The sequence below is a fragment of the Sminthopsis crassicaudata genome, chromosome 1, assembly GCF_048593235.1.
Source record: "Sminthopsis crassicaudata isolate SCR6 chromosome 1, ASM4859323v1, whole genome shotgun sequence".
In the NCBI taxonomy this organism is placed as follows: domain Eukaryota; kingdom Metazoa; phylum Chordata; class Mammalia; order Dasyuromorphia; family Dasyuridae; genus Sminthopsis; species Sminthopsis crassicaudata.
The window spans coordinates 486,581,000-486,653,088 of record NC_133617.1 but is presented as its reverse complement, the minus strand read 5'-3'; the positions used below and the strand labels follow the sequence as shown (position 1 = coordinate 486,653,088).

At 35.9% G+C, this 72,089-nt stretch overlaps 2 protein-coding genes across 4 annotated transcripts in view; both read right to left on the bottom strand.

The window, feature by feature from the left end:
• Positions 1 to 13,076: 13,076 nt before the first annotated feature.
• On the bottom strand, positions 13,077 to 42,106 carry ARPC1A (actin related protein 2/3 complex subunit 1A). 3 transcript variants are annotated; one of them, XM_074281250.1, is made up of 10 exons: positions 41,915 to 42,106; positions 35,521 to 35,612; positions 34,824 to 34,928; positions 28,873 to 29,095; positions 25,342 to 25,449; positions 20,400 to 20,612; positions 18,245 to 18,320; positions 17,835 to 18,028; positions 15,092 to 15,182; positions 13,077 to 13,432 (listed from the first exon to the last, which is right to left on the bottom strand). In XM_074281250.1, exons 2-10 carry the CDS (start codon positions 35,582 to 35,584, stop codon positions 13,394 to 13,396), a joined length of 1,113 nt encoding a protein of 370 aa, XP_074137351.1. In that variant the 5' UTR covers positions 35,585 to 35,612; positions 41,915 to 42,106; the 3' UTR covers positions 13,077 to 13,393. The 3 variants fall into 3 exon arrangements, with proteins under 3 accessions (XP_074137351.1, XP_074137349.1, XP_074137350.1); XM_074281248.1 differs by having other exon boundaries at positions 35,517 to 35,612; positions 41,915 to 42,084; XM_074281249.1 differs by lacking the exon at positions 41,915 to 42,106 and adding an exon at positions 41,012 to 41,029 and having other exon boundaries at positions 35,517 to 35,612.
• Positions 42,107 to 62,235: 20,129 nt separating this feature from the next.
• Positions 62,236 to 72,089, bottom strand: part of MYH16 (myosin heavy chain 16) — a 156,762-nt gene continuing 146,908 nt past the window's right edge. The window contains exons 39-44 of the mRNA XM_074281247.1: positions 71,531 to 71,734; positions 69,807 to 69,932; positions 68,597 to 68,767; positions 67,161 to 67,361; positions 66,289 to 66,518; positions 62,236 to 62,622 (exon numbers count right to left, since the gene is read on the bottom strand). Of these exons, the coding sequence (XP_074137348.1) occupies positions 66,318 to 66,518; positions 67,161 to 67,361; positions 68,597 to 68,767; positions 69,807 to 69,932; positions 71,531 to 71,734 (903 nt within the window). The 3' untranslated portion in view covers positions 62,236 to 62,622; positions 66,289 to 66,317. The remainder of the gene's footprint in view (positions 62,623 to 66,288; positions 66,519 to 67,160; positions 67,362 to 68,596; positions 68,768 to 69,806; positions 69,933 to 71,530; positions 71,735 to 72,089) is intronic.

Genomic DNA, 72,089 nt, shown 5'->3' with positions numbered 1-72,089 from the left:
AGTATCTTTGCCAGGAAAATCCCAAATGGGTCACAGAGTTGGACACGAATGAACAACACAACAAAAGAAATGTTTGTGGAAGAAGTGAAGAAGCATTTATTTATTAAGTATCTACTCTATGTCAAATACTAAACTAAGAATTTTACAAGTTTTATCTCAATTGATTCTCACAACCACCTTAGGAGATAGGTGATTAAACATTTTGGAAATGGAAGAAAGCTTCCCAAAACACTATAACAAATCCCCTCTTTATGACAAATTCAGTATGATTAAATGAGAATAGAATATCCCTATGACAAAAGGTCCTATAGAAGGGGAGAACCCCTAAATGAGGAGGGACAATGGAGTCCGCGAGAGAGAAATCTCATCATTTGATACTGTTGCTAGGGAGAAAAGGAAAGAGGCCAGGAAGGGAAGGAAATCCCATGAGGTGTGGCCAGTGTGGGAAGGAAGTTTACTATTTGGTACCTTCCTGTTTTAATAAATATTCTTGTTAGTTAGGTGTTGAATCCAGTAGTTTATAGCTTCTGAAGGATTATAAGGACTTGGTAGCAAACTGTGAATTTTGATGTCCTGAGTCAAACTCTAGGCTGCTCTACCTTAGTTATGCTTCTGACCCTTTCAGCAAGTCATTAATCTTTGCTTCTCAGTTTCCTCACCTGTAAAATGGTGATGATAATTCAGCTTTACCCATCTTTCAGAGTTCGGATGATAATCCGATAAAAATGAGGAAAGAAAGTAAAAACATTATTCCAATGCAAATGCCCATTGACTTTATGTTCCAAATAATTTAATTTAATATGCATATTTAAATTATAGTGAGCACCTATCATAAAGCACAGGCACTAGGCTCGAAGGATGGAAGCTTCTAGGGGCTTATGTTCTACTTTGGGAGAATAGTCAGACACACATTTATGTACACTTTTTATTTTTTAAATTTTGAGTAGAATGCCTATTGATTTAAATTACATTTATTTTTGTGCTTATGGTAATTTCTACCAGCTTTGCTTCTAGGCAAGCAGCAAAATAAACTTTTCATCCTTAAAAAAAAAAAAAAACAAACAACAACATGATAGTCTGGGCAATAGGAAATGAAGGCCTGATTTAGAGTGGCTAGCAATTATATTGCTGGAGATAAGGGGAATGTATGGAAGAAATATTTAGAGGTAGAATTAGCAAGTGCACACGGTGGCACAGTGTATAGAATGCCAGGCTTGGAGTCAAGAAGACCTCAGTTCAAATCTAGCTTCAGACACTTATTAGCTGTGTGATTCTGGGCAAATAACTTTATCCTGTTTGCCTCAGTTTCTTTATCTATAAAATGAGCTGGAGAAGGAAATGGCATATTAATCCAGCACTTTTGCTAAGAGACACAATTGAGAGACACAACAACAAATTTTACAAGGGAGTGTGGTGTAGAGGAAAGGATGCTAGGCTGCAAATCAGAGGATATGAGTTCAAATTCTAGGATTTCCTCTTACTGCCCTGGGCAAAATTTAAACTTAAAAGTTTCCTGTATGATTTCAGAGAGGCTTGGAGAGACTTATATGAACTGATGCTAAGAGAAGCGAGCAGAACCAGAAGATCATCGTACATGGCCACAAGAAGATTATACGATAATAAATTCTGATGAATGTGCCTCTTTTCAACAATGAGATGATTCAGGCCAGTTCCAATGGTCTTGTGATAAAGAGCCATCTGCACCGAGAGAGAGAACTAATATTTTCACTCTTTTTGTTGTTTGCTTGCATTTTGTTTTCTTTCTCATTTTCCTCTTTTTGATCTGATTTTTCTTGTGCAGCAAGAGAATTGCAAAAATATGTATAGAAGAATTACACATGCTTAACATAAATTGGATTACTTGCCATCTAGGGGAGGGGATGAGGGAAAGGGAGGGAAACATTTTAGAACACAAGATTTTATAAGGGTGAATGTTGATAATTATCCATGTATATATTTTGAAAATAAAAAACTTTAATTAAAAAAAAGTTTCCTATAGCCATGGTCTCTCAGCCAGTGTTGTACCTTGATAGGTCCTCTCAGTATATTTATTTCAGACCTAGTTCTCCCTCAGACTCTCTTAACAATCTATGTCTCTTCTCAACATTTTATCTGAGAGGCTGTTTATTCTAAATCAATTTTCTTTATATAAAGATTCTTTTCTTCCTCTTTCAACAGCTAAAATTTCATGTAACAAAAGGAGCATTTCCATACATCTTAAATGAGGGGGTAGAACCAGATGGTTTATTCCTTGGTCCCTTCCCAAGTCTATCTCTATGAGTCTAACACATTGCACTCCCCAATCTAAGGCTCAGGGCCTCCATCCTTAACTCCTTACCTCAGTCCTTAGGCCCAAATTTCTCTCTTGATAGCTCATATTCTAGCTCCCTGAAGATAGCTGTTCTCTCCACCATAGCAGCACAAACGGTTCCCTCAGGGTCACTGCTAGAGCTGGTTTCTACCTGTTAGCATAATGAAATCTCTAATTGTGACAAACTAAGCTTTCCTCAAGAGACTCCACCAGCTTAATTACATGGCAGGTAAATGAGACCTGCCTGGAAAGGGTTTATTTTGTTTGACTGGGGACCAACAGATATACACAAACATATGTGGAGTGAGGAGGGAGAGATTTGGCTCCAGCAATCTGATCACAGATGATGAGGTGTTGATTTGCTAACAAAATATTAATACTTGGATCATGAACTGCTTTCTCTGACTGAATCCGAAGGGGGTTGAAAATTGGCTTGTTCCTGGAAGGTTTTAAATGGCTAAATCTAAATCAGGCCAAATTGACTACAGTATCTAGTAAGCAGAACTAACTGAAGGAGATATCTCACACAACAGTTGGAGTTTGTTCAGGAAAGTAAAAGGCATGAAAAGAACGAAGACACACACACTGTTCAGATAAACATGGATATAGGAAGGCAGTTACTCAAAGTTGGAAACAAATTCAAGGCCCATGAAGTGATCTTTGGCAGCAAAGAGAAAAGTCAGCTCTGGACTCAGGAGAGAGTTAGTTGACCTTCACTGCCCTGTTGAGCAATTCATCCAATGAAATGCTACAAGAAAAAGGAGTTTCATGAAGAATGAATGAAAAAAAATATTAAGTATATAGCACATGATTTGAAAATGCAGTGTGTACAATTCAAAGACTGTCCCTAGCTTATATTCTTTTTTTTATGATAACAGGAATATACACTTTTATTCCAAGAAGATGAAGAAAGGAGGAAGAATATTAATTAAATCTTTCAAACAATTCTATCTTCTTTTTTTTTGGTGAGGTAATTTGGGTTAAGTGACTTGTTCAGGATCACACAACTAGCAAGTGTTAAGTGTCTGAGGTCAAATTTAGTGAACTCAGGTTCTCCTAATTCCAAGGCTTTATCCACTGTACCACATAGCTATCCCTAGACAATAAAATATAAATTACTTTGAGAGATGGGAGACATGGAAGGAAACATTTAATTTCTTTTTTTTTTGACAAAAGCTGTGATGTATTCAGTGAAAGGAATTCCTGGTATTGAAACTCTCTCAACTAAGACATATGGCGATTGCTTTGCAATTTATAGTCTTAGAATGTTTCTTGGGGATACTTGGAAATTAAGGGACTTGCCTAGAGACCCACAGCCTGGTTTATATTCTAATGCAGGGGAGCAGCAGAAAGGGATGGATTTTTGGATTGGAAAATTATGGTGATACTGAATTAAGCCAGAGGGAAATAAACTCTTTCCAGAAGTAATGATAGAATTGATTGGAGTACAGTTTCAGAATCAGTAAGCAAAGGAGGTTGGAGATAGTGTACATGAGGTAGCATGGCATAATTGTTTGTCCTTCATTCTCAAAGAGGACCATGACATCAGGGAGGGGATGCCATGACATGCAAGGAAATTGGATTTAAGTGAGGAGGGCTGGGCAAGGTCATCTGCCTCACTTTCCCCTCCAGATTTAGAACCAGTGGCAAGATAAAAATCAAGATGACTGGAGATGGCCCTCAGTAGTATGGTAGCTGCTGAGGAGGCAGTGGAGGGATCTGCAGGTGGAGCCAAGCCTGGGTACAGTGAGTGGGTAGAACCAAGTCTAGCTGGATGCTGAGGTAACCACTAAGACAGCAGAGTCCCAATATGGTAGTTCTGGTTTGAAAGAGCTAATTCCCCTGGGGGATGGTCTGGGTGACAGATTAGGGGGTGAGGAGGAAGCTGTGAAAAGACTTCAAGTATATGTAATGAATGAATGAATTAAAAGAGATTTATTTGCATGCTAACTGTGTGCAAAGCACTGTGTTAAACCCATGGGATATAAAAGCAAGACAGCTTCAGGGAACTCATACTTTAATGGGGGAGACATCACATATATAAGGTTTCAGCTGCAAGTCAGAGGGAAAAAGGCAATGGGTGCAGCAGCAAAGCTACTTTTCACTTATTTATTTTATTTAATTTATTCACTTAATTAATGCCTCTTTTTTGATGTTATTCACTGATGAAATCATATCAGTTTCTGACGCTGAACCATTTAGTGGTGACTTGGACTTTGGTGGTAAGAACTGGATCTTCAGAGGCTACGACTGCAGCAGGGGTACAGGAGTAATTGCCAGGCTCCCTTCCCACAGGGGCTGCTTCCCAGGGTGACCTTTGGAGAAGCATTGTTATTTCTAAGGCTCTTGAGTTCAAGGTTCTGGGCTCTCTCCATTAGAACCTGAGGGGAGATAGTGATTATGGGAGTGAGGGTACTTTCACTTATATAGCAGCATATGCTGCTCCCTCCTGACCCTCTTTCTGAGGAGGCCTTGCTGTTTCAGCTAGCTGTGGTTGACAGGAATTGCCTTCCTGGATGATGGCTGTATGGGATGGACTGACTTATATTTATAGGAATCCAGCCCTACAGGCTATCCTGAAACCCATGGAATCATGATAGTCCTTCAAGAGGGCAGTGACAAACAAATGTTGTTGTCCCTTCCACATCATACTTTTCCTCATTTATCTCCCTTCCCCCCCCTCTCCTTTCCTTTTTTTTTTCTCTCCTCCCCCCCCCCCTCTCTCTTTTTTCTGAGACAGTTGGGGTTAAGTGACTTGCCCAGGATCTAGGAAGTGTTAAGTGTCCTGAGACCAGATTTGAACTTAGGTCCTCCTGACTTCAGGGTTTATGCTCTATCCACTGTACCACCTAGCTGCCCCCTTCATTTCTCTTCTTTAGGGCCAAACTTAATCCTTATAATTTCATAGTTCATAGGCTAGTTTTGGTCTTGTTTCATTGTTGTATTTATTGGATGTTTTTCTGGTTCTGCTTATTTCACTTGCTTCACAATTCATATGAGTCCTCTCATGCTGCTCTGTATCCATCATAATTCATTGCTTCTACCACAGTAATATTCCAATACATTCTTATAGCATTATTTGCTTAACCATTGTACAATTAAGCAGCATCTACTTAGTTTCCAATTCTTGTCTACTATGAAATGTGGTTCTGTAAACATTTTGATGTATATAAGACCTCTTTTTAATGTCAGCTTCCTTGCACTATAATATGCCTAACAGTGACTCTCTGGGTCAAAGGAAATGGTAATTTTAGTATCTATGATGTTAGTATAAATCCAACTTGCTTTTCAGAATGGTTGGATCATTTCCTAGCTCCACAACAGTTTGTTAGTAGACTTGTCTTACCTAATAATAATATTCTTATAATAATAGTATTAATTATTCTTGTTTATAGTATTCTTACCTTTTATTCTCAATCAGCTTCTTGTTTATGAAATGACACCTCAGAGTTATTTTGATTTTCATTTTTCTTATTATTAGTGACCTAGAGCAATCTTTCACATGGCTATTAATATTTTTGCAATTCTTTTGAGGGCTATTTGTTCACATTCTTTGATTACTTATCCATTGAAGGATGATTTTTTAAAAATATATTTGCTTTACATGAGGGGTTCTTAACCCTTTTTTGTGTCATGGACTCGTTTCCCAGTTTGATGAAGCTAAGGGATCCCTTCTCAAAATAAAATGACTAAACATAAAATAAAATGCATGAGATTACAAAAGAAACCAATTACATAGCAATATTGAATAAAAATATTTATTAAAAACAAGTTCACAAGTGAGCAGAACTAAGAGAATATTGTACATAGTAACAGTAATCCTATAACAGTAATCAATTATGAAAGACTTAGCTATTTTGATTGATACAATGATCTATCACAGTTCCAAAAAACTCATGATGAAAAATGCTCTCCACTTTCAGAGAAGTGATATGCTCGGAGTACAGATTGACATATGTATTTTTTTCTTCATTTTTTTTTTTTTTTTGCTTTCACCTCCCCACACACCACGGCTAATATAGAAATATTTTGCATGACTTCATATGTATAATGAGTATCATATTTCTTGCCTTCTCAATCAGTGGATGGAGATATGATAGGAGAGAATTTGAAACTAAACAATTTTTTTTTTTAATTCACAGACTCTAGATTAAGAACCTGTGCTATATTTCTCTTGGATGTCAGACCTTATTTTATAGATAAGGAAATTATTAATAACTCAATAAGTGATCCTGGAAAATAATTGCTTTTCTCTAGACTTCAGTTTTGAGAGAAATGATTATTAATAAGCTAGCATTTAGGGAGATCTAGAGTTCTTTCTTTTTTTTCTAAAGTCCTCATTTCAAGGCTCAGCCTCTAAAGGACAGGATTGATTCTAGCCTATAGAACTTCCCTTCTAGGTATTATTACCCCATCCAAATTTACAAGGAATTACTTATTCTGACTTTCAAGGCCCTTCCTAAGCCAGCCTCCTAGGATTTTCTCTGATTTATTTAGGCTTTTCTTCTCAATTTCTCCCATACATAACAAAGTCATTTCCATCTCCACACCTTTACTCAGACCTGCAATGCTGCCTAAACCCACTGCCTATTTTGGGCCCTAATTATTAGTGGGGAGCTAGCCCAAGGCCCACTGCTTCCCTGACTTTAGCCCTCTTTAATCTTGTCTCTGAGTTCCAACCAAACAATCAGCTCTATGTACCTTAGTGATGAACCATTCTCTGCTTATTTCACACTAGCCTTGTTTCCCAAGCAAGCCTGCAGGCTCTCTGAAAGTGAGAGTCCCGGTTCTTTTCTTCTTCTTTGATTTCTCTTCAGTCGATGACCCTGCAGGCACCCTCTTCTTGATGCTCTCTTCTCTTTAGGTTTTGGTGATTTTGCTCTCTCCTGGTTTTCCTCCTACCTGTATGATCAAGATTTGTTCATTTTCTTTGCTGTCTGCTGGCAGAGGGAAGCCCCTAAGAATCTGTCCTGGGTCCTTTTTCTTATCAGTTCCCATGATTTCAATGATCATCTTTATACAAGTGATTCAGATATGTTTATCCAATTTTAACCTTTCTACTGACCTATAGTTTTGCCTATCAGATATCTTGAACTAACTGTCCTACTAAGATATTAGACTCAATAAATTCAAAATGGAATTCATTATCGTTTCTACCAAATGCCCTCCTCCCTTCTTAAATTCTCTGTGAATAATTTTTAATTATGTTAATAGTTTTTTATTTCTTTAAATGCATGCAAAGATAATTTTACATTCACCTTGGTAAAACTTTGTGTTCCAAATTTTTTCTCTCTTCCTCTCCACTTCTCCCCCCATCTCCTAGACAGCAAGCAATTGAATATAGGTCAAGTATGTTCAAGTCTTCTAAACATATTTCCATATTCATCATGATGCACAGGAAAAAAGTCAGATCAAAAGGGGAAAAAAAAAAACATGACTTTTCTATAACTATAAAAAGCACCATCATCCTCTCAGTCACTAGGTTCACAACATGGATATCATTCTTTCTCTCCACCCCACCCCCATATACAAGCTATTGCCAAACCATGTTGACTTTTTTTCCTGAGACAATTGGGGATTGGGGACCAGCCTCCCTCCTCATTTCTGATTTCTAGCTTCCTTCATGTCTTAGCTAATAGCTTTCTCTGAGAAGTCATTCCTGTTCCCCCTTAAGATCATTGCCTCCCCATTATTGATTTGCTTCAGTTTATCCTATATATAGCTTGTCTGTGTGAGGCTCAGTGGATAGAGCATAAGACCTAGAGTTAGGAAGATCTGAGTTCAAATTCAGCCTCAGACACTTACTGTGTGACCCTGAGTAAGTCTCTTATCCCTGTTTGCCTGTTTCCTCATCTGTAAATGAGTTGGAGAAGGAAATGGCAAAGCACTCCACTATTTTTGCCAAGAAAACCCCAAATGGGGCCATAAAAAAGAGTCAGATCTGACTGAAATGGCACAGCAAAACATGTTTGTATATAGTGATTTTCATGCTATATTCCTCATTAGGATGTGAGATCTTTGAGACAAGGGATTGTATTTTGCTGTTCTTTGTATTCCTAGTGTTTAATCCAGTGTCTGGCACCTGCAAGGCATTTCACAAATGTTGACAAGGATGCTGAGAGATGAGAGAGTGCAATGAAGATGAAACTTTTCTCCAGGGACAGATAGTGGTCCATTTTGGCTAGAGCACCAGTAGCTTAAAATGCATAATGTGAAATAATGATAGAAAAAGAGGTGTGGAAGAATTTAAACATCAGACTGAGGAGTTTGGATTTCATCTTAATGTTAATATGGAATCATTGAGGACTTTTGAGCAGAGAAAGAACATGGTCAGGCTTGTGCCTTAGGCAAAATTTGAAAACTTAATTCTCCTGGTTTGACTGTTTTAGCAGAGGAGCCCCCATATCACAAAATACCTTCATGCTATTAAAATTATGGACATTTATTTTAGTAGCTATGTAGAGAAAAGCTGGGGGAGAGGGAAAGGGAGGCAAAATAGTTATATTCCAGTAACTGGTGATGAGGGATCTGAATTAGGCCAGGGATTGTGAATGGAAAGAAGGCAACAGATGTGAGATGTTATGAAGTAGAGTTTCTCAACCTGGAAAAGTACAGATTTATTTGTTAAACTGTGTCAAACTGGATTCAATGACTAAGCTGACTCATTCATTTGTACAAAACTGGTGTCCTGAAATGCCTTTCACTTTGGTAAGGTAGATTTTTGCATGGTAAATGGCTGGCTGAGTATATAATGTCTTATTGATCAATACAAAATCATTAGCCTTGATACATAAAAATATATTCCAGGTGCCCACCAACATGGCTACAGATGAATGTAGAGAATGTTTAAAATAGCTCACAAGCCGAATCAGAACGATATACATATTATGACTACCCAAAAATCTACTATATATTAACAATATTTGCGCAAGATTGAAAAGTGGGGAAAGGAAAACAGAGCAAATAAAATGCCATTGTTAATCATTTCGTTAAAACAACCACTTTTCTTTTTAATCAAAATTTAAAGATTTAAAGTTTAAAGATTATGGTTTTATGGAGGAATTAACTCATTTTGCTTTTCGTTCATTTTCCTTAAGGCTCAAGTTTATAATTCTCATAAAAAATAAAAAGGCTGACCTCGCTGAAAAAGCCAAGTTTTAAAGAAATCAGGATGAATGCAACACAGAAAAACCACGAGATAGTATCTGCATACAGAACAAGTCATCTGATGTTCCAAGAACAATTTGGAATGGTTTCTTTGTATTCTCATAAGACAAACTTAACCCAGTTCCCTGAAACGAGGTTTCAATATACTCTTGAAATCTCATTCCTGGCTAGACAACTGCTGTTGCTCCCATTTTGGGGGTCAGTTGCCTTGAAAGAACTATTTCTAAAGATTTGTGTGGAAGTGAAAAAAAAAAAATAAAGCCTTGAATGTAGATTTAAGAGACCTGGATTTGAATTCTGTTTCTGATATTCCCTTAAACATATTATTTCACCTTTGGCTTTCTAATTAGTCAGAATGAAGCATCTGTAGGATATGTACCTCAGAGGCCTGCTGTGAAAAAGAACTTAGTAACATTTAAAACACTTTACAAGTGTGAATTCAAATTACAGAACTTTATAGAGACAGGGATGGGGTTTTAGAAGAGAGAATATTAGAACAAAAATGATTCTAGAGACCATTTAGTTCAATCCCCTGATTTTATGGATAAGGACACTAAGATTCATTTGAAATGACAAGGTCTTATTCAGCTGCCAAAGTAAGATCACAGTAATGAGATCTATTTCTTTTGGATGCTGTCCACAGGGCCCACCAATGTCCCAGAAAGCTAGATTCCAACATAGTTTCACATTAATTAAAATGCTCTACATAATTTGAGTCTGAGACATTTCAGGAGTTTGAGCTGCTATGGAATTAACTACTAGGTAGCATAAATCAAAGTACAAAATACTCTCTAACATGAGTCCTCACTCCCATGTTCACTTCTAGTCAATTCTATTGACATGATTGAGCCCATGTGACCTTGGGAAATCACTTTACCACTTTGGGGTATGTGTCCTTATCATATGTAAAACAAGAGAACTAGGATAATTGGCCACCAGTTTTACAGGGGCAAGGGTTTTTTCTCCAGGTATGAACTTTCAACTATACATTCATCTCTCAGTCAAAGCTACATTCCATAAAGGATCATTGATTTTTTACACACACACACACACACACACACCCCAGTCATTTAGCAAGCCACAATATATCAATCAAAGTGAAAGGCATTTCAGGACACGTTCTATATAAATGGATGAATTAGCTTAGTCAACAAATTCAGTTTAATAAGTCTGGCTTTTTTATGATTCTAAGCTGTTTCATTCTCAGGTTAGATGGTTAATCATCAGCCTTGATGGTTACGGACACATGCTCTTAGTGTCATCCTTTCCAGGACTGAAAGGGCCATCTTGGAAATTAGCAGCAACCTTAGATTACATGGCCAGAAAACCTTCACTGTTTAGGTTATGAGAATACTGGTAAAGTCTGTTCTCCTCTGAGTCTGTTTCCTTATGTATAAAATAATGGAATTGGATTATTTAATTTCTATGGTACCTTCCATTTCTAAGGGTTCATATCTTCTTGTTTTCTTACCTTATTTTATCAGCCTTCTTTAAAAAAAAAAAAATCCTGCTGGTCACTTTCCTTTTGATTAAGCTAATATCCTTCCTCCATCCTTTTTGAAGTAGTTTTTATTTTTTAAACTTCTTCCACTAGGCTCATTAGCTTCCCCCCCCCCCCCATCAAATGGATTTAAAGATGTATTTGTTTAATCTACTGGGGGGAAAATATAATTATAATACATGTAATTAGGTAGCTTGTGATAAGGGGTAAAAAAGAAAGTCAGGGAGATCAGAAAGTAGAGATAAGGATGAGAGCATTTTGTCCATGGGAGACAGCCAGAAAAAACACCCAGCTAAGAGATGGAATGCCTTGTTTTCTGAACAGGGCTGGTTCAAAGAATGTGTGGGGGGGAGTAAGGTGTAAGACGACTAGAAAGTTAGGCAGGACTAAGTAGTGAAGGGCTTTGAATACCAGAGTATTTTTAATTTAATCCTGGAGGCAATAGAGAGCCATAGGAATTATATTGAATAGTGACATGCTTCTTTCCAATGTTTCCTCTAGTCACTTTCTAGTAGAAAGTGATTTCCCTATCTTCAGTACATTTGGGAAATTTCACTGTCTACCTATAGATCTCTCATGTTGAAAGCTGTTGTTTGTCCTTTGCCTCGAAGAGGACCATGACATGAGGAGGTGATACCATGACATGCAAGTGAGTTGGATTTCAGTGATCAAGGGCTGGACCCACTTTCCCCTCTGAAGCTATTCAGGTCCAGTGGCCATAGATAGATCAGGTTGATCTATCGATCAATGATAAATGGCCCTGGAGACAGTGGGAGATCCTGGCCTTTCTAAGGTAAGGCCTTCAACAGGTCTGAGGCAGCTCCCATTCAGTGATTAAGGCTGGGGGCCATTGAAGCAAAGAACCTCCTCTTTCACACTGAAAGCTAATTTGTACCTGAAGCGGGTCCCAGTGCTTATCCTAACCTAGAAACCCTTAGAATTCTGGTGTTGACACTAAGAGGCTGAGAAAACAATCTGGCATTACAATCCTATTGCTTTAACATGATGATAAAGAGCATATACCAAATCAAATAAAGATGTCCCCTCCATCAATAAACATCAATTAAATAAACTAATTCTCCACAGAAAAATCATGAAAACTAGGTCTATTTCCTATTTGACCAAGTTTTTCACTCAAATATAGAAGACAGTGTGGCACAGTAGCAAGAACACTGGACTTAGAAAACCTGGAATTAAATGCTGGCTTTGTCACTTAGCAATTTAGTGAACGTGCAGGTGGACAGGGTGTTCAGGGAGGACTAAGGCCTTTGACCAAGGGCTTGCCAAACTCTTTCAGGGCTGCTCACCCCCTCTGGGGTCCACAGCAGCCATACCCCAGGAAAACCATTTCAGTAGGCAAGCTAAACCAGAATGAGGGTAACCAATAGGACTCAAACTCTGAGTGACTTAAGGGATGTCTACCCCAAGCACGTGAGAACTTAAATGGGCAGTTGAGAATAATTTGTTTCCACAGGTACGAAAGCAGCTGGAGTGGGCGCTGTGGATTAGCTTAGTCAGACATGTCAAGGTCACCTAATGATACATACACGTAACACACACACATATAGAAGTAGATAGCAATCCTTTTTTTCAAAGAACTGGAAACCAAGGGGATAACTACACATCAACCAGGGAACAGCTAAACAAATAATTGTATATGAATATAACAGAATATTATTTTGCTGTAAGACATAAGGGGAACGGTTTCAAAGAAGTTTGGGAGATTTGGTATGAATTGATGCAGAGTGAGGTGAATAGGAGAACATTTTATAAAATAAAATTGTGAAGACAACAACTTTGAAAGAATTATAAACTCTGATGACCATAATGACCAACGATTCCAGAAACCTTGTGAAATAGGTTAGCAACCTCCTGACATAGAGGTGAAAATACTCAAGATGCATAAATATTTTAGATATGTCAATATGGCAATTATTTTTTACTATATATTTACTATATAAGTTATCTCTTCTTCTTTTTTCCCCAGTAGGAAGACAGGAAGTGGGATGGACAAAAACAAAACAAATAAAAAAAAAAATTTAGTTCATTGCAAATAATTAAAATTAAATTTTTAAAAAGTCACAAGACAAATACTTCTTATATATATTTTTTTATTTTTCTAGCAGACAACTTACATAAAATCCCCCTTTAATTTAGAGTGACAACTTTCCACAATAAACTACTTAAAGAGCAGCTTTGGTCAAGAATGGAATGAAATAGCCAATCAAAAAGACATCACTGCTGATTTTTTAAACCAATACATTCACCAATTATGTTCAACAAAACAAAAACAAAACATCTGCAAGGGATATTTTCTCAGTTTTGACTTGTGGTAGGGTCTTTCCCATCTTCATGCAAATGCTGGAGCTGCATTCTGTCGAGTGTCTGTCATGCTAGAGAATGGAAGTACAGCTTCACATGATTCGTAATCCCTGGATAGAAGACTCTAAAGTCTGAATAGAAAAGAGATAATCAATTAACTAATCAGTTTTATAGTGTTGATCTGAAAATTTCCAAAGAATCTCTTTAATAACTTCCTAAATAGGATTATGTTTATACTCTTTAGCTTTACATCAAACAGTAGGTATATTCAATATAGTAAATGCAATGTTAGGTACTAGGAGAGACAAAACAAATAAGGCACATTCCTTGTCCTTAACAGTTAAATGAGACATATATAAAGGGAAATATATAAATTAGAAGATGTCAAATCTATAAAAGGAACATGAAATAACCAAATAAAAGATCAGATCAGAGAAAAGATACTTTAGCTATGAGGGTAATGTAGAGATGAGGATAGTGCAGCATTAGAGAATCAGGAAAGGCTCCAAGGAGGTAGAAAGCATTTAAGTTGGGCTTTAAAACTTGAGTTATCAACAGGTGGAAATGGTAGGCCATTCTCTTATTGCTCCCCTAGGAACTCTTTGATCCAGTAAGACTACTGTCTCCCCCAAAAGATCTTGAATTTTGTTACCTCTTTTTTCTGTGCTTAAATTGTTACCTTTGTCTGGAATGACTTTTACTTTGTTTCACTAAAGAAAATCAAGTGGGACCTCAAGTCTCATTCTTTTATAAAACCTCTCTTGACTAGCCTCAATTTTTTCCTTATGCTGAACTCTTACAGCACTTACTGGTCAGTAGTGTTTGGTACTTGTCACATACCACTGGTTTGGATTATCATTTTTCTTTTAAATATTTAAGTCTTGGAAAACATTCTATCAATGAATTTTTATAGACTTTACACATACATGCATACATAGAGCTATACAGAAAACATGCATCTACATAAATGTACACATGTTCAGATAATACACTTCAAAGTCCTAGGAAGTGATGATTTCTCCCTCCATGCTGATTCTAGTGCCTTACACTCAACAGAGATAGGTTTTTTGAATTTCATTCTTTCTACTCTCCCACTACCCTAATGCCAAATGCTGCTTCCCTCTTCCACCTTTAGGAACTTCCTACTTTGTGGTAAAGATGTAGAAGGAATTTGTCCTGAAGAAGTACACAAGCATGAATTGCAAGACATTTGAGGTGAGACTAAAATATCAAAAATCCTGTGGCGATAGTTAAATATAAGGTTATCTGAAACCCTCTGAGAGGACGACAAGTGATCTCTAAAGGGAGGAGATGATGGTAGAGATATTTTATGTTTCTGCCTAGATCTTCTTAGGCATTTATTTATATTTTTGTCTCTGTTTTCTAAATTCTAAAGATGAATTCTCTCTGGAAACAAAGATATATCATGCAAGTATACAGGTAATGACCAGGTTATACAAATGTTTTAATTCTTTTAACATCTAGAGAAACTAAATAAAGCCAAACAAAAATTGTGTGTGTGTGTGTGTGTGTGTGTGTGTGTGTGTGTGTGTGTGTGGTGGAGACATGATCATATATTTAAATTATGATTAGATTCCTCATAAAGTTAAAGCTTTTAATTGAATCATATCTAATACTTACTATATACATTAGAAAATTTTTACTTGATTTTAAATATGGTTAACATTGGCCCAAATAGTTAGATAGTAGTACTGTATTAATGATAGCTTATGATTTCTATTATCACTACTACAACACAGACAAAATATATTACAAAAGTCAAAGAATACCTTGAAATCCCAAATAGTCATTGCTCCATCAATACCAGTGGTGCAAAATTTGCGGCAGTCTTGCTTGTCCACTTCATAAATAGACACTTGGCTGAAAAAGGAAGAAAAAAATGAGGGACTTCAGGGAATGTTAACACTGTAGCAGTGATCAACTGCTATTCAATCTATCCTGCAGCAAGTCAAGCTTTATGGCTACTCAAGTGAATGAGCTATTCACCAATTCTAGAATATCAGGTTTTCCATCCAAATTGATTTGCAGCAATTTGACTCAGAGAACAACTCGATTTTTTTTTTTTTTTAACTCTCAGATCTTTGACAAAAATATTGAAAAGAAGAAAAGTTAATTTTAAGCTGTGTTTCATGGATTTGTAGATAGGAGGCTCCAATGAAGCACCTCAGACTTGTTTCCTTAGAACAGAGGCAAAAGTGTTGGAACAAGTAGATTTCTAGCAAATCCACCAAAGAATTTACTAAAAACCTAAAGAACCATGATAATTTATTTCACATGCTGTCTAAAATGCCAGAGTTTGAGCCAAGGGCAAGATCAAAGAAATAACTATAACAGCAATATTTTAAATTGATTTTTAGTAGTTCAGATTCCATTAGACCAGAGGAAATAGAATGGAACAAGGCTAAAAGGTCCAAGACCTAGTTTTGCTCCTCACAAGCTGTTACTTTGGGCAAGCTACTATCTCTCTGAAGCTCACTTTCTTCATCTATGAAATGGGAATAATAATACTTAAACAATTTACACAATTATTAAGAAACTCAAATGATATAAAGAATGTGAAAATACTCTCTAACAGTAGAAAAACTGTGTAAATGTGATTTTTCTTTTTTTTAAATTTTATTTTATTAAAGCTTTTTATTTACAAAACATATGCACGAGTAATTTTTCAACATTAACCCTTGCAAAGCCATCTGTTCCAAATTATCCTCTCCTTCTCCCCATGCCCTCCTTCCCTAGATGGCAGGTAGTCCAATACATGTTAAATATGTTAAAGTATATGGTAAATCCAATATGTGTATACATTAAATGTGATTTTTCTAGTCTGATTTAGTACTAAAAGTTGGCTATAAATAAAAAAGTAAGGCTCAAAACATTAGTCATCCCAAATAAATTTGAATTCATCCTTGCATTCCTTAATATCAATACCAGAGCCCCAAAATAATCTTTCTTCCTTACAAACTCTTCCAAGAAGAATTCAGATTTAAAAAAGAAAAGAGCTATTTCCATCTGACAGGATTTCACTATTTAAAAAGAAAATACTACACTCTTAAAAATTTCAGGAGAGGCAATAAGGTCTATTTCCTTTTTGGTATGCAATCTGCAAAAAACTACATGGAAAAATATGCTAAAGCCCTTTATTTTAAAGGGCTTTGAGAAGGGTAGTTTTAAGATGAAATAGAAAGTAAAATATGTTCTTTCAGTTTTCACCAATACTCAGCAATGATAATTTTCAAGCTACTATAAGGTCTGTCTGCTCTATCGAAGGAGTTTGTGGAACCACTTAAACTGCAATCATTGGTGGCATCAAAGAATGTGAGGGTTTAGAAGGGACTTAGGAGACAAATCATCTAGCTCACTCCTTTTTAAAAAATGAGGAAACTGAGGACAAGTCACACAACAAGATAAGGTAGAACTGTAACTAGAGTCTCTTGACTCCAAATCCAGATATTATACTATTTCAAATTTTGTCAAAAAAAAAAAAAAAAAAAAAAAAAAAAAATCTAGTGTTTGCAATCAAAATATTTGGGCTTGGGAGAACAAAAGAATAATATAGAGAACATTTTATGGCACCCAGGCTGAACACTGATTTGAATTCGAAAGGAAATTTCTTTCTTCCCTTTAGCTTCTTATTTTGCTTGACAAAATTCAAGTCTTCCCCACAAGTCCTTAAAGTGACATATGTCAAAAGAATCCTTTGCTTTAGCACAATGTCCCTAATGAATTAGTTTTTGTTTTGTTTTTTTTAAACCATCTTTTGCTCTTAAGTATAAGGAGAAGGATTCAAGACTAGACCCTTGATTTCACTAGAATTGGGAATACCTGAGTGAGAAAATATGCTCTACCCACGCAGGCCAGCAACTTTTTACAGTCTTAGAGAATTGTTTAGAGTATTTAGAAATTAAATGTCACATGTTAAGTATGTGTAAGAGGGGGCCTTGAACCCAGGTCTTCCTGACTCTGAGCCTCGCTCCCTATCCACACTATACCACTCTATACCTCATTCACAAGAATAAGAAGTTAAAACCCATAACCAAAGCAGTAGAATTATTTCATAATGAACAAAAGTTATGACATTCTACCCATGTTTGCAGTAAGAAAACTACCAAACAGTAGACTGAAGCTTTTTGAGCATTGGCTTTGGTTCTGAAAAATATCTGACAAAGCTAAATCATGCTGATGGGTTACATGGCCTTAAAATTTTGCTGCATTTCTTTCACAATCTTCATAACAAATGGGTTTTGCCTTTCATAGCTTAAAAATCAAAATCATTCTGTAGCTCAGTTACTGCAACCTGAAATACTCAGGCAAGTAAAAACCAAGAAGCAAAGAAATGTCTCTTAGATGAAATAATGCTAGTTTACATGGTATGAGGTGGGAAGATGGAAGAGTAGTGCATCAGACAAATGACATCCTCTCTAATAAGGCTGTATGCAATTGTTTAAAAGTTTCTATCCTCAGGATTTGAAAGAGATGGGGAGTGACTCCCAGTGACCCTTGGTGATTAGCACCTACGTGATACTGTTTTGGTGTAGTGTTTCTAGAGCAGTGTTGCGATCCTCAGTTGTGGCTCTCTTATCCATGTTGCGGAAGCGCTCCATAGCAGAAATGTTGCGCTGGATGCTCTGTTTTGGAATGTCTAATTTGGAGACGAAGGTCAAGGAGCCACGGTCATCATAGTTAAACAGCATTGGGCAGCAGTCATGGCCCTGAAACAAGACATTATTAAGGCCATGAAAGGTACCATCACACATCTAGCTGACTGCTAAGTAGAATATTCATTTTTAGCATTTTTCACTATTAAAAGCAAACACGATTTTCTCTAAAGGGCTTTTATGCATTGTGAACAGCTTCATAATGTACGTATTATTCTCTTGCTAAAAAACTACAGAGTGCCACAAGAAAAAATGAAAAGAGATACTTACAGCAGCCACCACGCTATTCTCAGAGACAAACGACACACTCAGGAGTGGGAGGAACTCTGTTTTCAGCTGTGAAACCCTGAACATAAGAGCACTTATTAAACAAGAGCTCAAACTGACTATATGGCTTCTTTACAAGCACACATGATAACAAAGAACCTAACTATCAGGGACTTCCAAGACACAAGCTTAGGTTGAGTTAGAATATCAACACTTTAAAAGAATTATAAATAGGGGCAGCTAGGTGGCGCAGTAGATAGAGCACCAGCCTTGAATTCAGGAGGACCAGAGTTCAAATCTGATCTCAGACACTTAACACTTCCTAGCTGTGTGACCCTGGGCAAGTCACTTAACCCCAGCCTCAAAAAAAAAAAAAAAAGAATTATAAATATAAAATAGATGATTTGCATAGTAACTTTCTTAGAATCATAGGAATTTAGAGTTTAATTTTACAGATGAGCAAACTGAAGACCACAGAGTTTAGGGGACTTGTTCAGAGCCATATAGATAGTCTATTTGAAGCAAGATTTGAACACAGGTCTTCCTGACTTCCTATCATCTAAGAGGTAAAATTCAAACTTCCAGACAAGGTCATTTCAGCATATCATTTCTCTTTTGCCCCCACAGAGGAACCATCCATTCCAGACAAACAAGTTTATTCATTGACTTCTAAAAATGCCATGTGCTTTTCTCTCTTTATCTTTGCTCATCCTACTCACTCTTCTTAAAAGACTCTTCTCTCCATTTAAATCCTATCTGTCTCATAAAGTCCAATCTAATTTCTATCTCTCCAAGACATGTTTCTTGATTACTCTAGATAAAATGGCCTTTTCTACCACTAAACATGGAAGACACTTATTTGTACCATTTATTTGTAATTCAATCCTATATAGCCTGCTGTTAGCTAATTTTCATACATTTCTGATTGTATAAATTCCGTGTTACCTACCAAGGCAGCTTACATATATCAGATACTCAATGTAAGTTTGAAGATTAATAAGGATTAATCAACTGATTTTACTCAAAAGAAAGTACATTCTTAAGATCACTTTTAAAAAGTTAGTGTCAGGTGCTGGATTAATATTCTACTTTTTATATTCACTGACATCAGATTTTTTACTAAATTAAGTTCTCTTTCAAAGAGTATGACAAAAGTATAATAAATTTATATTTTTAATAAAATATTTAAGGGCTCATTATGCATATTAAAACTACCTGCATTAAGACTACTACATTACAAACATTACAGCATCATTACTTTTTGAGAAGCATTAAAAAGTCTTAAATTCTGGGTAAGAAAAAAAAAAAAAAAAACTCCCAAATTTGAGATTATACTACTACTGTGTCAATAGAGGGAGCCAACGTTACCCAAGAATAACTAATCTCTAGGATAATATTACATTTTATTTTAGTTAATTAGAATAAAGAACTAGATAACTTCAGACTCCCTTGGGAATTTGTGCTTGTCAAGACAAGGCAAGAACTGACAGGAGAAAAGATAACTGAATTGTTTTTCTTTAATTCCCCAACAAATAAATATGTAAACATTAATCCTAGTCATAGAGAACTTAATAACAAAAGGGCTCATCATAATTTAAGTTGTTCCAACATACCAGAGAAAAAAAGGCATCAAAAATTTCAGACAGTTAATTGTGTTTAAATAAATGTTGAATATTCATTTACTAAATAGGGTAACACATTATCATTCAGCAGATGATATTTAAAATCATCTTAAGAACCAATGTGGCAGAAGGGAAGATGTATGAATTAAGATTAATAGAATAAATTTACTATTTTGAAAGGATGTTTATTGGTACCAAACCAGGAAAGTTCTCAAAAGAATTTTCAATGGTTCTTTGATTAGATCTTGTTTCGGACTGTAGGAACATAATCTTTTTTTGAAGTCCAAATTTAAAAACATTTTAAGTTAGCTGTTACCTAGCACAAGTAAGTCTCAAAGACTTAATCTGTTGAAAATTTCCAAATTCAAAGTCTCAGTTTTTCTGCAATTTTAAACTGAGTTATGGTAGCAACTGATTAACCTAATAAGGGACCTGTTTTTGACTTTCTTTCTCATTTCTCATTTCCACAAGAAAGTAAAGATTTCAGAAATGGAAGATACAGTATGTTGGATTTTTAAAAAATAAAGAATACTTACATCATATTTTTGGAGGCATCAGCAACTGAAACAGTACTATCATGGCTGACCCAAGCGAGGCGGTTCCCACTGGCAGAGAAACTAACCCCATGGACCCAACCACCACTTCCAGTACCACCAAACTCTGACATCAGCTGACCAAAAGGCATCTTGGTACCCCATGGAGTACTGGCTGGCTTTTCATCAACTTCTTTAATGTAGGCAGAAAAAACTCTATAGAAAGTAGGGAAATAAAAACACAAAACTACAAATGAAAAAGAACGTATCTAATATATCAAATTTATGCAACTTTTTAAGATTTACAAAGTATTTTACTGACAACAATCCTACAAGATATAAGGTATTTCCATTTTACAGATGGGACAATTTAGGCACAAGGAGGCTAAGTAACTACAATAAGTGCTGGGGGGTGGGGGGGTAAGAAACCTGAATCCCCCTTTCTTATTCTAAGGTCTTTACCATGCCCCCAAACCTGTATTTATATATACACAATCTTACATTTTGCAAATCCATACACCCCTTCATCCTGCTAAAGTACCAATGTTTCTTTGTGACATGGAGGTGAACTTAGATTCTTGGTCAACATGCCAACAGTGCAAGATCCAGTAGGTCATAGCTGAAAAGATTTTTGGCTATAACTTAAAGATGGCTGTGTGTGTCGATCAAGATTAAATTTGGGGATGGTCATCACAAGGATGGTTCAAGGACTTGAAATGATGATGACAGCTAACAGCAAAAAGAAAGAACTAGTCAACTCTTATTTAGCTTTTTTTTTTTTTTTTTTTTTTTTTTTTTTTTTTTTTTTTTTTAATTTGCCTCTGTACTGGGAAGAAGGGATAAAAATGATTATTAGATAACAAGAAAGTAAGAAAGCATCTAGTTTCCCTCAATGAGTTCAAGTCAGTAAGGCCAGGATGTACTATATCCCAGAGCACTGAAAAACCTGACAGATGTAATTGCTGTCAATGATCTTTGAAAATATTGGAGAACAGAAGGTGTACCATGAGAATGAAAAGAGAAAATGTTCCGATTTTCAAAAAGGAGGAGGTGGAATCTTCAAAGTATTGGCTGACAGATTCCTAGCAAAAATTCTAACAGAGTATTAGAGATCCTTTTTGAGCACTTGGAAAGATAGCAATGAACATTCACTACCCAGTATGCCTTCATTAAAAAAAAAAAAAAAAAAAAAAAAAAGTTAATTCCAGATTAAACCTGTTTCCTTTTTGTCAGGATTATCAGATTAACAAATCAGATGATATCACAGATGTTTGACAAAATCTCATATGTTATTCTTGTGGACCAGATGAAGATATGATCTCATAGTGTGGACCAGATCACTGGTTCACAGCAAACATATATCAAAAGATCAGAATAATTGTCTAAGCTTTACTATCTTGTGATGAAATTTAATAGAAATACATTTAAAGTCCAATACAAGTTTAAAGATTCAATTATATAACTATAGATAACAAACAGTTCATATGAAAATCATTTGGGATCTTAGTGAACAGCAAATTTTATGCAATGTAAAAAAAATTGTTTGTTGAGGACCTATGATTTCATTAGGACAGAAAATTTCCAGCATGGAAACTCCTTCCACAACTGCAGATCAGCAAGTTGAATGCAACTTAAAATCTTAAAGAGTTGCTTAGGCACTCAAAAGTTAAATGACTTAAAAATGGTCACAAAACCAGTTAGAGGCAGGACTTAAAGCCTGGTCATTCCAATGAAAGCTGGCTCTCTAGCCACTATACCATACTGCCACCCACCACTGTTACACAGCAGCCAAAAATACTAACTTGATTTTAGGCTCTCCTGAGAAAACTAAAGTGACCAGAATAAAGGAAGTAACTATACTGCTTTACTCTCTCCTTTTCAGACCATATCTGCAGTACTGCCTTAAACTGTCATTGCTACATTTGAAGGATACTCTCAACTTATAAAATGTCAAAAAGAGATACCCAGGAAGTTGAAGAGGGAATGTAAACTAATAAAGAATTTAGCATATTTAGCCTATATTAGTTAAGACCTGGAGGGGCAAAAGAACAAGGCAGTCAATATCAAGTAATTTAAAAATAGTAACATGGAGTTATGACTTAATTTGCTTGTGTCCAGAGAACAAAGCAGGAAGCAATAAGTAAAGGTTGCAGAAAGGCATATTTAGGATAAAATTTAGAAAAAATTTCTTAATAATCAGGAGTCATCCAAAAATAGTGGGACAGTAGTGAAATTTAGGTAACTTAATGTTCACTTTAGGCAAACTTTATTTAAGTTGCAGAGAACGAATCACTTGGATTGGTAGATGAGAGTTTCCTTATACAAGGAGTCTCTCCACTCATAAAGTCAGAGCTCCAGTTCCAATCTCTAACTGTAAGCAGAATGGACTGTCTTGGGATGCAGATTTCCTCTACCTGGAAGAACTTCAAACAGAGGTTATTTAACTACCAAAGAATACTATAGGAGAGAGTCCTTTAATTCTTGGGTCACATCAACTCTCAAAGACCATTTAATTGTTCGGAGGAGGGGGATTGGGAGGGTTCTAGCTTAGGAGGTAGGGGGACTAGTCAAGGATCCTTGGAAGTAGTGCTGAAGTACACATACCCATAAAATTCAGGAATATCTAATATTGGAAAAAAAGAGCTAACATTTGAAAAGAATGAGAGTTCCATTTAAGATCAAATTTAATAGTAGAAAGTTGTAAGTTAATATGAATTCACCTGAAGAAATATATATACACTCTCAATTTCAAAAGCAAACTAGCCTAAATAATTCCACAATATACTCTCTCATTTATGTTGATTTTAAGAATCGAGGGCAAATATCCAAAAGAAGGTTACAAGAATGTCTTGGTTCAAGGAAATAGAGGTGTTTAAATTAGAAATGAGAAGGTTCTTAGGAAAACAATAGCTGTCTTCAAGTATTTGTAACTTTGTCTTGTTGAAGAGGGATCAGACATATATGAAACATCCAATCCACACATAAAACTGGAACCCTTCATCAGTTTTCAATTTTGAAAACACAACAAAGAAATTGACAAATCCAAAACTTAAGGGCAGATCACATGAACAAGAGTATCTAAATAACAGAACAACAACAACAAAAAAAATGATGTAAAGGGAATAATTCCACTCCCTCCCTTTTATTTACATTTCACACTTAAATATCTGCATTCCTCATGATTCAATCTGCTTTTTTCCTACATTTTAGAACATTCATCCACTCTCAAAATTTAGATTATTACAGATTACAGATTGAAGGGACCTTAGAAAGTGAATCTAATTCTTTCATTTTAAAGATAAGAAAACTGAAGGCCATGTTTTTGAACCTAAAACTTGACCCCTCAAACTTTCTCCTGAGCACTAATCTCAAAGGTCTAACTGCTTAAATCTGTCACACCAAAATTGGTTTTTCCCTAAACCTGTGCCTTGTCCTAATTCTCCTATTTCTGTCATTTTTCCATTAACTCAGCTTCTGAACACTGAAGTCATCTTTGATGCCTCCTTCCTACTTGGACCTTGTCAATCATCAAATCCTACTGACTGTTCCTCAGTAATATATATTAAATCCATCCTTTCCCGTTCTCAATCTTAGCCATCTATTCTTCACCCTTTTAAATTTATGCTTGTACTTCTGCAAAAAATTCCACCCCTTTCCACCTCAACAGTGAAAGCAATGGGGAGCAGGGGCAGTCATTGTGTCAGAGACTGAACTAATTTTATCTTGAGCTATGATGTAAAAACAATAATGAACTAGTTGTAATAATCAAATGGAATGAAACTAAATCTAGAAAGCCATCTATTTCAAAAGATAAAGCTTCTTTGTTACACTTTAAATCACATGTGCTATTCTGTATATGCCATATAATGAGAACTAAACTCTCTTGATAATCCTATTTTTAGATCTGTTCTAATAGAAATGTAGTGGTAACTATTCTCTTTCTCTTTTTTTTAGCAATACCTATTTTTGACTTCTAGAGAAGCTATAACATTATGCTGTATGGCCCAAACAATGGTAGCTGAACATACTATAGGAACAAATAAAAATTTAGGAAACCAGATAGTCTTCAAAACCCTAGAAAGGGTTCTGAAAGATGATTGCATAACTCTCTAACAAGAATTCACCAGATGAGCCAAATTCAATTGATGTTCACTCAATTCCCTATTGTTAAATTTGGTTTTAAATATTTAACAAGCATTCTTTCTAAATAATAATCCAAGAATAGTGAATAATAGCTGCCTTTTTCTCCATGTAACCTACTGGATCCCTCACATCTTTTCTATTCTTATATATCCCAACTAACATGTTTTTCATACCAGCACAAAATTCAAGACTTCCTGTTTCTTTGTCAGTGATATACGGATCAAGTTTAAAAAATAATTATATTAGTATACATCTTGCAAACTCAATTGCATTTCTTCTGGTTTTGTCCTAAGAAAAATAAACAATGTACTATTTTTAAAATAACACTACATTTTACTAATCTTTCATATCATAGAGGTGATATAACAGGGGCCACAGCCATGGATGTCATATTAGAAAGAATGTTAGTGTCAAAACTTTCCCCCCCCACTATTATTACCCATATTTTCTGATAATACTGGCAGGAAGATACTAAAAAGAAATATGGTCTAAAGAAAGTTGGATCTTATTCTTTCTATGTTACTACTTCCAGACTTTAAGTTTTATAATATAAAATAAGTTAACATTTAGTAAGTCCATTTGAAATCTGCACATCAGGGGCAGCTAGGTGGCGCAGTGTGGATAGAGCACCAGCCCTGAATTCAGGAGGACCGGAGTTCAAATCTAGTCTCAGACACATAACACTTCCTAGCTATGTGACCCTGGGTAAGTCACTTAACCCCAGCCTCAAAAAAAAAGAAAAGAAAGAAAGAAAGGAAAAGAAAAGAAAGAAATCTGCGCATCAAATTTAGGTTTTTCTCACCTGCATTTGAAGTCACAAGATCCAGCAGCCAATAAAACATTGTTGGGGTGCCAGTCCAAACTAAGGACAGTAGAACGAATGGGTTTTTTAATGTGTTTGCTCACCCACCTAAAGCCAAAAAAGATAACAACACACATATATATATATATATATACACACACACCAAGAGATGCCAAACCATAGCTCCCAAATTTTACATAAATCTACCAAGCAGATAACATCTAAACATAAATTTCACATTTGCCAGTGTGATTAGTCATTGTGTTGATAAGAATTCCCAAATCACTTGAAGATATCTGTCTTAATATTGTTGTTATTGTATAAATTGTTCTTCTGGTTCTGCTGACTTCACTTGGCATCAGTTCATATGTGTTCAAAAATATTTTATTCAATTGCACATGTTTAATCTATATTGAATTGCTTACTATCTTGGGGAAGATGGGAGGAATAGAGGGAGAAAAATTTAGATCACAAGAGTTTTGCAAAGGTGAATGTTGAAAATCATCTTTGCATGTATTTGGAAAAATAAGGTACTATTAAAAACAAACAAACAAAACCCAAAATAAAAAAAAAAAAAGAAATATTTAAGATGAGTACCAAATAACATAATAAAAATTAATTAAGTTAAATTCTAACAGAAAATTACTGACTACAAGGAAGTAATGTTTAAATCAGCTGCTATGCATAGTGAGAACGACTTGTTAGAAGAAAGAGCAAAATTGATACTTAATTTTAAAATAAAAAGAAAATCTGATGTATAATTGAGAAAACTCCAACCTGACCTAAACAAGTTGACATTTTAAAAAAGGAAAGAGACAAAACAGAAATTTACATGGATTATTATTTTTACTAAAAATGTTAACATGTAAGTTAACTGCCTCGGTGAAGAGACCAAAAGATCCTAGAAATACTCCAGTTAGTAAACTAATCCCTTACCAAATTGAGAATTGGGAACCAAGAAGAATATAAACTAATCAAAAAAAGCTTTATGAAAAAGGATAGTAAAAGACTGGAATAGTGTTGTACTTATTTACTTGCATGCCCATTAAAATGAGTTCCTGATGAAGGGACTATTTTTAACTTTCTTTGTATCTTCGGCACTTAGCACAATGCCTGGCACAATGAAGGTGTTTCAGAAATATTTGCAGACCAGCTACTTATAGAAACTTGATGAGACCTAATCAAGTTTGAGAGACTTGAAGGATGAAAGTGAAAAGAAGACAATCAACAGAAAACAGAAGATATGTCAAGATTTCTAACGAGCTATTTTTCAACAATGACACTGAATCCCCAAAGTTTGATTGAATTGACTAAGATGAAGAATGAAGGCCAGATTCCCTCTGGTAAACTGGGAAATGCTTTTAACCACCCCAAACATCTCTTTGAAACCAAAACTTAAGTTAACATCAGTTAACATACATCATCAGTGACGTTATATGGTGGTGAGAGATTATCTAACCTAAAATCTCAACAGTACTGAAATTACGGATCATCCAAAAGGCAGTAGGATGTTGTGTACAGGGACAACACCCTGAAGAGGATTTGACAGATTACCATGACAAATTGTGCAGAAGAGATGGCATAACAATTTATCAAAAAGATGTATAACTTTCATGCAGCAAGAGCAAAGAATAATCAATGGATGGAATGTTGAGAGAGCCAGCAAAAAGTTCCAAGACACTGAGTAGCCTTTCTATGAAGGATTTATAAGAGAACATGGAATGAATACTGATAAGCAAGGACAAGAGTTATATATGGAAAGAAAGCACAAGTGAGACTGACAGATGTAATGACATTCAAGTATCAAGATTCACTAATTATTTATCTTTCTCATTTTCATCTACAAATCTTAACAAATCCATTTCATAATCTTCTATCAAGCTACAATTCTATTTTCAAGGGACTGATTAAGATCTGCTCTGTAGTACAACTTTCTTTCATATGTTGTTTCCCCTAATTAATGTGAACTCCCATAGAGCAGGAAATGTTTCACTTTTCTGACTCTATCATTTAAACAAGGTTAGGCATTCCCCAAAACCTCTGCATTTAAGTATAAAGCACAATGCACGTATTTTAAATTAAAGCAAAACAGTAAGGAACAAGATATTGAACAATTCATAACATCATTTGAGGTCTCTGGGTTATTATTTAAAATATAATGACACATCATCATGGAAATTAGCAGGCTATTATAAATTTAAACAAAAAACCCCCAGTATATTATTAGTCAAGACCAAGATCTTTGTCTACAGTTCTACCAGTAATTCATGTTATCTAGGCAAATCAATATCACCTCTTCTGACCATAGTTTCTTCACTTGTTAAATGAAACAGTTGGACAAAATGATTTCTAAATTCTTTCATCTTTACCATTTTAAGCTTCTATCAAATATCATTCTACAACTGAGGAAAAGCTTCTGAAACACAGAAAATTTAAAAACAGAGTAAATTCAAATTACTTTGTTCACTCTGTTATCCAGTAAAAAACCTTTTTCATTCAAAACACACTAACTCAGAATCTGTGAAAATGTAGACCAGCGCTGTGAAGTTTCTCTCTGAAGGCATTCATTAAAGCAAATCTCCTTAGAGACATTCTGTTCATTGTGCTTGAAAAAAAAAGGCATTTATAAAAGGTATATATTTTATAACTCAAACTGGCATAATCAGTTCAAACTTTGAAAATTTATTATAAAAAAGCGAGAAGATAATTCCCTTCCTTTGTTGGGCCTAAATACATCAGAAACAGCAAGGCTGTAAAAAGTACACTGCTAATTTTGGCTAAAACAAGCCATTTCCAAGTTGGAGAATATTTACTACCATCTCTGAATATGTTTCAGATGGAACAGAATTGTTTTTTTATCACAGCAAACAGGAGGGAATGGTTAAAATAAGTTCTTTAGCCATACAATAAATTTTTCTATTTTGACTGGCTCAGTTTCAAATGATTTGTAAAGTACAACATTCACAATTATGCTCCCAAAATCCTAGTGAATTTTCATTGAGATGGTTTACATACTAACATGACAAATAAAATATGATATTAACACAGAATGGGTTAGGAAAACAATTCAGAATCAACCCAGAAATCTAAGAGGATAGATGTGGGGGAAAGGGAAAATGTTCAAACACTTCTGTGGGCCTCTGAGTATAATGAAATCTGCAAATTATAAAACAGAATAAGAAAATAGTATCAGGCTTATAAAATTGTTATTTTAAAAAGATGAGAGAGAACAGAGGTCTAATTTTAGAGTGGAAACAAGTTTGTAGACCAAAATACACAAATGGATGGTTCTGCTGTGAGAAAGCTATGTGTGGACTGATCACCCATATATACTCACAAAGAAAAATATCTTAACAGTTTATGACAAATTCCAAAGGGGAAATATTTTCCAGATTAACACTCAGTTTTTTCCATAAACCAATTCAGGACACTTCCATATGAGCCTCAGAATATCATATAGGATTCAAAAATAGGTCAGAATGTAAAAGTTTACAATTTTGTTCTCATTTATTATATCTAAATACTACTTACCAGTCATTTTCAGATTCAAAGTAGCACACAGAAATCAGTCGAGCTCCACTACCTACAGCAAATTTATTCTCTAGAGGAGACCATTTCACAAAAGTAGCTGCACGATTAATCCTCAGGATGACTAGGGTTGGTTTCCAGATGCCATCTTTCTGACTCCAGACATAGGCATTACGGTCTGCACCACAAGTTACAATTCGATCACTCTTGGGAGCCCAGTCAATACCTGCAATTGAAATTTCATATCAATGTCTCAAAAAAGTTGACTGTGTCAAATTAAGCATAAAGTGTCTGGTATTACCTTAAGGCACTGACTACTTATATCAATAAATGTGAACAGTATGAATTATTCCATTTTTAAAAAATTCACATAATGGTTCCAATGGAAAAAAAGTCATCAATATACTATCTATAGGAAACATGTCACATGAAGAACATTTTTATATAGAAACTTCTTTTATCAATGTAGACTGCAACTCAGTCTAGAACTTTAGGCTTAAAGAATTGCCAGAAGCTCAGGAAAATTAAGTGACCTATCAATAGTTCCATAGCTGGTAAATATAAGAGATAGGATTTGAGTCCAGGTTTTCCTGAGTTCAAATACACCATTCTACCTATTAGGTATATTGTCTGTCAGGAGTTGCATTTAAGCTAAATTAAAAGGTCTAAAATATACTGTGAAATTCCAAGTTTAAAAAAAAAAAAAAAAAAAAAAAAAAAAAAAAAGCAGAAATGACACCAATGGTATCTATAAAGCAAACTCCAAATAAAAGACAAATCAGGGCATCACATAATAGTGAAAGGAAAAAAAAACAAAAAACAAAAATAGATAATAAATTTCAATTTCTATGCACAAAAATTTCAACACAAAAAAATTCATAAAACATTACTACCAGCAATGCAAAAAAGGAAAAAAAAAAAAAAAAAAAAGCAATTGGGGATTCCATTACCCTATTATCTGAATGTGATAAATCTAACAAAAATCTCAATAATAAACAAATCACCCATCCCTGGTTGGATAAGTGAAAAGAGCATTCACTAGCTTTGGAATCTGATCACCTAGGTTCAAATCCCACCTTTAGTATTTACTAATGGGTGATTTTGGGCTACTAAACTCTTCAGGCCTCAGTTTCTTCATCTACAAAATAAGGGAGTTAGACTTCATGGCCTAACTCTATCATCTTATGTTATAAACTAGGAAAAGTAGGAAATGCATAATTCTTTTAAGATATATGTATATTTGAAAATAATAAAATGAAAAATTATGAAAAAAATACATATTAAAAGCCCCATAATTCCTTTTCCAGCCATTATTTTAAGCTTTTACAACTTAACCACACTTTCCTTAAGAGGATGACTGTTACAAATTTTCTTTTTTTGAAATTTAACAGATTTTTTTTTTTAATGTTAAATCCAATATATGCATAAGTAGTTATACAATTATCTTGATGCACAAGAAAAATCAAATCAAACAGGGAAAAAATGAGAAAGAAAATAAAATGCAAGCAAACAACAAAATGAGCGAGAATGCTATGATATGAGCCACATTCAATTCCCAATTCTCCCTGGGTGTAGATAATTCTCTTCATCACAAGATCATTGGAACTGGTCTGAATCATATCATTGTTGAAGAGAGTCATGTAAAGGACAGGTTTTCTAATTAGAAAAGCTAATTAGAAATTCTTACTCCAGCAACAGAGAGCCTATAGAAGTTTAAAAAAAAAAAATACTAACTCGTAATTGAGTGGATACTCCTCAGCAAGGGAATGGTTGAATAAGTTATGCTATATGAATGTAATGGAACATTTGTGTAAGAAATAATGAGCAGACTCATTTCAGAAAAGCCTGAAAAAACTTACATGAACTGATGCTGAATGAAGAAAGCAGAAGAAAGAGTACAATGTACACAATAACATCAAGATTAAATGACTGTGATAGATAGACTTGGCTTTTTCAATCATGAGATGATTCAAGGAAATTCCAATAAACTTGTAAGGGAAAGTACCATGCATCCAGTGAAAAGAACTATATAGAGATTGAATGTGAATCAAAGCACAGTATTTTCTTCTTTTTGTTGTTGTTTGATTGCTTTTTTTTTTTCATTTTTTTTCTTTTTAATTTGAATTTTCTTACACAGCATGACAAATATGGAAATATATTTAGAAGAATCGTACATGTTAAACTTATACTGGCTATGGTTACTGTCCTGGGGAGAAGGGATGAAGGGAGAAAAATTTGGAACACAAGGTTTTGCAAAGGTGAATGTTGAAAATTATCCTTGCATGTATTTGGAAAAAAAATACTATTTTAAAAAATCCTAATTCTGATTCTTTAACTACCTAGCTTTGTGACTTTGGATAAATCAAATAACCTCTTCTAAGTCTGTTTCCACATCCTTTAAACAAAAAGGGAGGAAAGCAGAGGAAAGCCTGACTATTTCAGAGAGTTGTGATGAGATTCAATACCAAAGATTGGAAAGTTTTGTAAACTTTAAGTCTTTCTTATTATGCCTCATTTTATCCATCAGTGCCTACCATAGTAACTGTAATGTAATAAGTTCTCCAAAAATATCTGACTGAGCCTAATGGAGAACTGATCCTTCTCCTCTAATATCCAATTACTACAACCAAAACTTAATGATTTTTATTAAAAAGTTTAGGTGTGCAAAGCACAAGGAATTCCTACCACTATCCCATCATTCTCAACTCCCCTCCCCCAACTCCAGCAGTTTTCTATTCTCTAGGATCATATATTTTAAGAAAAATGCTACAAATGCTTTTCTTCCTGGAAATATTGCTTCTTGGCTTTTTATTATTCTAAGACTAACCATCTAGCCATCTAATACTACCTCTACTGTGATAGCCACTCTGCAACTGTCAAACCACAAGTTCATGCTTAAAACTGTACAATAGCATTATCTTTCTAAATATTGACTTGCTAGACATGAAGAAAAGAAAAATTCAGCATCAAGCAAGCTGTCATTTCCTCCTAATATAGATTTGCATTTCCCCCCCTGCTTTCTCATTACTTTTAGGTCAATAAGTTGGGTTTTTTTTTTTGCTTGTTTTTTAAGATCAAACATTAATACAAAAGATTAAACTAACATGAGAAAAAAAACTGTAACATCTCTTTGATAAGTCTGCCATGGCCATCTTCCTCTCTATATATTAATGGACATTTTTTAGTTAGGAAGAGCCACAACAGAAATATTCCTCCTCTTTAGTCAGTATCTGAGAAAATGACTGATCCTTGATCTCTTGCCATAGTTATATTTAGAGTCTTCCAATAACATTTTCTTCAGAACTGAAAAAATGCTGCCTGAGACTTGTGACAGAAAGCCAGCCAAAGCACAAAGGCCCCAAAATAGAATGTAAGTAGAAAGGGGAGGGGGGAGGGTAGGGAAAGAACATGTCTGGATGGTTCACATTATTTGGCTGTTTCTTTGTGTTTCATCTTTGGCCCATTTTTACTTAAACAGACAGTTTCAAATGTTAATTCTACAAAAAATCTTTCCAGATTCCCTTTAATGCTAGTAACTTTCCTTTGTTAATTATCTCCAACTTATCCTGTACACACCTTGTTTGTACATAGCTGTTTTGCATATTGTCTCCCCCCATTAGTCTATAAGCATTATAAAAGCAGGGAATGGTTTTAGCTTTTTTTGTTTTGTTTTGGCTTTTCTTTGTATCACTAGCACTTACCACAGTGACTAGCACATAGTAAGTGCTTAATATTTGACTGACTTATCAGGTCACAAATGAAGCTAGCTAAGAAAGTTAACAATATGTCCAATGACTAAAGGACTAAAAATGAAATAGGATAGGTAGAAGAAAAGTAAAATTAGTATAAATTCAAAATTATGATCTTAGTCAATGCTATAATTATTTAGTCTCTTAATGTTCTCTACTACTGAATGTATTATTGCCATAATCCTGATAAGTTAAGGAAAGCTGATATGAGTTTTTCAGGATGGTAAACCATCATGGTCAGAAAAGAATTTTAGAAACTATACAAAGGGTTGCTATAGAAAGTTTTTCTTTGATCTAGGAGGCCATGTTATTTAAGAATCAATTATAAAGCAATGGAAGCTTACCAATGTTGTCAGGAAATAATGGATAAAACTTCAAATAATCATAACAAAGACAATTAACAGTAGTTGTTACTGCTTACTTGAATTAAAATGTTTGGGGGATGAGAATGGACTAAGAGTATACAAGATGGTTGTAAACTGCTCTTGTCAAAAATACAGAGAGTAAATTCTATATGTATAAGGCTATATCACTACAAACAAGTAATTCTAAGTCAATAAATTGTGAAGCAGGGTAAAAAAGGATGGAAATATACAAGGTACAAGAATATTTTGAACAAAATAATTCTTCCAAATGGCTATCAAAAGTTGAGCCCAGAGCAAAATAACTATACACATCTTATAAAAAAGTTGAATTCTACTCTTCTGATTTGTTTTCCTGAAATTTGAAACTATATACAACAATGCATAGTAAATATCTATGTGTGGGTTCATGCCTATAATATAGCTACCAGATAAGCTGAGACTAACTCATCTCTTCAGTTCATGAGTCCTCTGCTGAAATGGGTTATGTTGATCAGGTATCTGTATTAAGTTAAGAACTTAAGTGATGAATTCCTATGAGCAGGGGGCTTATCAGATTTCCTAGGGTTAGAAAACAAGCCCAAGTCAGAAATAGAACAGGTAAGAACTGCTGCAACACTCAGTAGACTGAATCTAGTAGTTCCTGCACTTCTAGCTAGAGACTCAGTTTTTAAATCAAACAAATAAAACTTTATGCTTTTTACCTTTACCTTCTCATTTGACAGCTTCTGCCAGTATCTGAAGAGAACAATGTGACATGATATATAATCAGGATTTTTTATCTTTGAGCTATCTGCTTCAAAATTTCTCCAGAACAGCTTCTAAAAGCAGGGATTACTTATGTTTATTATAATAAAAATGTCTAGGAAAATAAAGTTATTTCAAATGATTTTTTTTAAAATCCTAAAAACAAAGGGTTATTTTCTCTCTAGGTGACTGTGGACAAGTCACTTTACTAACATCATCTGTAAATTGTAGGGGGCCGCCGTGATACACTAAAAAGAATCTTAATAGGCCAGAGTTTGAATCCTGCCTCTGCCACTATTATCTAAATGATCCTGAGAATATCACTTAACTTCTTTGGGATTTAGTTTCCTTAACTTTAAAAAGAAGAGACTGGATTAGCTTACTTTGAAGCCCATATTTAGTGTTGAAGCTGTCATCTATGGTCTTAGATCTTTTTTTAGCTTAAATTCATGATCTTATGACTTACCATACAGAACAATCATGAAAATTAATGTATTCTTACTTCTACAGACCTGTGCCCACAATTTACCCAAGTCATTAAACATCACTGTGTAGGCAGCAGAGCAGGGATAGGACCATACCCTCACAGGGTCTTGCTAACTTCTGGATTCAGCCCAACACTTCTATTTTTGTTGTCTAACAAAGAATAGACTTTTAATCTTTCAATTTCCATGTTCCCTTAGAATCTATATCCACAGTTTTAAATCCTAACACAACTTTAATTTTTAAAAGGAACTACAAAATTTTTAGGAAAAATTATATTCTTCCAACACTTATGAATGATTTTGACCACATTTTCATGTATAGATTTTTCTCCTAAAGTTGTTTCATGAGTGCCCCTCATGAAATGCTAAGCTTTTAAAGATACTTCTACAATGTTCTCCATAGCACCAAGTCTGCTATGCATCTAAGAGGTATTCAATAATGTTTGATAAATTGAAATCAATAGTACAATATTTTCTCATTTATCAAGACAACCTGTAAGTGGTATAGAACTCTACAAACTTTAAACATGGCAAGATGGGACATTCATCTTACACTCAAGCTTTTTCTTGAAACAAAGGAAACTAAACTTACCATAGCAGGGTACTATTACCTGTAATGTGTCCATTGTGTTCCTTCAGTTCATGGGCTTTTACCCATTGGTTCCCATTCTTCTTGTAAATGTGGACTTCATGATTATTAGGGCTAAGGGCAATCTCTGGTAGAAATAATTTAATATATTAACATACATAGAATAGTAGTATTTTGGTTAACAACTGAACAAATGAAATTATGTATATGAATTACTTTGCAAACAATTTTTGAAAAAGTGGAGGTGAAATTTGTTTTTATTATTGAGAGATGAAATATTAGAAATTCTGTTTATAGGGTTTTTTAAAATTTTAAGTGAATTGAAGAACACAAATTTCAACTAACATAAATTGGTCCTACTAAGATATGTCAAAGTTGGCAAAACTCATATGGATCTTAAGTTAAAAGTTTTTTTTTAAGTTAAACTTGTTGGATTGAACTTTCATTTGGCTAAAAAGATATTTCTCAATAGTAGTTCTTAATATTAATTTTAAAATAAGGAAACTGAGGTCCAGAATGGCTTGCCCAAGGTTATACATTAACTTTCTGAGCATTAGAAAGGATTAGATTACATGATCTCTAAAGTATCTCTTGCTCTGAAATTCTATAACTCTTATGTATCTTTAGTAAACTATCATATAGTCCCATCAATGTCTAATGAATACTACACCATAGACAGAGAAGGTACCAAAGCAAAGACAAAAGAGTAACATACTTACGAGTACGATCTCTGTTCCAAGCATGGCAGGTGATTGGCTCTAGTAAAAACTGATGTAAGGACATTATTCTTAGTGTTTTCAAAAGGAAAAAGCTGAAATAAATAATAAGAGAAAGCATTTTAAAAGTTATAAAGTAGTGCTTTACCAAGGCCAGATCCATTTGCTAAGTTCACTTTAATTCAATAATTAAAAACTCTATAGTTCAAGAACAGCATTTCAATTTATTTCAGGATGATTATTAAGGTTCTGTTACATTGTATTACACAGATCATTTCAAAACTGCATAACACTTATGGAAAGAAATTAGTCATTTTTTATTGAGGAATTAAAAATCAATAAAACATCACAAATTAATGTATAAATCTGCAATAATCAAACTGCCTGTTGGTTTAAAATGCTTGGGAATGATGCAAGAGTAACAAAAGTCATGAAAGATGTTCAAATGTGTTCTAAATTTATATGTGTGATAGTTATGTACCACTTAAAAATCTATTTATGCCTATTTCATGAAACATTACATAGTAGATTAAGACATGAATTTGGGGGAATTAAAGTTACACAAAACAAAATAAATACCTAGGTAATAAGACAGAGGTTAATGGACAAGATAAGTAAATAACAAGTAGACTGAACTTTTCCTTGCATAAAGATAATGACTGATAGACACATACATAGGAATTAATATCATATAGGCATGATGGAAAAATAGCACTGTAACTTTTTCAGGCACAGTCAAACTATAGTATTGCCCAACCATACTTTTCTGTAACACAATAAGATGCTAATGGAATAGAGATAGAGAAGAGAGTCATTGGAAATGATGGAGGAGGGTGGGGAAAGGAAAGAAGCATTAATAAAATCTTTTTAAAAAGCAATTTACTGGATTGAGTTAGATGATTTAGGTTCTAATCCCATTTCTACACCTGCTAGTCTGTCGACTAGCAAGTGAACTAAGTAGACAAAATCATTTCTTTTGTACTATTCAAAACATACTTGTACTGCCTATTTTACAAGATTAAAAAAATAACAGAATATAAGTTTCCTGTGGGCAAGGATTGTTTTTGGTTTCCTATTCTTTGTTTGTAGCAAAGTTCATGAAACAACTTTCATATATCTTAATAAATGCTCACTGAATTGAAGATTTAGTGAAAGAATGTTTAAAGTGTTTTGTAAAACTTAAAAGTTTTATTAAAATGGGTTCAGTTAAATATGAATCCATTTTCTTTAAGTGTCTTAGAGTCTAGGAAAGAAATAAGGATTACTATCAGCTTCATATGTATAATGAGTATTAAATTATTATTATTTTTTGCCTTCTCAATGGGTAGGAAGGAGAGAATTGAAATTTAAAATAATTTTTTAAAAAACTTTTTTTTGAAAAGATTACTATCTTAGGTGTATTCTGGATTCCTGCAAAGTCTAATTAAGTCAACTGACTCTAAATCAAGAGAATCAAATTAATTTAATTTACACATATAAAATACTTGCCTTATTTTAATCCTTCTGCACTAAGAAAGTAAAGAGTTGTTGAAAGTTCCTCTTACATTGTCAGGAATTGCCAGAGATGGGTTTCCCTATACCTGTCTATGACTGACATTATCTTTATGCAAGCCATTAAGAGTTCTATATATGAAAATTCTGCCACTGATAATTAAATTGGGTAGTATACCAAACAGCATGCTGAACCAGGAGTAAAGAATATGAAGTGAGTTTTGATCCTGTCTTGGAAGCTTAGTACCAGATGTATAAACCTGGATAAGTCTTTTAACTGGTCCTCAGTTGCTTTAAATCGATGATCCTTTAAGTCTACTGAGGCTTCAGAATGACATCTTTTAAGGCTCCCAATCTATTGTTAAGACTTCCTATTCTAAATTTCCACTGCCCTAAAGGTATGATTAAAACTAATAAACAATTAGTTCATTTTTAAAATGGATGCTTAGGTTAAATAATCTCTAATGTTCGGTAAAAATCTAATAGACTTGTCAGTTTAGCATCCCGAATTTGGAGTCCCAGGATTTGAATATCTAATGGACCAATGGTAACTCCTTTAGAGACTCAGGTTCATTCTCTGTAAAATGAGAGGTCTGCATTTAGTGATCTATAAAATCTAGCTCTAAATGCTTATCATCCTAATACTCAACTACTATATGAGTTAGGAGATCTTTGGATTACAAACCAACCTCAAGCTCTCCCCTTCTCAAAGTGTTCCAACCCTAGAGGACTCTCAGTGTTTCTATTTCCTCACCTTTTCCTACACACTATTATACTTCTCTAAGCACCCTTGCTTGAAATTTTAAAATTTTATTTTCTCCATTACAAGCAGGTCTTTTATAAATAAAGATGAACTGAAAATATAATCTGTAGCAAATATAATTTCAAATGGGTCACACTCATTGCAATTTCAAAATCTGATATACCCAAATATAGGACCGTGTTAAACCTAGGGTGGAGAATGAAAAACAAAATTTTGGTGAAAAGAGGAAATGAATGGACAGCTCAAAAGAAAATAAAGGTAAAAATTAAAGTTATTAGCTTAGTTATCAAAAGGATAAAGATAAAGTCTGGATCTGGGATTTCACTGGTACACTGGAACATCCTAGATGATGAAACTCACTAAACCAATGCAAGGCAGCATCATTTCTGCAATTTACAAGCTTAGTTGCCTAGAATACTAGATTAAGTGACTTGTCCAATGTCACAGAGCCAGAATGTTTCAGATGCATGGTGGTTCTCTATCCACTCTCCAACCAGGTTACCTTTAATAGTAAGAGTAGCTGTTAAAGCTGAAATCAAACTTGGTTTAAGATGAATAATACTTCTGATATTTGTAAATATTTCACAGGCCAATAAGGAATAGTCACATTTAGCCAATAAATAAAAATAAATATCAAATGTCCAGAAATAAGCTACGAAATAAAAATCAAAATTCAACATTCTGCTCTGGGAATGAAGATAGTAAATTTACATTCTGCTTTAGTAAGCAAACTGTAGCAACATAAAAGGAAAAATGTGTAATCAATATGTAAAAGGTCTGATGTTTTAAAAATTCCTAGCACTGATTCATGTGTTTCAAAGAAATATTTCCAGATGTTCATGGCACAGTCCTGTCTTCCTTTCCTTTAACATCAGAACTACTTAATTTGCTCAACTAGCATATATGATATACCACTGTATTCCTTAATTAAAAGACATTTAGCTCACCACTGATCCTTAGTGGAATGTAACAATTTAAATTCTATTAAGTGAAATTCAAATCACCAAACATTTATTGAATGCCTACTAGGCACAAGGCAATGTTCTAGGCGCCTGGGATACAAAGACAAAAACAGAACAATCCCTGTACCCAGGAAGCTTATGTTCTATGGGAGTAATAATAGCTGACATGTAAAAATTATAAACAAGACTGAAAATTAATATTTTAAAATAAATTCCAATAGTAAAAACTACATGTTTTATGTATGGTCATAAATAACAGCTGCAAAGACAAACAATTTTCATTTCTTTGAGTAATCAGGTTAGAGTAACTTTCCAAAGAAGCAAAATTCAAATAATGGCATAATGTTAAAAGTTGGTTTCTAATTCAGCCACATCACCCACTATTTTCATGCCTGAGGTACTTCATTTTAACACTGGCAACCAAGAAAATTGCCATATTTAATCTCTGTAGATGTAGTACAGTTCATTGGAACCATACTTTAAGTCAGAAATCTAGGTTCAAACTTGAACTTTTGAGAGTGTAACAACTTCTTTGGGTCTCAATTATCCCAGCTTTAGGAAGAGGATAATAGTTATTCTAGCTATCACCCAAGGTAATTGTACTGAAAAGTACCATTTATAATTTTATTAGTTCCCATTTACCACACAGATCAGAAGTTTAGTGGGGAGAGACTTCAGAGGCTACTGAATGCAAACTGCTTGTGGTACAAGATGGGGAAAATGAGGCTCAGAGAGTTAAGAGACTTGTCCAGAGTAAATATTCTGAATGGGTACTCAATCCCAGAACTTTCTGATCCCAAATCTTGCATTTTATCCCTCAATAGGCTAGCTCTGTAAGAGTACCTAAGAAACTAGCACATTGCCTCCATCAAGTCTTCAACTCCCAATTACTTCTGAATTATGGCCAGTCACCCTTGTCTGATTTAATATTTTTCTCCACATTTCTCTAAGAAAATGGCAGGATAGAAGAAAACCAATAGGAATAAAGGGGAGCCAATTCAATTAAACAACTACTTACTCAGCATCTACTATAAACTTAGAATCATAAAAATTTCAACAAAAAATTCCATCCACCTTCATTAAGCACTTGCTATAAAGCAGTGAGAAACAGCCCAAAGAAAACTGGATTTGAAGTTAGGGGACTTCTAGTTTGCCTAGGCTTCCGGCAACTCTCTAGGAGTTACCCACTAAATTATATATAGATGAGTTATGATGTTTCCACACCAACTCCTTGACCTTGATGTGTGGGATACAAAGAAGAAGAAACAGTGTGGATCCCAGTATAGGACCAAAGAATTATAAGGTATGGTCACTGCACTAAGGAAAATTTCAAGGCATGGAACACTTTTAAATTTTATCAATAAATTGTACTTCTCTGGGTCTCTTTCTGTAAAATGAATGGCATAGGCTAGATAACTTTCAAGAAGGTTCATTCTAGCTCCAAATCTATGCTCCTACATTACGCTTCTCTAATAGGCGAAAGAATATAAACCGAAATGAAAAATGTTTTTTCGTAAACACTCTCACACACATACATACAAAATTTGCTTTAAGAACTGTGCCATAAAAGAACTCTGGGAGATGACTTTGAACCACTACATGGAATTCCCAATCCCTCTATTTTTGTCTGCCTGCATTTTTTATTTCCTTCACAGGCTAATTGTACACTGTTTCAAAGCCCGATTCTTTTTGTACAGCAAAACTACTGTTTGGACATGTATACATGTATTGCATTTAATTTATACATTAACATATTTAACATGTATTTGGGGGGGGGAAGAAGGGGAAAAATTGGAACAAAAGGTTTGGCAATTGTCAATGTTGTAAAATTACCCATGCATATATCTGGTAAATAAAAACTATTAAAAAAAACAAACAAACAGAGCCATTCAGCTATGGAAATATAAAACAGTATTTTGTACAATCGCATGGCTAGAATGGACTCTCGTCAACTACTTCGTAATCTGTTCTGCTTCAAGACTCAAATCAGACACCAGCTACCCTGTGAAGTGCTCCCCATCCCCCCAAACCGCGAGGGCTGTTTCCCTTGGATTTATTTATTCGTTTACCTCCTGTAACACCCGCGTACAATACAAGGTCCTGGATAACTATTAATTTGTATCCCCAGCCCCTCATATAAAGTAGATACTTAATGTCTATTAGCAGAATTTATTATATCCTCATGCACTAGAGCTAAAAAGACATTTTGAAACATATATTTAAACAATAGCTCTCTGTATGACCTCCCCATAGAATGCCCAGAAGAGCTCCTTTTAACCTCATTTGGTTTCTTATCCGGAAATGTAATCCTGGATCCAACCTTTCCTTCCACAGTTCTGGAAGACCAGCTGCACCCCGGTTATGCTACTTAGTCTAAATGCTCTCCCTGAACAGTCTGGACACAGATACTTCTATATCGTTGCTCCACCACAGTTAGGGAGACCAAATGAAACTTCTTTGTCTTAATAGGTGTATCATTTTTAAACGCCTTTCTTGCTCTTACGGCCGGCCGACCAACAAGGAAAACGCTCTCAAGGAACAGTCAGCAATCCCAAGGGCAGGCACAGTCTTGGTCACGGTGACCCTTGCCCTTAGTTCGGACCGGGTCGTTTAAAATTCCAAGGATCTGGCCCCGAGGGAGAGGGGGACAGGATATCTCGGACTAGTTGCCACACCGGGAGGAAGCGAGGGCACGCCTGAAGCCCAGGTAAGGGAGAGGCAGGTAAGGGAAGACACAACCTACGCCCAGTTCCAGCCGCGGCCGGGAGTAGGGAGGGGGAGGTGTTCCGCCTCCAGCTAGGAGACGGGGACCTGGCCCAGGGGGCTAAAGAAAAAAGACGCCAGGAGAGGGCCGGGGGACGGAGGGTGAGTGTGTGGGGGTGGCGTTATGGGGTTCCCGTTCCAGAAAGGCGAAAAGAGAGAGGGACTCCACAGCCCCGAGCCCCGGATTAGGCCTGGGGTGGGGGGGAATTGGGGAGAGGGGCGGGAAACAGGACGGCCCGCCCACCCGCTCTCTCTGCACCGCCTCTTCAGTGGCCAGCAGTCGGGGTCTGCCCGCCCCCCGCGGCCTAAGCCGGGTCCCAGGGAACCGAAGGCAGGGAAAGGGCCAAGCCACCCCGGGACGGAGGCAACCAAGGCAGGGGGAGAAGAGATGAGAAGATGGTTGATTGCCATCCCTTACCTGGGATGGGGAGGGTGCGGACAGGCCCCGGAGCGGAGGATTCGCGGACTCTGGTCAGTCGACGCGAATAAGCTCCGGCGGGAGGCAGGAGGAAGACGGAGGCCGGGAGGGAGCGGCTGACAGGGATCCCGGAAATGGGCACAGCGCCTGCGCGCACGGCCTCCGAACCCACCTAAGGCTGCGCAGATCGTCTGCGCAGATCGTGGGAGCCCGGGGAAGGGGGAAGGGGGAAGGGAAGATACGCGAACATGCGCGCCGGGCGCAGTAGAACCCGGTCTGGGAACATCCCCGACTGGCGCATGTGCAGTGGCGGCGTGTGTGCTCGCTCCGTTCTCCCTTTTCAGAACATCCCTCCCACTGGCTGTTGAGAATACAGGGACTTTCTGCTGGGGGGAAAGAAATAGAAAGACCGGATTGGGGGCGAAGGCCGCTCCCATTTGCCTCTCCGCGCTTTGTTCTAAGCATTCACACTCCGAAACGCAGGAACTCGTCCTGCACGTTATTCATTCGTTCATTCATTCATTCATTCATTCATTCATTCATTCATTCATTCATTCATTCATTCATTTCTTTCAACAAACCGTTTCTGCACGTACAGAGCTCCGTACCAGGTGATAGAAGGGTTAGAACGCTTCCAGAATCTTCTTCCGAAGGCACTGATCTGGCCGTGTCATCCCCCGCTAAAGTAAATTTTGTGGCTCCATAATAGGGCTTGGGATAAAGCTACAGATTTCCTGATCCAAGGTTTTAAGACACTCCCCAATCTGGCTTTTTGCGTCCTATTGTCCAGCCAGCATGGATTACTTTCTGTTAATCAAATCCACCCTGAAAAAAAAAAAAATTAAATTAAATTAAAAAAGCAAAAAACATTTAAAAAATACAAAAAAATTAAAAATAAATAAAAATCAAATCAACTCCACCCTGAATCCCACTCCCACTCCCAAATGACAAAGAATCCTAAAAGATCCAGTCAGAAAAGTGAGATGAACCTATGAAGTCAGAGTTCGGGAGGGATGAATTAATAATGCCCTTCCCACATATGATGTTTACTCTCAATATAAATAGCAACCAAGTTGTGCTTTATCTTTCGAAGTAGATAGTACAGATATCATTTCTGTTCTAAAGATAAAATACCCCCCACCACGGAAGTTCCGGAGATAGACAAGGTTATCTGAAAAATATCGGGCTGTTCCATTGCTCTTGTTCAGTCATGTTCAACTCCCCATGACCCCATGTGAGGTTTTCTTGGCAAAGATGCTGGAGTGATTTGCCATTTCCTTCTGCAGCTCATTTTTATTTTTAGGTTATAAATGTACAAGTATGTAAAACATTTCCATATTAGTCATTTGGAATACTCAAAAAAAAAAAAAAAAAGAAAAAAGAAAAAAATGAGTGAAAAATGGCATGCCTCCGTTTGTCTGCATTCAGTCAATATCATTTCTGCGGAGGCAGATAGTGTGCGCCGTTAGTCTTCCGGGATTGTGGTGGATCGTCGCACTGATGAGAATAGCTAAGCCATTCACAGGTTTTGGTGCTGTCATTCTGTGTATGACACTGTCCTAGTTCTGCTCACTTCACTTGACATCAGCTTATCTCAGTCTTTCCAGGTTTTTCCGAAATCATCCTGCTTGTCCTTTCTTACAGCACAATTCTATCCATTACCTGGCTATTTTATGGGACCGCGAACTCCAGGGTTATCAGACTGCTAGTGCGGTTTTGGATTGTATTAAGAGAAACACAGTCTCAATTCCGAGACCTGTGATGGAGAAAACCATCTGCAAGCAGAGAGACAACGATGGAGACCGGATCAAAGCCAGTATTTTCAACCTCTGTGGTTGTCTGCTTGCTTCTTTTTTCTTTCACCTTTTGATCATATTTTTCTGGTGCAGCAAGAATATGGAAATACGTCTAGAAGAAATACACATGTTTAATCTATATTGGATTACTTGCTGTCTATGGGAGAGGGTGGCGGGGAGCAAGGGAGAAAACTTTGGAACACAAGGGTGAATGTTGAAAACTAACTTTGCGTGTATTTGGAAGAATACAAAGTTATTATTAGTAATAATAATAAAAAGAAATACAGCCTCCAGGAATAAGTCAGTCATACTCTGTACTTTTCCTCATCTGGACTACTGTGTTCAATTATGGGCAACAGAAACTTAAAAGAGCTACTGATCAACTGGAAAGTATACAAAGAAGGACACCCAGGATGGCGAAGAGATTTGAGTCTGCCAAGGACCCGGATAAAAGTTTGTCTTAGATAAAAGAAGATTCAGAGAGGTCATGGTAGCTATTTTTCTTTAAAAAGCATATGAAAGGTTATTATGGCTAAAAAGTAGATTTTTTTGTTTGGCTTTCGAGGGCAAACTAGCAGCAATGGTTGGTAATCCAGAAGAGGAAATACAGGCTTACTCTATAAAATCTTGCTAACTATTAGATAGGCTTCCTCATAAGGTGACTGGTTTCCTTTTAGTAAAGATCTTCAAATAGAGGCAAAATGATCCCTTGGAAATAGTGCAGGGGATAGAACATGGGATTTGCAGTCAAAAAGATCTGGATTCAAACTCTACCTTAAACATTAGCTTTGATGAGGTGCAAGGGTTAAACCCCTAAAATATATTGTGGTTTGGGGCTAGTGTCACAAGGTGACTGGAAAGAATTTGTAGGCTTAGATCATCTCCAAATCAAGATTTGGTTGCATGATTGGCAGTAGGCTAAGTTCCAAAGGGGGAGTTTAGTGATTAATCACTAAATTCCCTAAGACAAGTCACCATTTAGAAGGGGGAAGACACAAAGTGGAAGAAAGTTCCTAATGAACTAGCCATTTACAGGGGGGAAAACTAATGCCATAAGGCAGGCAGTTCCTAATGAACCTGAGATTGTGATGCTTAGTAAGAAAGCTAAGTTCCTAAAAGGAGTTAGTAAAAAAAAAAATGGAGTACCAGTAGGGTTTTTTTTTTTGTTTTTTTTTGTTTTTTAATAAGAGAAAAATAACCGTTGGGGTTGACATTTATTGTGTGGCCTTCTGATTGGACACAGTAACTGTGGGGTCATGATATTTTTGTCAATGCAAGGAATTCAACAAGGGGCCTACTGTTCTTAGGACAGGGTAATCAATACTCCCTCCGTGCTTGCCTCAGGGAGTAGTTATAGGAATTTAATTGGGTTCCACGGCAACAAAGATCTTTTAAATTCAACAAAAGCTTTTCTCCTATCAACACCTCCTCTAAATCCCCCCATGACCTATTTAGCTACCAATGAAGGAGGTCGTGTTCCGTTCTTTTTCATTCCCATCAGCTGCATAATGCTGGACAAATCAAAGTGTTCTTATTTAAGGTGGGTATAATAATAGCACCTCCCTCATAAAATCAAATGAGTTAACATATATAAAGTGTTTTACAAACCTTAAAGCACTATGTTGGTTCTAACTAGCTATAATTATTTTTATTGCTAATGGAATCGTCTTTCAGCTATAGGTTGGACTAGATGGCTGTTGAGGTCCAAATCCTGTGATTTTAAGATATTTTCCTAGAGCACTTTGGATCAATCCTACCTATCTGATATTTTACCTATTATTGTGATGACTAAAGCATTGGGTATACATGGGGGAAATTAAATAGAATACAGAGCTGGAAATTAGAGAATGATCAGTACAGTTTCTCTACAAATATAGAAACTGAGAGCCTAAGAAGAAGTAGCTGGCTCAAAGTCACACCGAGAGCAAATGCCTGAGCCAAGTATTGAATTTAGGTTTTCAGACTAAATTTGATGCTTTTTTCCCATTACATCAATAGTTCTCAAACTTTTTGGTCTTGTGTCTCTTTTACACTCTATTTATTTGTTTATTTATTTATTTTTAGAGGTAATTGGGGTTAAATAATTTGTCCAGTTTCATAGAGCTAATATATATCTGAGACCAGATTTGAACTCAGGTACTTCTGACTCCGGGGCTGATGTTCTTTCCTCCATGTATTTTACTACATAACTATGCCATATATTCTTTTTTTTTTTTCCAATAGTATTTTATTTTTTCAATTACACGTAAAGATAGTTTTCAACATTTGTTTTCCATTTTGAGTTCCAATTTTTTTTCTCCTTTTCTTTCCAAGATAGCAAACAGTATGATAAAGGTTAAACATATGCAATCATTTTAAACATTTCCATATTAGTCATGCTGTAAAAGAAAAATCAGAACAAAAGGCGAAAACCACAAGAAAGAAAAAGCAAACAAACAAAAAAAGGTAGAAATTGTATACTTTAATCTTCAGTCATAGTCTCCATAGTTCTTTCTCTGGATGTGGATGGTATTTTCCTTCCCAAGCCTATTGAAATTATCTTGGGTCACCACATTGCTAAGAAGAACTAAGTCTGTCAAAGTTGATTGTCTCAAAATCTTGCAGTTACTGTAACAAGGTTCTCCTGGTTCTGTTGACTTCACTCAGCATTAGTTCATATAAATCTTTCCAGACTCTTTTGAAATCAATCTACTTATCATTTCTTTTATAACAACAATATTCCATTGCATTCATATTCCATAACTTATTTTGTCATTCCCCAATTGATGGGCATCCACTCAATTTCTAATTCCTTGCCACCACAAAAAGAAGCTATAAACATTTTTGTACATGCGGGTCCCAATACTCTTTAAAATTATTAAGACCCTTCCCTTCACAAGTTTTTGTTTATGTGGATTTTTTATGTGTATGTATGGATGTGTGTATGTGAGACACATAAAAATAGAGCATGTAACAATATACATGCATACACATTTTATATATATATATATATATATATATATATATATACACATATATATGGTATACATACTATATGTACTCCATGATGTACATACTTTATGATATATAGTACATGTAGTATTTATTTTATATCTCTCTCTCTCTCTCTCTCTCTCTATATATATATATATATATATACATTGTGTGTGTGTGTGTGTGTGTGTGTGTGTGTGTGTGTGTGTGTGTGTGTGTAGAGACAGAGAGACAAAAACATATTACCTTGGCCCCACTGCTTGAAGACCAAGTATGATATGTTTCACTCCTCTCCCAAGTTCTCCCATACCCTTAAGGAGATTGAGGGGGGATGTTTGGGGCATTTAGGCTCTCTACAAAAGATTCCAACCCCCTCTGATGATAGTCCCTCATTTATAGGGGATAGTCCCTAACATTCCAGTTCCATTTATTCACTGACAATAATATTACCTTTTATACAGAAATACTTCAGAAGATATAATCACAAATTTAAAAACTTACTCCCCCAAAGTGTAGGAGGAATAATTCCCTATACCCTTTTATATCACCTCAGTCACTAGGGGAGAGAGGAAAGGGATTCAGTTTCTAGTTAGGAATTAAATTTATAATTTAGCTCAGGTTCTATACAGCACAGCCATAGTTCTAAATACAAAACTCCTCTCTGGTTTGAATCCCAACGCCTTTATGCTGGCTAAACCATCTAGCCTGTGATCATTGCTCTAAAATAACTAAAGCTTGAATTTCCAGGTCCTATGTGGATCATCTGTAGTATCTGAATCTCAGGAGGGCAAATAACTAAAACAGAAACAATAACCCCTGGGCCCATTTTTCAGTCAGGGGTGAAAGAGAGGATGAAGGGGAAAAACAAATCTTTTCACTTTCACTGGTTTGCTATGGGATGGTTGGGATTTTCACCTTCTGGAGAGATTGGAAAGAAAGGCTAATATGCAGTCTCACCAGCTTTAAATATATAGGCAACCAATCAAAGGAGACTATCCCTATCTATATGGTAAGGGATACATAGGCCTCTATGTTAGTCAAACTGGGCATGCTCAAAAGTCATCTCCATGTTAGGAGAAGTGGATATGTCCAGAGAAACCCAAGTTTTCACATACCTATATGTGTATGTGTGTATGTGTGTATACACACACATACACACATACACATATATAGAATATGTGTTTGCAGAGAGTCTAGATACTCCAGTATCCCCCCTAAATCTCCTTAAGGGTAAAAGAGAACTTGTGGGAAAGAGTGAAATGTACTATACCTGGTCTTCAGGCAGTCAGGGCCAAATTTAATATGGGTTTGTCTCTGTGTGTGTATGTATGTGGAGGGGTGTAGATTTATACACGTACATATACCATATATCATTATTGTTATGTATTATTTAGAAATGAAAACACTTTATAATTATTATAAAAATAATTTTGACCTACCAACTCCTCTGAAAGAGTCTTAGGGACCCCTAGGAGTCTCCTGCATGCTTTGAGAACTACTGTACTATTATACTACTGAAGCTAGAAAAAGGGAAGCAACAGACTTTGGATGTCAAAAAAAGAGCTTGAATTTTACTCAGGAGGCAATAGGAAGCCATTTTCCATGTTTCCTGCCACATCAAATGAATTTTTTATTTGGATCTTGTGTTATAGGAGCAACGTAAGAATTATAGCAATTTAGAAGATGTATTGTTGTTTTTGTCTCTAGGTTTTGGGGATTGGATAAAGCTAACATTACTCAAGTCAGTCTGTAATCTCATTGGTACAGATATTCCCTTGAAACTAATTGATTTCTGCCCATCCTGAATGACATCACATAATTTGAGAGGGGAGGAGATATTAGTCTGCTCAATGTGCTGGAGACTTTTCTCAATTTCCCCCAGGGTAGATAGCTAGGTAACTAGTAGATTAGAGTGATAAATTGGATTCAAGAAAACAAGTTTAAATTCTACCTTAGACATATAGAATTTACTTACTATTCTAGGCATGTTCACTTAATCTTTCTCAGATTTTGTGTCCTTATCTGTAAAATGGTAATGACAATAATAGCACCTACTTTCCAGGGTTGTCTTTAGGTCCTAATGAGATAATATGTGTAAAGTGCTTTGAAAACCTGAAATATAATATATAACATAACTATTAGTTTTTCTTATTTCTCCTAATATTAGAGGATACCAGGCTAGACAAGTATTATGCTTTGCTTTCACCATGTGATTAGCCCACCTTCCTCCTTCACCCCACTCCTGAAAACTATATTTCCTTGATGACATCTTTTAATTTGACTCTTCTTTGAAGTTCCCTTTTTGCTAGATTTTATAGCCTGATCATATCTAGTATGAGCTTCTTTATTCCATTTTCACCAATAATCATTTTTAATTCTTTAGACACTATTAGCCATACAACAAAACAGATTCAAAATTGCCATTAAAAAGATGGAGTTTGAATTACTCATGCATATATACTGTGGAAAAAAAATTCTAAATAAAAAAAAAGATGGAGTTTGGGTCTGGGAAGACTTTTGAGGTCATTAATAGAACTTTGTGGTCTTATAAAGTTAATCTAGCCTAATTTCTTCTCCTCTTTAATTCTTGGTTCAGCTTCTTATCTATTTGAATTATCTGTCCAACAGGGAATCTCTGATGAATTCTGTAGGTTTACTATTTAATTGCATGATATAATCCAAGCAATAACTTCATCTAGTTGATTTTTCTTGTAGACATTTAAGATACCAAGGTCATCCACTGCATCTTGAATCATCAGCAGTTGTCTTGAGTCTCCTACTACTGGACAGTGGTGGCTTTAGAAGAGATAGTAAGGGTGATGACTTTGTGTAACTTTGCCTCACTTAAATCCAATCTACACATAAATTGAAAGATACCACCCTACTTGTTTGGCTGACTAGAACAAATTTATAAGTGGTTGTGGATCTCTTTTAGTCAGTTTTCCAGCAATCCAAAATCAGAACAATGTCATTCACAAAGAGCATCTAAAAGACTTGATCATCTCTATGGAATTCCTCTTCATCTTGAACTATGTGGCTTTCTCCTTGACCAAATGACTAGCACCTTTGATGAGCATATATTTCTCATCTCACATGGATATTCAAGGGGTTGTTGAACAAAGTTACCTCTGTTTATGTCTTCCAAGGAATATTGAAGGATTTTGACATGTGAATAGGAAATACTTTCTATGAAGAAGTTATTAAGATAACAGTTTGCTGTCTTAATTTAAAGGCTTTTTTTTTTTTTGTAATCAATAAGCAGTAAGTACTTAAAGCAAAAGTAAAATCTTGTTTTATCTACAACTTTCAGTCAGTCATGTGTATATGGAATTGTTCAGGGAAATTCTGATCAATTTTCTCCAATCCACTTGATGAAATGACAGTAGGTGAGGAGCTGGTAAATAGCTAGAAACAATGAGGTGTTATAGTTTTGCCTCATTCAGATTTTAAATGATTCATTCAAAACATGCAATCCTGAATGACACACCTTCTGAATATAAGAGTAGGAAATTGGAAATATACCAAGTATGAATCACTTTATAAATGGTTCATTCATTTCAGATTTGATGGGATACTGTAAAGGAAATATAAAAGGTAGTTTTACTTTATTATCTATTATGAGTTGAGAAAAAACTTTTAATCTATTAGGTAGAATTACAGGGATTACATTGGATGCTTGAAAGACTGCACTCTTAGTAGATCTTAAAAGGTATGAGCAATCTCTGAGAAGGATCATCTCTGGTCATTGAAAAGACAACTAGTTTTGGAAGAATAACTCTTTTTTTTTTTCTTCTTTTTTTTATTTAGAATTTTTCCCCACAGTATATATGCATGAGTAATTTTTAAAAATAATATTATCCCTTGTATTCATTTTTCCAAATTATCCCCCCCTCCCTCCACACCCTCCCCTTGATGACAGGCAATCCCATACATTTTACATATGTTACAATATAACCCAGATACAATATATGTGTGTAAATACCATTTTCTTGTTGTACATTAAGTATTAGATTCCGAAGGTATAAGTAACCTGGGTAGATAGACAGTAGTGCTAACAATTTACATTCACTTCCCAGTGTTCCTTCTCTGGGTGTAGTTATTTCTGTCCATCATTGATCAACTGGAAGTGAGTTGGATGTTCTTTATGTTGAAGATTTCCACTTCCATCAGAATACATGGAAGAATAACTCTTGAAAGAGAATCTTTTCATAGTTGGTGAAATTGTAAAATGATCCATCCATTTTGCTTTTGTTTTGTTTTGTTTTTTTTTTTTCCTCAGTAGTATTTAATTTTTCCAAATACATGTAAAGACAGTTTTCAACATTCATTTTTGTAAGACTTTGTTTTTCAAATTTTTCTCTCTTCCTTCCTTACCTCCCTCCTTTCCAAGACAGGAAGCTATCTGATATAGGTTAAATATATTCAATTCTTTTAAACTTATTTTTATTAAAAAAAAAAACAAAAAACTTATTTTTATATTTGTCACATTGTGCAAGAAAAATAATACCAAAAAGGAAAAAAAAACATGAGAAAGAAAAAAAAACAAACAAAAAATGAAAATATCATGCTTTAATCTACATCCAATCTCCATAATTGTCTCTCTGAATGAAGATGGCATTTTCTATCCCAGGTCTACTGAAATTGCCTTGAATCACCACATTGTTGAGAAGAGCCAAATCTATTAGATCTGACCAATTTGGAGAACAATCTGGAATTATATCCAAAGAGTTATTAAACTGTCTATACCCTTTGACCTAGCAATACCACTTCTTGGTCTGTTTTCAAAATTGTTTATGGAACAAGGAAAAGAATCTATATTTTCTAAAATGTTTATAGCAGCTCTCTTTGTAGTGGCAAAGAACTGGAAGTTATAGGAATGCTCATCAGTTGGGGAATGCCTGAACAAGTTGTATATATGATTGTGATGGAATACCATTATGTTACAAGAAATGATGAGCTCAGTGATTTTAGAAAAACATGGTAAGACTTGTATGAAGGGGCAGCTAGATGGCATAGTAGATAGAGCACAGGCCTTGGAGTCAGAAGGTTACGAGTTCAAATGCCACCTCAGACACTTAATACATACTATCTGTGTGACCCAAGTTGTTTGATTCCAATTATCTCTCACAAAAAAAGACTTTAATGAAATAATAAAGAGTGAAATAAGCAAAATCAAGAGAACATTGTATGTAGTAAGAGCAATATTGTTTTAAGAACAACTTTAAGAGAATAAATTGTATTGTCCGATACAAATACTCAAATTAACTACAAAGGGCATATAAAGAAGATGCTGTCTGCATCCAGAGAAAGAACTGATAAATAGAATTATGTATAGAATAATTTTACAAATTCACACACACGTATTTGTATCTAATGGTAGCCATCTCTCAGGTGGGGAGGAGGGAAGTAAAAAAAGGAAATTTACATAATAGTTTTACTATATGTTGGAAAGAAATAGCAAGTTGTGCATAACAGATTTTCAGGTTCATGGGCCATCATCTTTTTTATTGCATTATGTTATGAAAATGTTTGTTTTATTCTACAAATTAAAAATAAAAATAAATTTTAAAAAAGAATATAGAAAAAAAGAGATGGAATTTTTCCTTTTCCCTTTGTATCTCTTCCACAGTTAAGGAAAAGATAATAGAGAAGAGGGTGTGAATTCCCAATATTCTGCATTAGCTATGGTTTCTCACTTCAGAACCATATACCCTAATTAGGAAACACTGTGTGAAACAGAAAACAGACCCAAAGAGTCCAGATTTAGAATCAAGTTGACAGACCTACCTGGCGATTCCCTATGCCCAGAGAGAGAAGCATGAGTATATTATGAGCAGAGAAACAACATTGCAATGCAGAGGTGTAAGTTGCCTTGGTTATGTAAATTCCTTACATATAAAATGTATATGCACTACTATATTATATACTATACATACTATATATGTAAATTCTGTATACATATATATTTTTTTTATATACTTACTCTAACTATTGAAGCTTTGTGCATTTGTGGAAGAATACACCCCAAGTTTGGGGATACATGTTTTGTACTGCAGTTTCAGTAAGAGCCTTTGCTTTGAGCAAAGAGTTTCCTGTGACTGACTATTGAAGGCAAATATACACGGGTGGAAGTTCATAAGCGAGTGCAGAGAATGACTTGGACTTTGTCCATCTCGGGGGAACCAAACCCACAAGTATTAATTGAAGGAGACAGTATTACATGTGGCAACAAGAGATACGGTCACTATGGAATATTTCTTGTAAAAGCCACCAACTTTTCAATCACCCAAGTTTATGACCTTTACATCATCCTGCATTCTCTACCATCACCTCACAGATCCAATCAGTCGACATGTTTTTTCCATTTCTACTACCACAATATCTTTACATCCGTCCCCTTTTCTCCTTTCACTCAACTACCATCCTAGTTTGGTCTTCATCATCTCTTGCCTAGATTATTGCAGCAGCTTCTCTATTGGTCTCCTTGTCTCAAGTCTCTCTCCACTTCAAACCATCTCACCCATTCCTGCTCAAATAATTTTCCTTAAATACCTATCTGACTGTGTAGCTTCCCTACAAAACTAACTCTGGTTGTTCCCTATTGCCTCTAGGATCAAAAATAAACTCTATTGTTTAGTTTTTAAGCTGTATCTTATCTGGCCCTGGCCTTAATCTTTCTTTCCATTCTCATTGGATATTACTTCTCCGTGTGCACTCTGTGATCCATTCAAATTAGCCTTCTCTCTCTTCCTCACATACAACATTCAATTCCCCATCTCTGTACTTTTATACTGACTCTTCTTCATGCCTAGAATGCATTGTCTCCATAATTCTATCTCAGAGACTCTTCCTTCTTTTAAGATGCAGTTCAAGTACCATTTCTACGTGGAGCCTTTCCTGATCTCTCTAATTGCTAGTGTCCTCTCTTCCAAGCTAACTTGCATTTAGCTATTTTGAATATATTTGTATTTATTCTTTTATGTTAACACTATATGTGTCTATTTGTATTTAAATACAAATATATACAAAGTAGTTAAATATATGTCTATCTATAAATGTATATCTATTTGCACATATATGTGTATATTTTGTCACCTTTATTCGAGGGTAAACTCCTTGCAAATACAAATTGTTTCATTTTTTTATATTTGTATCCCCCAAGCCCAGTGCTTGACACCTAGTACATATTTAATAAATACTTGTTGGCCAATTGTTGACTGACTAGGCCAAGGTCACACAGCCCATATGTTTTAGAAGCCAGACTTGAAATCAGATCTCCCTGACACAGCAGTTGGTTCTCTAGTCACTACACCATTCTGCCTTTCATCAACAATTTGTTTTTATGTTAACCTATTGGTCAGGTATAATTTGTTTTAATTGCATATCAGATCTTGTTCTCAGATGACTAGAGATTTAAAACTGGAAGGAACCTTGAAGGGTTTTTTTTGAAGACCATTGAGTCTAGCCATCTCATTTTACAACTGAGGAAACTGATGAAAAAAGAAAAACAAGCCCCCTGTAACCAGTAAGCATAATTAAATAAAACAAATTCCTATATATACCGTGTCTTCTAATGTATATCATATTCTGTATCTTGAGTTCAACTGTCAAGAGGAACATTAGTGCATCATCACAACTCCTAAAATGGTGGTTAGTTATTATATTGATCAGAGTTCTTAAGTCTTTTAAAACTGTTTGTCTTTATGATATTGTTATTATTGTAAATTATTCTCTTGATTCTGTTTACTTTTCTCTTTATCAGTTTCTCCAAAACCATCCCTTTCATAATTTTGTATATTGCAATGCTATTCTATTACTTTAATACATCTTAATTTGTTTAGCTGTTCCCCAATTGATGGGCACCCCTTTCATTTTCAGTTCTTTGTCACTATAAAAATAGCTGGAAAATATTTTTGTACATAAGAATCTTTTCCCTCTTTCTTTCATTTACTTTGAATATAGGTTTAGTAATAGTATTGCTGGGTCAGAGGTATGGTTAGTGAGTTTTGGGGCATATTTCCAAATTGCTTTACAAAATAGCTGAACCAAATCAAAGTTCTGCTAACAATATAGGAGTATGTCTGTTTTCCCATAACTACTCCAGCATTTGTCCTTTTCCCTTTTTGTTAACTTTGCTAATGTAATGAGCATGAGGTAGAACATCTAAATTGCTTTAATCTGCATTTTCTGTTCATTAATGATTTGAAGCATTTTTATGTAGCTTGATAAGAGCTTGAATTTATTCCTTGGAGAACTGATTGTTTCTATCCTTTGACCAACAAAAGCTTTTTCTTAATATTGTTTCTCCATAGAAAAATCAGATACAGACATAATCAGGGCCTGTGCATGTGTGGACAACCATCACTTTATATGAATAATGCAAATTCCCCACATAGAAAGTCTTGAAAGCCTACTTCCTGAATCATGATGTATAAGGGACATACTTTGGGAAAAATGTGAAGCAAGGCAAGTCAACAAGCATTTATTTTTTAATAGTATTTTATTTTTCCAAATACATGCAAAGATAGTTCTCATCATTCATCTTTGCAAAACTTTATGTTCCACCTTTCTCCCTCCCTTCTTCCCCAAGACAGTAAGCAATCTGATATAGGTTAAACATGTACAATTCTTCTAAAAATATTTCCATATTCATCTTGCAGCACAAAAAAAAAATAAAAATAAAAGAAGAAAAAGCAAACCCACAACAACAAAAGAGGGAAAAATACTATGCTTTGAACCACATTCATTCACCTTAGTTTTCTCTCTAGATATGGGTGGCATGTTCCATCACAAGATTTTCGGAATTGCCTTGAAATGAGCCTCATTGTTGAAAAAAGGCAAATCCATCACAGTTGTCATCATGTAATCTTGTTGGTTTTGTGTACAGTATTCTCTTGCTTCTGCTCACTTCTCTCAGCATCAGTTCATGCAAGTCTTTCCAGGCTTTTCTGAAATCATCCTGCTTGTCATTTCTTACAGAACAATAATATTCCATTATTCATATACCATAATTTATCCAGCCATTCCCAAACTGATAAGAATCCATTCAATTTTCATTTCCTTGCCACTACAAAAAGGGCTGCTAGAAACATTTTTGCTCATGTGGGTCCTTTTCTCTCTTTTATGTTCTCTTTGGGATGCTGGTCCAGTAGAGACACTGCTGGATCAAAAAGCATTTATTAAGTATTATATGCCTAATACTGTTGTAAGTCATAGAAATAGAAATATAAGCTAAGCAAAAGACAGTTGTAGACTAAAAGGAGTTTATAATCTAATTCCATCTTTGTGGGCACATTTTAGAGAAATGGCTGGGGATGACTTGAACCCAGATTTCTCTGACTCTCAGCACATAAAAGGAAGCTAAAGGTAAGCTGGAAAGGCACCAATTTGGGAGCATGGGAGTGAAAGAAGTCCAATCAGAAGTGGCGCCTAGAGAGGAATGAAGGAGTGAACATGGTTGACCTGGAAACTTTCCTTAAAATGGAGTTTCCAAGAGGAACTGACCAATCAGGGAAAGGGGCTGCAGGGCTGGCAAGATCTTCCAAGATAATAAGATTGTTAGGTTATAGTGAAGAAAGAATTCTAGAGAGACAGGAGTAGAGCCCAAAGAGAAATGGAATTTCAATCTATAATGAGTTCCAGGGTGCTCACCATGTGGTGATTGGTTGTGGAGAGACTCACAGAGTCCTTGCCAGTTTCCACCATATATCTCTCGCTTCAATCCTTTTTGCTGGCCACAACAACTGGTGAAAGAAATATAGCAAGGGTAAATAAAGGCTTTTAGGGCCTTATTTCTTCTGAGACCACATGTTCCAAAGAAACAGACTTCTGTCTGGTCTCTGCCTTTATTCTCTTCAAATATACTAGATGGAATCTCTGACATTGGGAGTTCAAAGGGTCTGAAGATCACATCCCAGAGTCCAGGTTCTAGATCCAATAAAGCACTCACCCAAGAAACTAAAAGTGGTTTGGAGGCCCTGGTCCAGCAGTATCCGAGAGAAGGACTCATTTAACAGAGATGTATTCTTTGTATGTGAACTTGGAGGGACCAGTACTATATGACACCGTTAGGAAACCTTTTTTCTGCCAAGGGCTATTTGGATATTTGTGACATCATTCGAGGACCAAACAAAATTATCAACTTATAAAAGTCAAGCAGTGGGAGGTTGTACTACCTAGATTTCAGCTCATCATCACCTGTGGTTGATTACACAAATGCTTTTTCTAGCCTTTCTTGGCCTGTTCCCTACCTCTATTGTATGAGAACTGAGCTAAGCTGAGCCTACAAATCCCAAGAGACCTAGGCATAGGATCAAGCATGCTGCTGAGGTATTAGAGGAAATATTTGTACTTTGTTCTTGCTAGATCTTCCAAGAAAATATTCATTTATAAGTGTTGCATTAAATAAAGTGCTGGTCCTAAAGTCAGGAAGTACTGAGTTCAAATTTAGTCTCAGACACTCACTAGCTGTGTGACTCTGAGCAAGCCAGTTTCTTCAATTGCAAAATAACAATTATTTTTCAAGATTGTTATAAAGATCAACAAAATAATAACAGTGCTTGGTACAGAGTAGATGCCATATAAATAAAACCTATTATTAATTATTATTATTATTATGTTAAATGATTTCATTTGTGTCACCAATTATTTAATTTCAGTATCCCTCAGAGTCACTCTCAGAATGAGCCAGTTACATTTGCTGCTTACCTACTTCAAAGGTAAGAATGAACGGACTGATATTTTCAAAGGTGTCATATGATCTTTAAATAAAAAGGATTAAAACCTCAAAATATATGGTTTCTGTCCAGAGCCATGATTTAATTTTTGTGGGCACATTTTAGAGAAGTATTTCCGGAAGTAACTCTTTATGTCACTTGCCTATGATCACATAGCTAAATAGGTCAGGGGCAATTCCTGAACTCAAATTTCTCTGACTCTAAGACTCTGTTCATGACTAAAAGTAGTAGATTAGTACATGCTAATAAGCAATGATAATTCTTATAATTTGGAACATAAGGTTATTGCCAGATGAAGCTCAGGACAAAAGATTCTATGTAGACAGAATTTTGTGCAATTCAGTGCATCAGCAATTTCCCATTTCCCTCTGGAGCCTCTATTAATGCTTGCTGTAAGAAAGATAAGGTCAAACTAAATGGGCCTGCCTGATGGGGAAAATGGCCCTTTCTCTTTCTTTTAAATTCATTTGGTGGCACAAATAATATTTTCTCTAACCTCAGGATCATGAATCAGTTTGGCAGATGCCTTGATCTGCAAGGATGAAAGGGCTTGAAACCCTGAGGTCTGTGTGGGTTGGAGGCAAATTTGGGTCTGAAATGAACAGTAACTCTTATAATGACAGGTTATTGAGAGGCTGTCTATCAGGGATTTTCTCATCTTCTAGTGAGAACTTTGATGTTATTTCTTTGAAACTCAGTTGCTAAAATTACATTTCAGAAGAGTTGTATAAAATCGCAAATTCAGTCCAAAGAAGTCTTAAGAGATTCAAATGGAAAGGGTTGATTTAGAGATGAATTGAAATATTATAGTTTATTTTTGTATTGTTTTGAGTTTTTTTTTTTTTTTTTTTAAGAATTCTAATAAAGTATACTCTTGGAAGCTACTAGATGCATGCTTATTTCCTGAATAGGAATGATACTTGTCAGTGAAAGTCCCTCTTCATTTCTATCCATTAGCTTTCTTCAAGGTTCAATTCAAGGGCTACTTCCTACATAATGCATTGGTATTCTTCTTCAACTCCTAATTACTTTGCATTTTCTTAGCTTTGTATGTGTTGTTTCCTCTGGTAGAATATGGGATGAGATGAGAGCAGAAATTTTTTAGACTCTTGTTTCTCTAGTCTACCAGGCATATAGTAGGTGTTTAATGATGCTCAGTTGACTTGAACTGAAATTGTATTTTTTGTCTGGAAGCCATAATGGATTCATTCATACTTCTCAGGTAGTCCTTTTATCTTTCAAAATCCTGAATTCTCATTTAGAAGCAAATATAGCTTATAAAAAACACACCAAATTCTCATAAGTACCATATGTCAACTTTGTATTTGGAGAGATGCAGGCATATTGCAGGTGGCAGGTAAAAAATGGCATTTGCCTTCTAACTCTGAAGATGGTAGTCGGGTAAATGATGGAATAGGGAAAAAAGCATTTATTAAGGGTTTACTATGTGTCAAGCACTTTAAAGGGTGCCCCTTTCATGCTCTCCATGACTTAAATTTTAATTCTAAAAACATGCAAGAGGCTATCTGCCAGGGCTTTTTTCATCTTGGGGTGAAGAACTTTGATATTGCTTGAAGATAGGGCCTAACTTAGGTTGACATAGTCATTTTAATGCTTACTTTGTACTTAATGGAAATAAACTTGTGCCTCTCCTACCAATTTCATGTCCACAAATGGAGATCCTCTGTTGAGGAAGCAGACTCTGAAGGAAAGATAAGAACTATAGTTAGCAAATACTCTAGAGATAAGTTGCTCTTTGTGGTCTCTTAGGTTTATCCTTCATCATTCAGGATAATAGCAAATTAGAATCTTAAATGATTATGTCCCTAGGAAAGCTGGATGTGGTCTTACATGCCCCATCAGCATCCCCTTCATCACTCCTGGCACACATTCCCTAGGCAGCATAATATCTAACTGGCATAAAAATGCCTCCATGCCTGATTTGATTTATAAATATGATTTCTACATAGCAATCAACAGGGCTTTGTGCTAGGAAAAGGAAGAGGGAACAATAGATTTCATAACATCTCAAATTCAATATCATTTGTAAGCCAAGGAGGCTGAAAAACATGCCCTAAACTATGATGGCTAATCAATCAAAGTATTAAGACTACTATTATATAATCTTTCATTCAACAAACATTTATAAGGCACCCACTATGTGCCAAGCAGAGAAGCAGCATGACATAAAGGAAAGAGATCTAGTCTTATAAAAAGGAAACCCTGTCCATCCCTGAGACATATTGGCTCAATTATTCTAAGCAACTCATTTAACCTCTCACTACTTTAGGCAGGGCTCTTAAGAGATAAGTTGCAGCAAAAATGATGACCTGAATCAGTAAAGGAAGTTTCCTTATTCAGGCATTCTTTATTCTTGTGAAATTACAGATTAAATCCTTATCTTATCTACCAAGAACTGAGCTAAAGAGCAAAACTAAAGCAATCCTACCTCTGAAAAAACATGCATATTCCTGGAATTAACACTGTACTACTAATTTGGGGTCTAATTGTTATTGTTGTTTGTCCTTCATTGTCAAATAGGATCACGACATTAGGGAGATGATGCCATGACATGCAAGTGAATTGGATTTGAGTAAGGAAGGGCTGTGCAAGGTCATCAGCCTGACTTTTCCCTCCAGAGTCATTCAGTGGCAAATTCTAAATCAGGATGACTGGAGATGGCACTGGATGCAATGGGAGACACTGGCCTTTTTAATCTAAAGACTTTAGTAGGTCTCAGTTTGACTGAGATGGTTCACATTCAGGGATTAAGGTTAAGTAGCAAAGAATCTCTTTAGTTGAATTGGAGGCTCAAGCTACATCCTTGATTTCCAGCTTGTGCTAGTTACTAACACTTTTCTATACCTATAGTTTTTACTTCCAACCATCCAGGCATTCTGCTGTACACCTTTAGCTAAAATGTGAAGCACGTGAGAAAATGTGTAACCCTTCTCCATAGCTTTGGTTTCCCAGAAAAAACAAAATACTACGAATGGTAGGTCAGTTACATCTTCCTCATCTTCCTAGATAAGTTCAAAGGTCTATACTATGTACTGTATGTTGTAATGAAGTTTACTTTCAGGCAAAATTGTGTAATTTAAGCCCTTCGTGAAATGCAGAGCAAGCAGGCACTGGTCTAGGCTCTGGACTTGGAAACAAAAAATGAGAGTGTCAGTCATCAAGAAACTTATATTCTACTGAGAAAACCATATGTATCCAGAAAAATAAGAAATATTTACAAAATAAATAATTTCTAAGAACTTTGGAATAGGAAAGGCAAATAATTGTTGATGGGAAGCATCAAGAAAGATCTAATGGATGAGCTGGACCTCAAGTTTTAAAGTGCATAAGAGATTCAAAGAAGCCAGAGGTGAAAATAAAGGTCCTTCTTTACAAAGTGGCTTGCTTTTCTTTCTGAAATTACAACTATATATGTCTTTATATATAATGTCTTTATTTAGATGTGTTCTCCAATAAATTCAGTAGAATGTAAGTTCCTTGAGGGCAGGGATTGTTTTCTTTTTGTTCCCTATCTTTGTATTTCTAGTAGTTAGTGTGGTATCTAGTAAGTCCTTAGTATATTTATGGGGCAGCAAGGTGCCATGGTGGATAGAGGGTCAGCTTTAGATTTGATAAAATTTGTGTTCAAATTCTGTCTCAGGCACTTAGTAACTTGTATGACTTTGGAGAAGTCATATAGCCTCTGCCTCAGTTTCCCATCTATTAAATGGGGATAATAATAGTACCTACCTCACAGGGTTTTTGTGAGGACCAAAAATGAGATGAGTGTAAAGTGAGATGCAAACCTTAATAATTACTGATGAAGAAGATGAATTGAATTTTGTAAACTTGCCAGGCTGGTGCCACCAAAGTCTCTTTTCGGAGGAAATTGCTACAAATCTCTTGGGGAATTTTTTTTTAATGAAAGACCCAATTTCACTTATTAGATTATACTAATATGTCTTCCTGAAATTTCTTGCATGAACAACAGGCTCACCATCTTTAATTTACTTTATCTCCAATAATATCTTTGTGGGTCCCCGACCAGTAGAGGGCAACAGACTCATATATGTACAAAGCTAAAAGTGGCCCCAGTAGAGTATGGGGTTCAGAAGTTCCCAAAGAATCTGAAGGGAAAACTCCATTTTCAGTGTTCACAATGTAAATGAGTTCTAGTTCTACTAAACATTCTTTCTCCTTGGAGAAAGAGAAAAGGAGAGAGATAGGATCTGTAATGTCATTGGTAAAGACAACTTCCAGATGGAAAAATGTCCTCTATCAGTGCAGATCAAATATTTTCTTTGCAATTTAGAGTCTCAGAGAGTTGCTGAACACATTAAGAAATGTTAAATGATTTGCCCAGGATCATACAGCTAGTCTATGGCAAAAATAAGAACTCGAATTCAGGTCTCCCTAACTTTGAGACCAGTTCCCTTATCAACTGGCACTTTGTAGGTATTTAATGTGTGCTCTTGAAAGAACACATGTAAGACTACATAATACACAAAAACCGAGTGGCTCTGTCAGTTTGGGGAATATTTCTTAGCCCTTTAGTTTATGAATTGGGTATACTAATTGGATGCAAAGTTTTTCCTATCCTACATTATTTTAAAATCATTTATGATAGAGGCAAAGCTTGTAAAATAACAGAAATCTAATAATTGTGTATTAACCACATGTAAAATTTCTCTAAAATTGGACTTTTCATTTGTTTATAAAACCCTTTTAGAATTAAAGAGGTGATTTGTTTTTAAAGGAAAGAAGCCAAACTATTTGGTGAAAAACAAAAGAATATCCACAAAACTTTTTTGTTGATATTACTTTTATTTAAACTCATTAGGACCAAGAATCAAGATTGTCCAAATGAGAAATTATTTACAGAGAGAAGACAGCCGGCTCACACAACTATATTACATGTTCCGTCCTTGACATGAGCATGTAAGAAGATCTCACTGAAAAACAGGCCCATTGTTTCTGACAACTTTCTCTGATACAGGGTCTCAGAAAGGAACTTTGATTATAGACCTTGCCAAGTCTGGATGTTTAAACCTCTTAGTTCATTGATTCATAGCTATCTTTATTTTTCAGCTCCTATCTTGTTCTGCCTTTTCTTTGCATAATACCCATCTTCTTAATAGACCCAGTTTTCTTTTTTTTCATTATTTCTTCCATACAATGGGCTGCTGTTGATCTCTGTGTCACCCTGAAATGAGAAAAGGGAGCATGAGAAAATGCAAATGGACTGTAATTTTTCTCTTCTCTACCAGTTCTACTACACAGATCCCCAAAATGGCAATCTCCCCAGACAGGTTTTTCCACAGCCACCTTCTTCTTAATGGATGCCTTATAGTCACACCTAATCACACCTTCGCCTAAAAATTGTGAATGCCATTATTGTAGCATGGTGACACCTTTATTGTAAGTGTGGGTGGGACCTGTTTGTTCTGAAATTTCTGGGAGTTGGATAGGGAGCTGTACCAGGAGCCTGCCCAAGTGTGAAAGTGCGGCCCTCTGGGATTAAAGTAAACACAGATAATGTGCCTGTGGGGGAACCTGTAGGTGTAAATCATGCTGCTCATTTGCAGTTGGTGCACTATTTTTCTGTACCAGGAAAAGAAACTGCATTGGATTATGTTCCACCAATGGATTTCAAATGAATGTTTATGTTTAAAAAAGAAAAAATATCCATTACAGTGAGCATTCTTCCATCTTATAAACTAAATTTTGTCAGTGGACATATATATATATATATATATATATATATATATATATAATGATATATACGCTGTGTGTATATACATAGATACATAAATATATATACATATATATGTATATGTATACATATGTGTGTGCATGTATACAAGCACACCTCGTTTTATTGTGCTTTGCTTTGTGTGTGGTTGTGGATTTTTGTTGTTGTTATTAATTAAAGATTTATGGCAACCCTGCATGGAGCAAGTCTGTTGATGCCATTTTTGTGCTTACTTTGTATTTATTTCTGTCACATTTTGATAATTCTCACAATATTTCATACTTTTTTCATATTATTATTTTTGTTATAGTGACCTATGACCAGTGATAAGTAATGTTATTATTGTCATTGTTTTGGAGTATCAAGAACCATGCCAATAGAAGATGGCAAAGTTAATTGATAACTGTTGTATGTATTCTGATTCTGCCACCCACTGTCTGTTCTCCATCTCCTCCCTTTCCCCTGAGAAACAGCAAAATTGAAGAATATTACATAAACTTAATTGATAAAGCATCAGCAAGGTTTGAGAGGACTGAATAATTTTGGAAGAAGTTCTATTATGAATAAAATATTATCAAATAGTATTGCATGCCACAGAGAAATTTTTTATGAAAGGAAGTGGATCACTGTGGCAAACTTTATTTTTTACTTATTTTAAGAAATTGCCACAGGCACCCCAACCTTCAGCCACCAACACCTGATCAGTCAGCAGCCATCAACATTGAGGCAAGATCCTCCAGCAGCAAAAAAGACTGATTCACTGAAGATGATGGTTAGCATTTTTAGAAATAAATTGTTTTTTTTTTTTTTGGTAGGAGTTTTTATTTTTTTTTTATTTATATATATATATATTTTTTTTTTATTCATTTTTCCAAATTATCCCCCCCCTCCCTCCACTCCCTCGCCTAGATGACAGGTAATCCCATACATTTTACATGTGTTACAATATAACCTAGATACAATATATGTGTGTAAATACCATTTTCTTGTTGCACATTAATTATTAGCTTCCGAAGGTATAAGTAACTTGGGTAGATAGACAGTAGTGCTAACAAATAAATTGGGTTTTTAAAAAAATATAAAACTATTACATAGTTTTATATATACATATATATATTACATATATAGGCAATAGTAGAGGTTTTATAAACATAGGTTTTATATGCACTGGGAAATCAAAAAATTTGTGTGACCCAACCCTCATATCTCCAAAATATGCTTGTGTACACATACACACACACACACACACACACACACACACACACACACACCTCTCCCATTTGACTGTAAGTTTTTTGTGAGAAGGGATTGTTTTATCTCTATAATTTTATCCCCACATCTGGCACAGCACCTGGGTTATAGTAGGTACTTAATAGATGTTTGTTGATTGATTGTTGAATAATTATTTACTTGTACCACTACTGATGCCAAGTTATAGCTTCAATGTTACCACATGAAAAATGGGAAATTTCATTTTTGTTCTGCTTTATTATACAGATTGTACGCTTAACCCCAGCCAGCTGTCATGTGCCCTTTAGTCATGTGCCCTTGCCCATCATGAGGACTGGGTGAAAATGAATGGGCAATTCTTTTTCTTTTCTTTTCTTTTTTTTTTTTTTTTTTTGGACAAAGCAAAAGGTCATACAGGTAGTAAGCATAGTGCCAACCTGCTTTGGTAGAGGGAATTGGTAGAGCTCCCTCCCTCCATTGATGTAATCACAGGTCAGGTCAGAAAATAAAAAGCAAAAACAAAGAATAGATTTTTATGGAATTGCCCATTCAGAGGGACAGATAGATGGTAGAGTGGAGAGAATACCAACTTTGAAGTCAGGAATACTTGAGTTTTAAATCTAAAAAAAACCTGAAAATAACTGAATGACAAACAAGAGTCTGGCAGTGTTGTATGAGATGGATTAGGGAGGGGAAGAGATTAGAGGAAGGTAGACCATTAGGAGGTTACTGTAATAGATAGTCCCTGCAAAAAGTAGTTAAAAGGAAATGAAATCACGATTGCCTAAAGTGAATCTTGTCAGTTATATTGTAGGTGTTACATGATATCTGTATGACTAAGTTGTGACTGAGGTCAAATTTCAACTTAGAAAATTTCCTTCCAGGATTACTCCAAAAAGAGACTATCATACATTAACTTCAATTCTATTAACTTGATACTGAGTTGTTTGTCATTTTCTTTTCCAGCTCATTTTACAAAGCAAATAAGGTTTGTTTTCTTGTTTTTTGCCTTTTTTTGCTAAGGCGAGAATTAAGTGACTTGCCCAGAGTCACACAGCCAGGAAGTATTAAGTGTCTGAGGCCAGATTTGAATTCAGGTCCTCCTGATTTCAGGGCTGGTGCTCTATCCCTGCACCACCTAGCTGCTCCTCACAAATAGAGTTATGTCCAAAGTCACACAGCTAGTAAGTGCCTGAGGCCAGATTGAACTCAATTCTTCCTGACTCCAGGCTCAGGACTCTATCTGCTGTACCATCCAGCTGTCCAGATTGACTTAGAAAACCCCAAATTAACATTACATATGTGTTTTATGTTTTATTTAAATGTATTTAATATTTATTTAAATGTTATGATTACAACAAATTATATTTTGTATATATTATCAATAATTTCAACATGATCATTTTCCATTTCCATTCTAATCTGGTTCAGGCTACACTTGGGAGTTTTGTGGGCCCCTTGCAGTCAATGGGGCCTCAAGTTTGACTCTGGCTCTAGATTGCTCTCCCCTCCACTGCCTGATTCCCTCTTTCCAGGTCCCTTTATGTTTTATCTTCCCCTATTAGAATGCAAGTTCTTTAAGCATAAGGATTGTTTTGGGTCTTTTTAATATTTATATCCTGCTTAGAATAGTACCTGGCACATAGTAAGAACTTAATAAATGTTGTATCTATTTATAAACTTCCCTGATTTTTAAGATGAAAAACCTAAAATAATCTCTCAACATTTATTGAATGCTTAGTATAGGGCAAGTAGAGTGTGAAGTGCCATGGGGGACAGCAAAGAGGAGGAGAATGTAATAACTTCCTCCCCTTTACAAAGGGCAAACATCCCCATCCTATTCCATTGTCTCTGCTTGCAGTGCAAGGCAGGTGGACCAGGACCTACCAGCTACAGATGTCCAGCACAGATGGATCTCATTCCTCAGAAAGCGTTTTTGAGGAACCCGTCTTAGACACTTGAATTATCTCCACCGATGTGATTCCTTTGCCAGCTACACGGTGCCGAGTACGGAGCTTGTTCAGGGCTGTCTCGGCCATCCCTGCCCTTTCCTCAGCATCATCCAGCTCATGCACAGTCTTCCGGTACCTGGCCAAAGTCTGGTTGGCCTGTTCTTCCTACAGAGGAAGATTGAGGAACAGAACCAGTCTTATAGTTCTACTGTAAAACTCCCCAATGTAATTTTAGTTTAGAAATTATTTTGCCACTTGTAACAGGATGGGAAAAAACTTCATTCCCAGGAGTTCTGATTTCAAATTTTTTACAAGGCCAGTTGATGACTGGTAGTCTTCAGTGTGATGGCAAGCTGTGGATAAGTCTTCTATGGGGTGTGTGTGTGTGTGTGTGTGTGTGTGTGTGTGTGTGTGTGTGTGTTTAGATAGGCAGAGGGAACCAGGGAGGTCATGAATGTCATGTTAAAGGGAGCAAAAATATTCCCTGAATTTGAAACCATTCCATGGCTTAGTTAATACAAGGAATTCTTAAGGGGTGATTCTTGTTTTTTAACATGTTCTTATCTCCAAGGGTACAATGTGTGCTGTCTGTTAGCATTTCCCACCACATAACCGCCCCTTAGAGTTGCAGAGCCAGTTATAACAATGGTTCCAGAAATAGTCTTCTGGTTGAATGCTTTCCTCCCATCATGAGACTAGGGTAACACAAGAGTTGGGACCACACTTTGGCTTCCTCCTTTTGAGAGGCTGTTCAGTGGGAAAGGGCGTGAGAAGGGAAGACAAGGGGAGGACTCCCAGGACACTTACCGCCTCGTCAATTTGTCTCTTGTAGACCTTCAGTTTGTTCTGAAGCTTCTCCACCAGCTCTTGCATGCGCTGGTTGGTCTTATGATCTTCATCCGTCTGGAAGACCAGCTCTTTGAGGCGACGTTCATTTTTACGCAGGATTTTGACTGTCTCAACGTGGCGTTTCTGTTCTGAGTCCAGTTCAGTTTCCAGTTCCTTAATCTGAGGAATAGGGAGAAGGTTGAAGGGGGAGAAAAATGCATCTCAGTAAAGCAGTAACAATTTTTTTTTTAGGATGCAACAATACAGTGGCCTTGGGAAAAAGTTGGTGTAACAATAAGCATTTCAGCAAGTATTTATTAAGTACTTGGGTGCCAGACATTGTGCTAAGGTCTGGGGACGTAAGGAAAAGCAAAAACACTGCCCCTGCCATCAGCTCATATTTTTGTGGGGGAGACAACATGTATATAACTAGGTGCCTGCAAGATATGTAACTATGTGTGGGAAATGTGGAAGGAGAGAGACAGAGACAGAGAAGAGAAAGGGAGACAGAGAAGAAAGAGAGATGGAGAGAGCAAGAGAAAGTGAGAGTGAGAGCAAGAGAGAAAGAGAGAGAGAGGAAGGGAGAGAGATAGGAGGGAAAAGAAAGAGATAGAGAAAAAGAATCAGAGAGAGAGAATCAGAGAGATATGGGGAGGGGAGGAATGAAGACAAGAGAGACAGAGGAAGAGACAGAAGAGAAAATTAAGGCGGAGAGAGAGAGTTTTCAGACTATAAAGCACTAGGGGGGATGGGTCTAAGAAGTTATTCTTATGGTCACATGGAGTGAGAATAATAAGGAAGAGAAAGGATATTTGGAAGCTAAATGAAAACCTAGTAGAAAAAAATACAATAATGGGGCTAAGAGCATTCTAGGTAGATAGATAATAGGATATTTTATAGCTTCTTGTTCTAGGGCACAGGGGGGAAGACAGAAAACCTTTCAAGAAAGAAATTAAACCTGACTCCTCAATGTCACTTTCTTTGACACCTGCAATTTTCATTTCATGTCCAAACTCAGAACACGTTTTTGGCAAAAGGCATTCTTTCCCCAGCCAAATTAATTCCTTCCTTCCCTCCCTCCTTTCTTTTTCTTTCTTTCCTTCTTTCCTTTTATCTTTCTTTCTTTCTTTCTTTCCTTCTTCCCTTCCCTCTTCCCTTCTTTCTTTCCTTCCTTCTTTTCTTCCTGCCTTCCTTTCTTCTCCCCCTCCTTTCCTTCCCATCCTTCTTTTCTTCTCTCCTTTCATCTCTTCCTTCCATGTCTTTCTTCCTTTCTTCTCTTCTCTCATCTCTCTCTTCCTTCCTTTCTCTCTCTTTCTTTCCTTCCTTCCTTCACTCCTTTCCATTTTATAGGCAGTTTAGTTAAGGCACAGTTGGATGTGTTGAGAAATGCTTGGCAGATCTTGGATTTTCCTTACCTTGGCTTCCAGTTTCATGATTGTGCGCTTTCCACCTTTTAGAGCCAGTTGTTCAGCTTCTTCCATCTTAGCTTGCAAGTCCTTGATGGTGAGCTCATGGTTCTTTTTTATTTTCTCCAGGTGCATGCAGTGATCCTGCTCTTGACGGAGTTCTTCTGCCATGCGAGCAGCCTTGGGAGGAGAAAGGAACATAGAACAAAGTAAAGTGAGGCAATTTGTTCTGGACTTTAGGGGCTAAAAGACTTGGACATATTGATTTTGAGGAACTGAATGACCAAGTGCTCAATCCTCAGCTAGAGTGGCATTTCCAACTGTATAGGATGACTCAAGAGCATTTCCATAGAGTTCTTGAGGAATGCCAAGCATGCTAATGTACAATACAGTGGCCTTGGGAAAAAGTTGGTGTAACAATAAGCATTTCAACAAGTATTTATTAAGTACTTGTTGGGTGCCAGTCACTATGCTAAGGTCTAGGGATGCAAGGAAAAGCAAAAGGGTCAAAGGGATAAGAAGCATGGGGCAGCTAGTTAGTGTAGTGGATAGAGCACCAGCCTTGAAGTCAGGAGGACCAGAGTTCAAATCTGGTCTCAGACACTTAACACTTCCTGCCTATGTGACCCTGGCAAGTGCTTAACCCCAACTGCTTCAGCAAAGAGGTAAGAAGCAAATATTGGGAAGAGGATGAAAAGTTATAGGAAGTGGAGAAATTCTGATGCTCAGTATATATTAGTCTTAGGGACCCTTCCTGATGCAATCATCAAAATGTATAGATGCTGTTCACAAGTGGATGTTTTTAATCAGGTTAGGTCCTATCTCATGTTGCTACTGCTATGTGCCTTATATTGTAGTTTGGGCAGCAAGTGACATTAAAACTTTGAAATCAGATCCAATTTGGCACTGCCTATCTGAATTGGGCCAGATGACTTTGTTCCCGGTTCCTATCCTGTCTTCAATTAATTGTCCTTTGCAGACAAAGTGGCAGTGGTGAAAGACTGCCAGATGTAAACTGACCAGCCTACTTTCAAATTCCATTTCTGTCGCCAACTGTATGACCATGCACAAATCATCTTATTTGGGCTTCATCTTCCTCAGCTGCAAAATGAGAGGGCGGGATAAGGCGATCTCTAAAGTCTTTTCCATCTCCCATAAGTACAAGCAAGAGAGCCTAAGTATCCCTCTCAGTGGCAAAAGAAAGGGGGAAAGGACTTACATCAGTCATAGCTTTCTTGGCTCTTTCATCGGCCGTACGGAATTCACTGATGAGCTCCTCGTGTTCGTTGGAGATGCGCTGAATATCTGATTCCAGTTTACGCTTGACCACCAGCAGACTTTGGTTCTAAAGGAGAAAAGACAGGATTGACATAGAGTCCTAGAGGACCTTTCTATCTTTCACTCTAGGGGGTAGGAGAGGAGACAAATCTGGCTTCACATAGATAGAGGGCTATTTTGGACACTTTTGAGTCTTCTCTAATGCTGTCCAATGGGAAACCACTTGAAACTTGATTAGTTAGCATTCAACATTTATGAAATACTTACTAGGTGCCAGGCACTGTGCTCAGATCAGAGGGTACAAAGAAAGGAGAAAACATAGCTCCTGATCTGAAGGAGCTTACATTCTTTTTTTTTAAATAATAGCTTTTTATTTTTCAAAATGCATGCAAAAATAATTTTCAACATTTACCCTTGCAAAACTTTGTGTTCCATAATTTCCCCCTCCCTTTCTCCCCTCCCCTAGACAGAAAATAATCCAATATAGGTTAAATGTGTGCAATTCTTTTAAACATATTTCCACATTTATCATGCTGTGCAAGAAAAATCAGATCAAAAATGAAAAAAAAATGAGAGAAAAAAACAAGCAAGCAAACAACAACAAAAGGAAAAATGTGATATTGTCAAGGAGCTTACATTCTAATGGGGATGGAGAGAATGTATGTAAGTATTTATGTAAATAATTACATAAATAAAATATATGCAGAATAAATGGAAGGTCATTTCTGAGGGCAGCTAGGGGGTAAAATGGGTAGAGTGTTGGTTGTGGGGTCAGGAAGACTCATCTTCTTGAATTCAAATCTGGCCTCAGACACTTATTAGCTGTATGACTCTGGGCAAGTCACTTAACCCTTTTTGCCTCAGTTTCCTTATCTGCAAAATGAGCTGGAGGGAGAAATGACAAACCACTCCAGCATTTTTTTTTTTTTGCCAAGAAAACCTCAAATGGAATCAGAAAGAGTCAGAAATGGTTGAAATGAATTAAAAACAACAACAATCTCAGAGGTAAAGCCTGGGAGAGCAAGAGGGACTGAAAATGACCTCAAGCAGAAAGTGGGATTTGAGCTGACCGCTGAAAGAAGTAAAAAAATCCAGAGGGCAGGGATGTCCGTTTGAAGACAGCCAATCCAAAGGAACTGCTTTGGAAGATGGAATGTCCCATGCAAGGAATAATAGCAAGGCCAGTCTGGTTAGATCGTAGGATATTGGGGGGAGTGGTGAGGGGCAATAGAATTTAAGAAGACTGGAGAAGTAGAGAGGGTTGTTTTTTGGAGACTGTGTGAAGCAACATAATGTTGTTGAATTTGGACTCTGAGGACTTGAATTCAGATCCCAATTTTATACCTCACTACTTATGTACTCATGAGCAAGGCTCTGAATGTCTCCTGGTCTCAATTTCCTCATTTGTAAAATTAAGAGGCTTGGTTTAGATGCCCTCCAATTTATAATCCTATATGAGGAGGAGGTTTGGGTTTTTCTGTTTGTTTGTTTTTTTTAAACTCCTAGGTTTTTTAGAGCAACATCTGAACTAAGAGTAGTCTAAGCAAGATATAAGACTATTTGATAAATACTCTGAGCTTTGAACCCTGAGATGTGGAAGATTATCATAGTCCCACCAGCCCTGTGTAAGTTGGACCAGACAGAGGCAAAGATACATTTGCTAACCTGAATGTTGACTTCATTGTGTCTCTCAGTGATCTCAACCACCTCCTGCTCTAGCAGTTTTCTAGATCGTTCGCTACCTTCCAGGCTAGATCGAACTTCTTCCAGTTCTGTCTGCAAGAGGCTAAGGCGGCGTTCCTGAAGATTATACTGTTCACGAAGTTCCTCATGCTGTCGAGCATCTTCATCCATTTGGATCTGGAGATCCTGCAAGAGGAAAGGGGGCATGAATATTGGACAATTCTCTGTTCATACGTACTCCAAACTCACCCTATACTTTCCCATCTCTATTCCTTTGCTCTTTCTGTTCTTTCTCTCTGAAATAGTCAATCAATCCATTGAGCAACTTATTAAATGTCTAGTATGTGTCTAGGCAATGTACAATTTACAAGATAGAATAAAGGCCAGTTATATAACAGTTAGTTTGGTATGGAAATCAAGAGAACCAAATAGATTCTATTTCATGAACAGATTCCATCTCATGTTGCCATATGTATTCTCCATCTTATTATTTTTGTGCAAATCATCCATAGGAAAGTATGTGATATAAGCCATCTATTTA

What these genes read in the sequence shown, in the direction of transcription:
- ARPC1A (XM_074281250.1), bottom strand. Translation starts at nt 35,584, where the DNA reads ATGTCCTTACATCAGTTTTTACTAGAGCCAATCACCTGCCATGCTTGG. An exon ending in TTTGAATCTGAAAATGACTG is followed by an intron (nt 25,450 to 28,872) that starts GTAAGTAGTATT and finishes TTTTGGCTTTAG; the next exon opens with GTGGGTGAGCAAACACATTA. An exon ending in AGAATAGCGTGGTGGCTGCT is followed by an intron (nt 18,029 to 18,244) that starts GTAAGTATCTCT and finishes GTCTTGTTTCAG; the next exon opens with GGCCATGACTGCTGCCCAAT.